This window comes from Salvia splendens, chromosome 8, assembly GCF_004379255.2.
Source record: "Salvia splendens isolate huo1 chromosome 8, SspV2, whole genome shotgun sequence".
NCBI classification, from domain to species: domain Eukaryota; kingdom Viridiplantae; phylum Streptophyta; class Magnoliopsida; order Lamiales; family Lamiaceae; genus Salvia; species Salvia splendens.
In genome coordinates, this window is record NC_056039.1 from 11,652,032 (window position 1) to 11,724,120 (window position 72,089).

Below are 72,089 nucleotides of genomic sequence, written 5' to 3' on the forward strand. Positions count from 1 at the left end.
CTGTGTTTTTCCATTTACCTTTCCCTATATAACTATATATATAAAAGCAAATCATAAAAATATATTTAAAGACAATGGGCATTGAGTTATAACTCTATAGTATTATTACTCTGTTTTTTAAAAGTGAAAGATAGATTACGAATCTTAATCTCTTTATCCCAACTCAAAAAAATGGATCATAAAAGGTGTATTATTTTTTATGGGGTACACGAGTATACATTTTAGAGCATGCATATAAAGAAATATAGTCACAATGTCATGAATATTGTGTCTGCATCCAAATATTGGGCCACGTCTTACGTGAGTGAGACCATGCTACACAAATATTAGTGGTCGTAAATTGTTAGGTCATATATTACGATATCATCATGTTATTTTATTATTTGATTATATATCAAACGTAAAAAGGTTATCATGTCCACTATAAAGGCAATAACATAAAGTAGTATATATCAAACGTATAAAAGTGATCATGTCTAGGTAAAAGGCAAATGAAAAAGGTAACACAACAATAATAGATCACACAAGAAAATCAACTGAACATAGTTGAGGGATCAGTGTTTTGCTTGACATACATTTTTGACGTGATGATTTAAAAGAAATATATTAAAAAAATACTCATTCTTTATAAATCACATCTATTTCTATTTTAATCCGTCCCTTGCTCTGTAATAAAGTGAGATTTATTCTCCACTAACAATATTTCAATTATTTTTTTATTTCTATCTCTTTTACTTTACTAATTGTGCATTAAAACTTGTGTCATTTCATAAATTTCTATTTTTAATGACAAATGTAGTAAAAAGGTAAAAATTTGTTAGGTAACAAGGAGTAGTTTTAAGCATTGGGGAATGATTTTTTAAAAATTATTTTTTTAATTATTTAAAAATAAATACGAATGAAATGCAGTCTGCTCGCACGCCTTGTTAGCGGGTTGGATGACCATATTTGATTGGAGAATGGCGAGATGTCACACCCTCCTTAGCTCCATCTCATGTTGCACATCCCCCATGTCCTACGGTCCTACCCCACAATGTGTTCCGCACTGGTCCCTATCCCCAATGACGTGACAGAGCATTTGCATTGCGGATGTTCCTAGATAGGTAGAATAAGCTTGAATCTGACTAACAAAATATTAGAAATTGGTCACTCACCCCTTAAAAGACCTTATAAGGGAGAGGGTTATCCATAATTTTATAGATGAGCTAGGATCATCACCAAGCCGCTGATGTGGAACAAGATATTAAGAATTTTAACACAAAACAATACTATGGAACCACTAGAAACGTTGTATGTCGATTTGTTAATATTGTACGTTTTCACACAATTGTAAAACATGAAATACAATAGGATATCAAGTAATGTTTAAAAAGAAATTAATGTTGGAATTCAATAAGAAAGTTACAATCAAACTTCAAAGAGATGGGAGAAAAAGAAATAAAGAAAGATTCATATATATGGCCCCTATTATAGCACTGCCATCATCTTGTCCCCACAACCAACCTCAACATCTGATGGGGTGCGTACTAAACAAGCCCAACAGCAATGACGGCCCATCAGCCCAAAGCCCAAGGAAGAGTATGAGTTCGGCATTACCAAAGAGTTCGGCCTCAGCCTACAGCTCGGTAAAAGCCAACCAATCAAGCTCTGCTCTCAGGTCGGCATCAAGCTCTACTCTCAGATCGGCAACCAAAGCAGGAGTATGAGTTCGGCATTACCAAAGAGTTCGGCCTCAGCCTACAGCTCGGTAAAAGCCATCCAATCAAGCTCTGCTCTCAGGTCGGCATCAAGCTCTACTCTCAGATCGGCAACCCAAGCAGTTCGGTCTCAGTATTCGACCGAAACAAGGAGTTAGTGGACCCATACAGGATGTCCAACACACCCACTACCACGTGGTGTCAACTCAGGCCACGATCGTAGGCCATGACCTACGCTACATCCACGATCTTAGGCCATGACCTACACGACATCCACGACTTAGGGTGGTGATGCAAGCCACGATCTTAGTTCAAGATATAAATAGAACTTAGATCAGATAGAAGAAGGTTAAGCTCTCTAGAGATAAAATCATATAGCAAGTCTGTGTTTGTAAGCTGTAATCCCAGATCAAGCAATACAATCTGCCCTCTTTTCTTCCCGTGGACGTAGATTTACCTCAGTAAATCGAACCACGTAAATTCTGTGTGTTGTAGTTTTCATTCTCTACCAGCTTTTACTAACATCAGAAATTCGCGGATCCATCACTGGCGCCGTCTGTGGGAAGCAGAGAACAAAATTTGTGATAAAGCGAATTTTTGATCCATTTTTTTCCACCCAAAAAATGCATACCAGATCGCAGAGTACCCGTATTCCTGCCCGTGAAGAACCAGGAGGAAGCCAATCCATCCCATAGGTCTGGAAAACAGCCTAGGGATAAATCCACCACCAGTTCTCATGGCGAAGGAACAGGCCGCTCCAAAAATCGTCCCACTGAGTCTTCCCAGCAGCCTGATTTGAATGAGGCTGTCAAGCTGTTCTTGGCTGAGAAGCAGGATGAGTTCTTAGCCTTCCTGCAAAAGAGCCAAGAGCCGAAGACGAAAACGGAGGATTCTCCTTCCTCATCCAGACATGAAAGTCACTACCGCAGTAGTGCCGTGTCTTCCAGGAAGAAGAATCCTCAACCCCGACATATTCCTGTTCCTCCTCGGTACCGGAATCACAGGAGAACTCAATCTCCTCCATACCGACGAGATATCGGATTCGCCGTGTACGGAGCACTGAAGACTCCGTTCTCGGACGACATCACCCGAACTCCCCTACCACAGAACTACCGAACTCCGTCGATGACTTACGACGGGCTCGTGGACCCTCACGATTTCTTGGGGCGCTATCAATATAACATGGCGAACCAGGGTCTCAACGAGGTCCACATGTGCAAGCTGTTTCCCGAGCTGCTCATCGGGAACGCGAGAAGGTGGTTCGATAGCCTCCCCCAGGGCAGCATCAGATCTTACCGAGATCTAATGGATGCCTTCCACAGGAGGTTCTTTCAGAAAGCGGAAGCCCGAATCACTTCGGCTCAGCTGCTTTCCATTCGTCAAGGTCGCGACGAAAAAAATCAGCGACTTTATGACAAGATTCCACAAGGAATGCTTGCAAGTAGACGATCTCAACGATCTGCTTGTCATCTCGGCATTCCAAAATGGAATCCTGCCCGGAGCTCTCTACAGGAAGCTCGTTGAGTGCGGTCCGCAGACAGCTCAGGAAATGTGGGACATTGCGGACCAGTACTCCCGGGCCGATGAGGCAGACCGTCGCAAACGGTCGTTAGACAGCTCATCGTCCCGAGGAGACAGGAGGAAGCCCGATCATAGCGATCAGGGACATCCTCGCCGAACTCCTTTTGGCGATCAGGGACATCCTCGCCGAACTCCTTTTGAAAGGATTCAAAGGACTCCGGTGCAAGACAGATTGGGACCCCGTCTCAATCCCGAGAAGCCGCCCGCTCAGTTCGTACCGCTGAACAAGCCGAGAGCGGAAATTTTCGAACTGCACTCTGACCTGTTCGAAAAGCCAAAGCGGATGACGAAATCAGCCGCGCGCCGACCCCAGGATAACTACTGCTCCTACCATCAAGACCACGGTCACGATACCGAGGAGTGCAGAAACTTGGCTGCAGGTATCGATGTTCTTGTGAGGGCAGGGACATTGAAAAAATACCAAAGCAAGCAGTCAAAGAAGAATAAGAAGCAGAGAGGTGCGAACTGCGCCCCTCAGGATCCGAAAAAGCAGCCGGATCCCGAAGACGATGACGAGCCGCAATATGATGGAGTAATCCTGACTATTGACGCTCTCCCTGCCGGGAAGACCAAGTCGTCCCTGAAGTCAGAGCGCAGAGGCTCCAATCGAGAGGAGCCAACGCATAAAAGGCTGAAGCAGGACGAAGTGATTACGTTCTCGGATGCTGATCCCGTCCCGGCCATCTCTCCTCACCAAGACGCCATTGTCATCCAAGCCGGAGTGGCAAACAAACTGATCCACAGGGTGTTTGTGGATACAGGAGCGTCAGTCAGCATTCTTTTTAAAGAGTGCTTCGACAAACTAGAAGTGGACCCAGCTCGGCTCAGCCCGGCTCCACTTCCCCTGAAGAGCTTCGCCCAGGAGGACACCCGCCCTGAAGGTATTATCAGCCTTCCGATCACGGTGGGGAAAGCGCCTACTAGCTCCAGTACGATGATTGAGTTTTTCGTGGTGAAAGCTCGGTCCCCGTACAACGTCATCCTGGGAAGAGACTGGCTCAACACAGTTCGGGCCATTTGCTCCACTTATCACCTCACCATCAAGATCCCTACTAAAGGAGGGATAGCGGTCATCCGAGGTGACCAAAAGAGAGCAAAGGAATGTCTGCAAATTGCGCTTAGAAGTGCCGAGCATTCAGATCGGCACCACCAAGCATAGCAATCACAGCAGCCGGAGTCAGAGGCAATGACCGAAGTCATACCGGAGCCGAATTCGATGACAGTTCAGCTGTACGAAGACGACCCATCCAGAACGGTTAAGATCGGCTTCGCGGGAACGCCTCTACTTCGGGAAAAAACCATCCAGCTCCTCAAGGAGTACAAAGACGTCTTTGCATGGTCTCCGTTGGACATGACCGGAGTGCCCCCCGAGGTAATCACTCATCGTTTAAATATTGATCCTTCGGTCCGGCCGATAAAACAGAAGCAAAGGCTCTTTGCGGCAGAACGAAGTCAAGTCATCCATGACGAAGTCCGTCAATTATTGAAGGCGGATGTGTTATTCGAAGTGAAGTATCCTTCGTGGGTGGCCAATCCTGTCATGATCAAGAAAAAGGAAGGAGGATGGCGGATGTGCATAGATTTCACCGATCTAAATAAGCACTGTCCCAAAGATTGCTATCCCCTTCCGAACATAGATAAAAAAGTAGAAGCTCTGATAGGCTTTGAAATTTTTTGTTTTCTTGATCTATACAAAGGATACCATCAGGTTTTAATGGATGAGATTGACGCTTCAAAAACGGCCTTCATTACTGATTTCGGCATTTTCGCTTATAAAAAGATGCCATTCGGTTTAAAGAATGCCGGAGCCACTTATCAAAGGATGGTAGACAAGCTTTTTCGGCACCTGATTGGAAAGGAGGTCGAAGTATATGTTGACGATATAGTCGTCAAAAGCAAAAGCACTTCGGAGTACGAGCACAACCTCAAGTCCACTCTCAACGTGCTCAAGAAAGCCAACCTCAAACTTAATCCCCAAAAGTGTACCTTTTTGGTAGATTCGGGAAAGTTTCTGGGTTGTTGGGTTTCAAAGGACGGACTCAAGGCAAACCCCTCAAAAGTTCAAGTCGTTCAGAACATGGCAATGCCGAAGTCCATACATGACGTGCAAAGGCTAACCGGATGTCTAGCCGCACTGAATCGATTCTTTTCCCAAGCAGCCGAAAAGCAACTGCCGTTCTTCAAGGTGTTGAAAAAGGCACCAAAGTTCGAGTGGGGAGCCGAGCAGAAAAGGGCCTTTGACGAGCTCAAAAGTTATCTAGCCGAGCTTCCTATTCTCTCTGCTCCAACCGAAGCCGAAGTAATATTCTTATACTTAGCGGCATCGGATCAAACCATCAGCGCGGTGCTTGTACGAGAAGAAGGCCTAAAGCAGCTTCCCATCTATTTTACAAGCCGAGCATTAAGAGGTCCAGAAACCAGGTATCAACCTCTGGAAAAGATTGCTCTAGCATTAGTAAATGCAGCAAGGAGACTGCGGCCATACTTCTATGCTCACAAGGTATGCGTCTTAACTGATCTGCCACTTCGGCAAGTGTTGACCAAACCAGAAGCATCAGGCAGAATCGCCAAGTGGGCTATAGAGTTGGGAGAGCACACAATTGAATATCTACCTCGGAAAGCCATCAAGGGACAAGCCTTGGCGGATTTTCTTGCAGAAGCGAAGTTCGATCAAGCAATTCCTGTTATTGCCGAACAGAAGAATTCTGCCAATGCCGAACTAGCACAGCCCTCGGAATCCGAAGTAGAGCCGCCGGACTGCTGGAGCGGATTCGTAGATGGAGCTTCAAACAAGATGGGAAGTGGAGCTGGTATTTTACTTGTCGCTCCCGACGGACACGAGGTAACCTACTCACTTCGTTTCCTATTCCCCACTACTAATAATGAAGCCGAGTACGAAGCCCTCCTGGCCGGACTCCAGTTAGCGCAAAGTCTGCTCGTCAAATCTCTCAAAGTCCATTGTGATTCACAAGTCATAGTAAATCACATGTTGGGTACAAGTGAAGCTCGTGACGAGAGAATGAAGAAGTATTTGGACAAAGCGCAAAGCATCAGCCGAAGTTTCTCCTATTTTCGGATAATCCGCATTCCCAGAGCGGAAAATAGCCGAGCAGATGCCTTAAGTAAGTTGGCCTCAGATCCGAGCTCAAAGGCGGAAGAATTAATGCATCGAAGCATTGATGAAGCCGAGGTACATTCAGTATCCAGCTCGCCGAACTGGATGACGCCGATCTTGCAGTATCTGGATCAAGGACAATTGCCCGAGGATAAGAGAGAAGCTCGGAAGATCACGTGCCGAGCTCTTCGGTACGAACTTCATGAAGGAGTCCTCTTTAGAAAGTCTTACCTCCAGCCGTTATTACGGTGCGTAGGACCAGAAGAGACGGACTACATCCTCAGAGAAGTTCATGAAGGATCGTGCGGTAGCCACATCGGAGCCAGAGCTTTAGCTAAAAAAGTTCTGAGATGGGGATATTATTGGCCAACCATGGTACAAGAGGCAGTGCAGCTCGTCAAGAAGTGTACGAAGTGCCAAATTCATGCAAATGTCCCAAGGATGCCGCAGACCGATCTATACACTATGCAAAGCCCTTGGCCTTTCATGCAATGGGGCATAGACATAGTGGGACCACTTCCTCAAGCTCCTCGGCAAATGAAATTCCTTATCGTTGCCGTGGACTACTTCACGAAGTGGGTGGAGGCTGAACCATTAGCTACGATAACGAGCTCAAAGGCATTGGACTTCGTCTGGAAGAACATAGTGTGCCGATTTGGCATACCCCACATCCTCATCTCGGATAATGGGACTCAGTTCACCGACAAGACGTTCAAGAATTGGTGCCAAGAGCTGAACATTCAACAGCGGTTCACTTCGGTCTCCCATCCCCAAGCAAACGGACAAACGGAAGTAACGAACCGGATTCTGGTGAAAGGGTTAAAAGCTCGGTTAGAACAAGCCAAAGGACAATGGGTAGAAAATCTCCCTCAAGTCCTATGGTCCTACCGAACTACACCCAAAACCTCCAACGGTGAAACTCCGTATAGTCTGGTGTACGGCACTGAAGCCGTAATTCCGGTGGAGATCGGCGTACCCAGTCCCCGAACTCTAAATTTCTCCTCAGAAATGAATGACGACGGACTGAGAGCAGAACTAGATCTCGCCGAAGAAAGAAGAGAATTGGCGTGCATAAAAGCAGCCAAGTATAAGGAGCAAGTAGCCCGGTATTATAACCAAAGGGTGAAAAAGCTTCAATTTCAAGTGGGAGATCTCGTCTTGAGAAACAACGAAGTAAGCCGAGCAGAAAAGCTGGGCAAACTCGAACCCACATGGGAGGGTCCATATCGGGTGTCAGAAGTCCTCGGCAAAGGGTCTTATAAATTGACTCACATGTCAGGAGAACAAGTACCCCGAACATGGCACGTCTCCAACCTCAAGAAGTTCCACTTGTAAGAGACAAAAGTCCGGTCAGTCCGTCTTGTGTCTAGTTCGGTCATAGGGGTATATGTTTTTATTTGTTTCTTACTTGTACCTTTTACTTGTCGTTTTTTAAAAAAAAGGGTTTAAAGTTTTTTTCCTTCGTCCTTTTCATTTTTTCTCTATGTGTTTTGTCTCTATGTGCTTGTCGTCTCTTACAAATGGTACCAAGGTATATCGTTCTTTAAAGACTGATCTCCTTTTTAGATCGATTATTAAAGACTATTGTGAGTCCAAGCTTCTACGGAGGATATAGGACCACAATTCAGCTTAACAAGCAGTCCGTCTGAAACCAACTGCAATAAGCCAACGATTGTGAGTCCAAGCTTCCAAGGAGGATACAAGACCGCGATTCAGCTTAACAAGCACTTCGTCTGAAACGAACTGCAATAAGGGAAAGTCCGATCCACGCGATAAACCTCGCCGAATTAGGACGACCAAGTTCGGTCAAAGAAGTTTACCTCATAAGACCGGGGACGACCATGTCTAGTCAAAGAGGTTTACTGCATAAGACCACTTCGGTTAACAGGGAAAGTCCGATCCACGCGATAAAACTCGCCGAATTAGGACAAGGGAAAGTTCGATCCCGGCGACAAAAATCGCCAAATTAGAACACAAACCAAGTCCGGTCAAAGATGTTTATTTCATCAGACCAAAGACGAGTCCGGTCAAAGATGTTTATTTCATCAGACCAAAGACGAGTCCGGTCAAAGATGTTTATTTCATCAGACCAAAGACGAGTCCGGTCAAAGATGTTTATTTCATCAGACCAAGGACCAAGTCCGGTCAAAGAAGTTTACTTCATAAGACCAAGGCCCAAGTCCGGTCAAAGAAGTTTACTTCATAAGACCGAGGACGAGTACGATGGAATTTTTTCGCTAAGCTGTAAATACAGTGTTAGAAGCGAAAACAAAATTTCATTTTTCAAATCTTGTTCGGCATACAACTTAGCTACCCTACAAAATGGCGTTACGCTATTACAAAGGACTATTCTACTGTCCAGGGTTGCTGAAGTTAAGCCACCTATCTGCAAAATCCTCTGGAAGCCGAGTTCGGTTGTTCCGAGCAGATGAAGAATAAGCAGGTCGACGAGATGCTATCCTCGACCCAACGCCTCTTCCCCGAGCCCGAGAAGTCCTAACACCTCGGCGATGAAGAGTCTCTGCAATAAGCATCTGCTGATCTTGCTCGCTCATAGTCACAACTCCTCGGCGAATTTCAGTCCGTCCCTGTCTTGACGATTCCGGTTGCTCCTGAGCCCGTTCTCGTCTTGACGTTTCCGGCTGTTCCGGAGTTCGTTGTTGGCTGGGAGTAGGATTTTGAACAAGGGAACCAGAGGTTTGATCTGGAGTGCGAGCATCTGTTGGCGCGATATGCCGAAGGAATCTTTCTATGGAGGGGCGCCGAGAAAGAACAATGTTGTACCGAGAAGCCCAACGCCGCAGTGATGTCACAACTTGTTGGCAAGCCGGGCTCTCCAGCACATTGTTCATACGGAGTACATGATATTCCTCCCACAGTTCGTCAACTCGACTCTGAACATCTGATATGGTCATTCCCCCGCGCACACGGATGTAATCCTCATACGCAGTCCTCTCAGCAATGGCCGTATTCAGCTCGGCCTCCAGATCTTTCTTATCGGACTCTAAGTCCTTGATATCGGCCTCCAGCTTCACTAAACGAGCCAGAAGCTCGTCATTCTTCGTCTGATCGGCTATAGCTCTTCTCTCAGCTTCGTCCAAAGCCGAAGAGTACAGCCGTTTCCAGTGAAGTATCTCCATCTCCTTGGGTACAAAGCAGCTATATTAGTTCGGCAGCTGTACCGAGCAGATAGTAAAATACAACAGGAATAAAGGCAAGTACGAAAAGCTATACGAAGACAAGTGTAGAGAATTTTTCATTCACAAGGAAAATTTTTTACACTAGGGCTTCAAGGCCATTTTACAAGGAAGAAACTAGACTAAGAGAAGGGAGACGAAATCATACTCCGCCAGCTTCGTCTCCGGCTCCTCGGTCTGGTACAGCTTCTTTCTCCTGGGCTACCTCAGCCTCAGCCTCGCCTCCTGCCGGCCTCGCCTCCGCCTCCTGATCGGCTTCCTTCTCCGGATGCCCGGCCTGATCGACTTCGGCCTCCCGCTCCAGCGGCTCGGCCTCACCCTCTCCGTTGTAAGTCGAAGCGGGTGAAACGGGTCCCACGGAGGCAAAGATAGCCTCCAGGTTCTCGTCCCGATCAGCTCGACAACTCCGGACTCGGTCTGCAGAAAGCAGGACCGAAGATGAAGCGAGCTCCTCAAGGAGCGGCAGATTCTGAAGCCGAGCCGCTATCTCTCGGCTGTACAGAGGCAGCACGACATCGGCCCCCTGCTCGCCCTTATCGGCAATTAGCCTTACTAGACTACCGACAAAGGCCGAGAACTGGCTGCTCAAAAAGAGTTTCTCCGTGTAAACACGGAGAGCCTCCCCTTGGGCAACCACGGCAGCAGCATCCCTCCGTTTCGTCTGCTCCCGCTGGATGACGAGCTGGTTTTTGGCAAACTGAGCTTCATCCTGGGCCGAAATCCTAGCAGCTCTGGCCTTCTCAAAGTTAGCCTCAGCCTGTTCGGCCCGATGACAAGCAGCCGCCAACTTCCTCTGCATCTCAGCATAGTCATTGGACGCTTTGGAGAGTTCGACGGCGACGAGCTTGGAGAGCATATCGTTCCTCTGAAAATGAATAAAGAAAAAAGTCAACAAAGGGACCACAAAAAATACAGGAAAAAAGCAAGGCCAGAAAATCAAGAAGAGAATTCACCTCGGCGAAGTCCGTGGGCCATAAAAACGGCTCACAGATATGTTCCGAAGGAGGCGCCAAGACCACGTCTTTCTCTGGCGCTCTCGGGGGCTTCTGGGCCTTCCCCCTCCCCTTTGCCGAAGTTGACTCCGGCTTCTTCGGATCCGAAGAGGTTTTTTGCCTTTTCGGAGTCCTCTCGGCATCAGACGCCGAGCTGGTGGTTTTCGGCCTCTCCGGCTCCTTGGACTCCGAAGATTTTCGGGTAGCCTTGTTCAGCATGTACACTGCCAAAAAGCAAGAAAGCAAGGTTAGTTTTCTTCGTTAAAGCAGTAGAACATAAAGGTAAAGAGAAATCCTCACCCTCGGCCTCTTCGTCCGAAGACGAGATGTCGAACACGACGTCGCCCTTGACGAGCTCAGACTCCGTGTATTGTTTCCTAACTATGGGAATCTTGTTGAGCTCGCCATCGAGCTCGGCCAATGGTTCTAACCGAGGATGAGGAATCACGGACTTCGGCCCTCTCCAGGGGAAGCCCGGAGCCGCTGTCCTATTATAAAAAAAGAAGCGGTTTTGCCATTTCGGCCACTTGGTTTTGCAGAATGCCCTAAAAGGCTGTAAGGGGATCAAGTAAAACCAAGATCCCTTCCTTTTAAATTGGAAAAAATTAAGGATTGCCCGCAGAGACAGATCCTTATCTAACCTACGGAGTTCGGCAGCAAAAGCCGACAAGTGCCTCCAAGAATTCGGAGTCACCTGACCTAAAGGGAGTTGAAAAAAATCAAGAAGCTCTACAAAAGGTGGGGGAAGAGGGAAACGAAGCCCGCATTCTAAGCAGGCTTCGTAAACGGTGGCATAACCCTCCGGCGGGTCGTTAGCCCTATGATCATCGTCGGGAACCACCGCCTTCCCCCCAGGAAAAGAGTATTTTTCGTAAAGGGATATCACAGTATCCTTACTCAAGATACTGTGAAAATACTCTACGGTCTTCTCCCCGGATTCTTTCCGGCTAGAAGACCCCTTACCCCCTTTTCTACCGCTACCAGACTCAGACGAAGAAGAAGCAGACATGGTTCTTACTCTTTGAAAGTTTGAAGAAATCCTGAGGAAATTTTTGAAAGCGGAAGGAAATTTTTCACGCAAAAGATAGAGAGTGCAGAAGAAGCCAATAGCAAAGGTGTTCAAATGATGAAGAAAGGCGGTATTTATCAGATTTGGAAAAGATTTCAAATCATCGCACCGTTTCATATTCCACCTTTTCAGGATTCGACGGCCGGATTTTACTGTCGCATTTAATGCCGCATTTAATGCAGTCACGCGCAGGGCACGTCCCCTGACTTCAGCCTCCCCCGTACCCTTTTCCAGAATGCCGAAGTGACTCGCTTCGCCGAAGTGATTCACTTCGCTTTTCGGGGGGGGTAGTGATGGGGTGCGTACTAAACAAGCCCAACAGCAATGACGGCCCATCAGCCCAAAGCCCAAGGAAGAGTATGAGTTCGGCATTACCAAAGAGTTCGGCCTCAGCCTACAGCTCGGTAAAAGCCAACCTATCAAGCTCTGCTCTCAGGTCGGCATCAAGCTCTACTCTCAGATCGGCAACCAAAGCAGTTCGGTCTCAGTATTCGACCGAACAAGGAGTTAGTGGACCCATACAGGATGTCCAACACACCCACTACCACGTGGTGTCAACTCAGGCCACGATCGTAGGCCATGACCTACGCTACATCCACGATCTTAGGCCATGACCTACACGACATCCACGACTTAGGGTGGTGATGCAAGCCACGATCTTAGTTCAAAATATAAATAGAACTTAGATCAGATAGAAGAAGGTTAAGCTCTCTAGAGATAAAATCATATAGCAAGTCTGTGTTGTAAGCTGTAATCCCAGATCAAGCAATACAATCTTGCCCTCCTTTCTTCCCGTGGACGTAGATTTACTTCAGTAAATCGAACCACGTAAATTCTGTGTGTTGTAGTTTTCATTCTCTACCAGCTTTTACTAACATCAGAAATTCGCGGATCCATCAACATCCACATTCCACACTAATATACAAGTAATATTGTTCTTTAGATTACCATATTGTGTGAACAAAAGAAAAAAAAATAATGTCTGATACAATTTATATGACGAATTAAGTTCCTTTGTCATCGACATTATTAGACTGCAGCTGCTAATCTTGCTCTCAAATCCTTTCTCAATATTTTCCCTGATGGAGACTTGGGAATTGCATCAACAAAAAACACACGATATATTCTCTTGTAGAAAATAACCTGTTCATGCATCAACAGACTATTTCAAAACCTTAACTTAAAAAATTATGTACTTATATTTCAATAAATTGAATATAGAAGAATAAATATATTCATTACCTGTTTCGAGACAAACTGCTTGATTTCATCCTCAGTGATAGTAGAACCATTCAATCTCACAACAAAAGCAACTGGGACTTCTCCTGCTTGCTCATCTTGCATTCTGAATAAAAACAAAGCAAAATATTATATTGTGACCAATTTTAAAATTAAATTAATTAACTAGTCATGAAACGAAATTGTGACTAACGAGACAACTGCAGCGTCGGAGATATATGGATTATTGAGAAGAAGGGCTTCGATTTCAGCTGGAGCAACTTGGAACCCTTTGTATTTTATGATTTCCTTCAACCGATCAACGATGAAGAGCTCGTTGTCCGCGTCAATGAATCCGATGTCACCCGTGTGCAGCCACCCGTCTAGGTCTATGGTGCTCTTTGTCGACTCCGCATCGTTCAGATAACCTATATCAACATCATATTTTTTTTTACTTTATTAATTAATTTTCTCTATATAAATAGATGTCCAAATTAATTTCTCTGGAAAATAAATAATTAATCCATTATTTTTGGTCACATGCTTTGTAACCCTTTAGATGTGTATTCACGATGATATGGTGATCTAGATTATTATGAAAAAGTTAGGAATATGTTTGATTTCTCAATGTCACGATCTTTTTTTTTATAATGTTAGGTAAGCAATATACCTAATTCTCTATACACTTTTTTTTGCCACTTGACATGTTGTTTGGTAGTTGCCTATACACGCATTATGTTCCTCCATTTTACACGTTTTGGTAAATGAGAAAAAAAAATGTGTTAAATTTTGGAATTAGAGTATCACTGTCCCCAATGTCACCAAACTTGCAATATTTTTGTTTTGAATTTCATACTTAGGAGAACAAAATAAATTTACACTAGACCAATTCCCAAAATAAAACATAAATATAACAAGAAAAAAGTAAGAAATTGTTTTCAAAAACCACACTTTGAAATTTCTTTTGATAGACTTAGGATGCATGGACTTGGAAAAATGTTGGTAAACGGTATAAATATATTCAATCATATCCTATCTATTTTTTACTGCAATAATCCTGTTTCATTAATTTTTAGATAAGTCACTTCTCACCATCCCCAATTTTCAAAGTTAGATTAGATTACTGTGTTATTTATATTTTTCATATGCAACTAAGAATCTAGCCTTTTATTCAAAAAAAAATGACGTGATCATAAATATTTAAAAAATAATTAGTAGTACCTTTCATAATCTGATCTCCTCTAATGCAAATTTCTCCAGATTGATTACGGCCAAGAGAAGCACCAGTTTGAGGATCAACGATTTTCATTTCAGCATTTCTCACAACAGTTCCACATGCCCCTGATTTTATCTCAAATGGCTCCTTTGCAAAAGCTAGGCACATTGATAGCACTGGCCCTGCTTCAGTCATCCCATACCCCTACATTTTCATCCCAAATTAATTATTTTAATCACTACTAATTAATATCAATAGCTTGAATAATTTATAGAAACATAGATTATATGACAATGTACCCACTATATAAAGAACTATCAAAAGTCAAAACTTGTAAGTCTTGGAAATTTCCTACCAACATGCGCCTATAAATAAATAATACTCCTTCCTACAACTATGTAGTCAAATACAGTACTATAATCATTGAGTTATTACTCGTGAGGGCTATTCTATACATATAACGCCAGGTAAGTGTGCACTGTGTTGACCATTAACTAATCATTAAAATATCCATCACAATCATAACTTATCATAGTATAAAAATATTAATCACATAGATATGTTTATACATACGGAAGTCGGAAGGTAAGATTCACGGAGAATTATATTTAAAGTGAGAATTAAAAATTGCATGTGTATATAAGCTCGATTTATGTTAATAATACTAGAAGGTAAGGTGTAATATTCCAATCAAAACTTACTTAACTCTCCATCTAAAAGATTTTTCTAATGTTCGAATTGATAAACCTTTACTCGTTTTCAAATTCCTATCCACAAAGAAAAAGCAGCTCTACTTTCCACCAAATTTTAAGATTGACCCTTTCAAATCAAATAGAGATTGACGACCTATTCAAATAAGTTTTCCAAAAACTAGATTCCACATAATTCGACACATCTAAATCCAACAAAACAATAATTTTGGAAAAAAAAATAGCAATTAAATTACCTGTCCAAGTTGTGCATTAGGAAACTTAGTCCTAACAGAATCCTCAAGCTCCTTCCCGAGCGGCGCGGCGCCGGACATGACCATCCTCACCGATGAAACGTCGTATTTGGCCACGAGCGGGCTCTTGGCTATGGCCAGGACTATCGGCGGCACGACGGGCGCTATCGTCACTTTGAACCTCTGAATGAGCTCCAGAAACGGCACGATATCGAACTTCTGCATGATCAAAATCGCAGCCCCGACCCGCAACCCGCACAGCAAAACCGAATTCAACGAGTATATATGAAATAGCGGCAGCACGCACAGCATCACATCCTCGCTATGCACATACAGATTCGGATTCTCCCCGTCCACCTGCTGCGCCACGCTCGTCACGAGCCCCTTGTGCGTCAGCATCACCCCCTTCGGCAGCCCCGTGGTCCCGGACGAGTACGGCAGCGCCACGGCGTCCTCCGGGTGGATCTTCACCGCCGGCATCTCCCGCTCGTCCGCGGACGTCAGCTGGGAGAAGCTCAGGCAGCCTTCCGGGGCTGCCTGAGCGGCCGCGTCCAGGCAGACCACCTTCACCCCGGCCGCGGCCGCGTAGTCGCGCACCTTGTCGACGTGGCAGGGCAGGGTGATCACGAGCCTGGCCTGGGAGGCGCGGGCCTGCTTGATGACCTCGGCCGGGGTGAAGAAGGGGTTCGCCATGGTGGACACGGCGCCGATGTAGGACGCGCCGAGGAAGGCGAAGACGTACTCGGGCGTGTTGGGGAGGAGGAGCATGATGGTCTCGCCCTGCTGGATGCCGAGCTGGCTGAGGCCCGAGGCGACCTTGCGCGCGGTCAGCTCCACCTCCTCGTACGTGTACACGTCGCCCGTGGCTCCGTTGATGAGGCACGGCCGGGTGCTGAATTTGGAGATGTTCTCGAAGCAGTACGAGTGCAAGGGGAGGTGCTTCGGGATGTATATGTCCGGGAGCTTCGATCGGAATATGATCTCCTCCGGTTTCGTCGGAACCTCCATTTCTCGGATTTCTTTTTTTTTTCTATATATAATTTTGGATCAACTCTAGTTGTCTCTGTAGTTACCTAAAGATTATGGGTGAAGATTTTGGAGTACAAATACGGGGTTGATGGGTAGGAGTTGGTGAAGGGGAGAGAGGAGTTGGTGGGAATTTTAGGGGTACATTAGGGAATCGATATTAGGAAATTTTGTAGTGTGGTTGGTGAAAAAGCCTGTGGGACCCATGAATGTTAGGTAAACATGGTATTTTCAACATTGACTTTTCCGTAATACTCCATTGTCCAAAAAATAAAAATTATTGCTTCTTCCCTAAAACAATAAGCTCTTTGCCCGTCTAACTCTAAATTAGGAAGTTCTAAGGGCAACAATACTAAATCAAATGCTCCACCTATTAGTTTAATATAGTCCACCTTTTACTTTTTATTTGTGAATTAAAATGTATTTTTTTATTTGTGTTAAAATTTATATATTTTTGTTTATATTTTAAAATATTAAACAACCTTACTTAAAATCTTGTGCATTCAAGAAATTGATCATCTTAAATGGAACGATTGAAGACTGTGTGGGGTACTTGGATGAAATATTACTAAATTAATAAATTATGTCAATTTATTCTCTAATCAAAGAAAAATTTGTTTACAATACCTCAAACAGAAATAGAGATTTATGTGCGTGTTGACAAGGGAATGTACAAGCGATGGAGAGTGTGGTTTAATTCAATGCAAAGCGAATAACTTTATTAGGGGTTGACATGTCGTGAATCTCTTGAAAGAGATGGGTACCTTAGGAAACACAGACACTTGTGGTGCATGGTTGTTGTCAACTCGTGCTGTAACGTATTGGATTAAGCCCCACAACGAGCGCAAGCCTCGTGTTTAGTTGTCATCATTGAATTTGGAACTCTTAACAGACTATCGACCGTAAGCTGGGGGAAGGTGAGGATGACGTCAAGTTATCATTCCCTTTATGCCCTCGACGACACATGCTACAATGGTCGGGATAAAGGGTCACGAGCCCGTGAGGGTCAGCTAAACCCTACCAACTTGTCCTTAGTTCGGATTGCATGTGAGCTAAACCCTAAACTCTAAACTCAACTTGCATGAAGCTGAAATCGCTAGTAATCATCGGTTAGCCATAAGATGGTGAATTCCTGGATTTGTACACACCGCCCATCACATTATGGGAGCTGGTCATGCTCAAAGTCATTACCTTAACCGCAAGGGGGGTGCCGAAGGCAAGACTAGTGACTGGAGTGAACTCATAACAAGGTAGTCGTACTGGAAGGTGCGGTTGGATAACCTTCTTTTCTATGTGAGCTAATGGTATTTTGGGTATTTTGGTTTGCCACTACTTCAAACCCCACATAAAAAGGAATGGAGTTACGTCTGAGTTAAACTTAGAAATGAAATTCTTCGTTCATTTCTTGGTGGTTAAGTAAGATTAACCTCGTGAGTTTATTATCATAGGCTGGAACAAGTTGATAGGTTCCTCTTTGTTATATTCGATGTCTCCCGTGTGAGGACATGGAGGCGAAAAAATGAAAGAGAATGATACGGTTTTCTCTCGCTTTTGACATAGTGGTCCTCAAATGTGAGACACACAATTGGCTATTAGCTTAGTGGTATAGTGTGCCCTTGATAATTGCATCCTATGTCTGGGCTGTGAGGGCTTACAGTCACATGGATAGTTCAATGTGCTTATTGGCATCTGACTCTGAGATTTAAATCATCTAAGACAAATTAGCATGGCATACTCCTTTTTCAAATCGGGATTTGAATCCAAATATATCATCGAGAGCATATATTTAGGTTCGACCTCAATAGTAAAATAAAACTGAGCATCTACCAACGTATATGCACAAGTCAAGAACTACGATATCATCCCCTTCATTCTGGGGTGACGAATAGATCATACTATTCGAGCTATTTTCCATGTTTTTCTTGTAAGTCTGGAAAAAGTTGCTATAAATACAATATGATTTTTCTAATCTTCTCTTCCCAAAAGCAGGCTTGGAAGATGGTGGTTATGCCCCTGATTGGGGTTGACACTTAAAAGCATACTTCTTAGTTTTTTTTGATGAATCAATGAATGATATAAAAGAGAGTAACATACAAGCATGACTAGCGCATACCCGAGGGATACAACCAACTAACCTAAGCTAGCTAGCCGGGGAGGGGGAAGTAACAAAATACACACAAACTTGGGCATACCCAAGGGCTTGTACTAAGCCAGAATACAATAGCAAAACAGGAAAACCCTGAGGTTAAGTAGAGGACCCTAGTCAGCCTAATAGCTTAGACAAACGTCCTTGCCATGGAAAGTTTACACGAAAACATAGGCATACCTATGTGGGATAGTCCGGGTCTATCCAGAAACCACAACAAAGACCATCCAACGATGGAGGGTGGGCCTTATTAAAACCTCTTGAGGTAAAACCCAAATGGGAAAAATCCCCAAGAGGAAAAAGAGTACCCTGATTAGGGCTGACAATTTTCGACACGACACGATAATCTGATACGAATCCGCACGAAATTATTGGGTTGGGGTCAAGTCTTATTGGATCCATGTCCTTATCGGGTTGACCCATTAAGAACCCGATAATTTCGGGTTGGGTTCGGGTCGGATACGAGTAACCCATTAAGAAATAATATTATTATTTTTATTATTATTTAAAAAAATATATATTACCTTAATTTTTTAATTTCTTATAAATTAGGTTTAAATAGTATAAAACGAATTTTAATTGTGTAAATTAGGTTAAAAATTAAGGTTTAATCGTGTAATATTAGGTTTTAATCATGTAATATCAGGTTCGGGTTGTTATCGTGTCGTGTCAACCCATATTATATCGTGTCGATAACGGGTTCGTGTCGGGTGCGGGTCGTGTTCGGATTTGAAGGTAGCAGGTCGGGTTCATGTTCGGAATTACAGTTTCCTTAACAGGTCGGGTTCAGGTTAGGCCTTATTGGGTTGGGTCATTATCAGGTTGACCCGATAACGACCTAATCCGCACGATTTGCCAGCCCTAACCCTGATTGGGAGAAATGGGGTTGAGTGGATCGCTTGAAAACTTTTGTTTATCAAACAAAACAGTGCCATACCAACGACCATGGGAAAGAAGGGTCACAAAAATGTGGGGGTGGGGCTGAGGTTTTGAGATGGCTCGAGGAAACTGCAACAGGGTGGTCGCCGGCTCGAGCCATGCTCGAAAGGGTCGTTCGGCATGACTTTTGTTTATCAAACAAAAACCCTCATACCGACGGACTCGGAACACAAAGAACCCACTAGCTTGGGCTGACCAAGACAAGGAAAAAAGTGGGGCGAAAAGGGACGAGACATGCTCTCAGCCCCCGAGATAGTAACTCAAAAATCCTAGAGAATGTCACATTACACGGCCAATCGGTCGAAAGAATTAGTCTTTGGGTGGTTGATTACACGTGTAAATCATATTCCAAAATGAGAAGAACACTTTCCATTAACGTGGCCACTTCAGTATTTCGTAACCCCATTTTTCTTAGTGCTAGTTAGTCATCCGTGTCATGTGTGTATTTCTATGTGCTACTTGACATATTTGGAGATAAATTGTAGAATTAATAAGTAAATTAAATAATCCCAGCAAGTTAGTCATAAATAATTTTATTTCTTCATTTATTTTGATAGGCATGATAATCATATTCTTTTGTGATACATGCTCATAATATCTATTATTACTACTATTAATTACTTACGAATTATATGTGTGGGCACTATGTAATGATATAATATGATGTCCTAGTAGACAAATTTAATTAAACCAATTTATTGTGTCAAAGTCCTTAGCTGCCCCTCGAGGAACATCTTCCATGAGCTTTTCTTGTCCCTTAGGGTAAAAGATTCCGGTGCGATCGTCTCGGACCCACCATGTAGCATTGCCGCTTCCTCCGGCACCAGTCGCTGCCCCCACTGCTCTCACATGATTGATCTCGTCCCCATTCGATTTCACAGAATCACTCACCATTTCGGGTGAACCACTTTTCCGATGATAAGCTTTCCTCAACATTGGCCTATGGGATATTTCAAACACAACAAACCATAAATATGGGATATAATTAATTATTTGAAATAGTAACTAGAAGTAAATTTGGGATCATTATTCATGGTAATAAAGTTTACTTTCATTACTCACCATGATTAGCTCGTTGGCAAAAAATTAAAAAGAAAAATTGAAAGAGTAAAGAGGGATATCCTCAAAGTTCGCCATTTGGATTAAGAAAAATAGACACATACCAAGACATGCCATTTGGATTAAGAAATTGCCATCCTTAAATTACAAGATATAGTCAAATAACAGGAGAAATGTTACTTATTTTATATTATTGAGATATTTAAAGATTTTAAATAATTAGGATTACTGATATTAAATAGAATCGTATACTCCCTCCATCTCTTGGAATCTCCCTCATTTGTCGATTAGACCCATCCTAACTTTGTAACTGCCTCACCACTAGCTTTTTATATTCTCCCCTCAATTTATAAACTTATATAGTATAGTATATACAAAATAAGTTTGACCCACACTAGTATCTAACATTTAAAATTAAAATATTTCTATAATAAATGTGAGTTTCTTTATCCACTCATCTATATATACACTTGAAAAAATCCATAATGATAATGAGTAGGGATTAATATGTCTACATTAGTGTAGCAAAGAAAGCAAGCCCTCAAGATCATAATTCAATTCAATAATAACACATTTTGATTTAATCAGGGACAGAAAAATTATCATATATACACACAAATTTTTAGTATGCATATGCAAATTTAACATGTATTGCTTAAGTTCTTTAATCTTCAAATATTAATTTACATAATTTCAACATCACTAGCTCTGTGTCCAGACTAAGTTTACGGCATGACATTTCTTAATTGATTTCTTATACGTGCACGGCTTCAACCACATGTTAATCACTGAAAACATTTATTTAAATTTAACTACAGTAAACGCGTGTACATCACATTTTTAATTTCCCTTAGATAATTGTGGGGGATATAAAGTGAAGAGGATAAAAGGCCAAAAGTGAAGAGAAAAGAACAGTAGAACTCTATTAATGTAAATAATTGTTAAATTGATTAATTAAGATTTGGCTAATTACGGAAGTTGTTGGAGTTGATCTGTTTACATATTTACAATTCAATATCTGTCATAAAATTGTTTGAATTCTGAACGTGATCTATGAGTCTACTTTCCTAAGTAATTAAGTACTTTCTAATGACTTTGAGTTTTCAACGACTTAGTTACTTAATTATATTATGATACATCTGGTTAATCTCAGATTACACAAAAGGTCGTTAATGCATAGCATACAAGTAGTCTTATGTAATTCTCCTTTATTTAGAACCGTTCCACTTTTCTTTTAATTATTTAATCTAATTTATTAAATATCGTTTTAGTTCTAAGTAAAAAGGCCAATCATTAATTAATCTTATAGCAATAGTAGGGGGGGACCCGACATTTGATTATCTAGCTAGTGTAAAACATAGTTATATATTTATTCTGAGACTTTGGCCTAGTCTTGAATGCTAGTTTCTTACTACTATATATGTGAACTACATGTTGTATATTCTAAAAAAAGATGAATAAAAACTACTTGTTGTAGAAGTCCAAGTAGAGGAGGTAACATTATATGATGCAACATTATAGCTATCAGGGTAAATATTTTGTTATAAGTAATTAATTGGATTTATATTGACTAATTCTTCTGTCTATTAATTTTATTTCAATAAAATAGAAATCAATATTGGATGTGACTTTTGCGCCGTTGGAGATAATTTTTTAGATAGGATTGGTATATCATACATTTAATGACATTAATATTACGAATAACTCATAGATCTAAATATTCTGGTGATGATTGCGGGAGTTAGTATGCATAAAACTAAAGTTAACAAAGTCAAATTTAAATGAAAACATTTTAATAAGAATCAAGAAACTTTCGTGGTTTTGAGCAGTAGACGCGTTTGTGGATGATTAATAATAATTTAATTCAAGCCAGATCAAGTTAGGCCTTCTTGTTTAATATCCACTAGTGAGGAGTATATTTTATCGAGTAATTACTCAAATATCGTAATTATAATTTTTATTCGTCAGGTGTAGCTTATTTTATTTCCACGATTTACCATCCATTTAATTAGTAACAGTAATTAAATCGCATGTAATAATTATCTTTTACTAGTATAATTTCTTCTACAAAAAAAAATTAAAAAAAATCATTATCTTATATTTTGTACCCGTACAAATGATATGGTTTTGGATACTAATTATTACTATGATATCATATTGCCGATTATTTTTATTGAAAAAAATATAGTTTTTGTAATTAATGTAAAAATGGAAACAAACATGTTAATTGGTGGTCGGTATATATTTGCTCGGTTCTCACCAGCTATATTGACTGCTAAAGTTTAATGACGCACCAAAATCTTATTATTAAAAGATTGAGAAAATATGCAGATAGTCCTGCTCCATTAATACTACTATTAATTATTTAAAATGATTATGGAACATGTATAAATTTCTTTGGGTTGGAGTATACTACATATCGCTTTAATTGTATATAACAAGATCTTGGAATGAAATACGGAGTAGAATTTTGAAATGATTTTCATGATCTCATAAAATAAAATGAAATGAATTGAAATATTGAAATGATTTTCTTGAACAGTTTATACATTTGCAAGTTATTGAGCCACGTCACCCACCCATTTAGGTCACCGAATCAGAAGTTCATCTGTCTTGGTCACAATGACAAAGAAACAAATGATAGGGGTGTTTACTATTGAGAAGTGATGAAGATTATACTAGTATACTAGGAGTATTTATTAGTTAGTAAAATAGATAGAAATTTTGGAATAATTTCGAAATTTGAGATAATTTGCCTGATTCATATCTAACTGAAAATGGGATTGGAGAAATTTAAATGATAAAAATATAAATTTTATTGAAAAAACTAACTTCACCTCAGCCTAACATAATTTAAAACTTAAAAAAAACTTTGAGCTGCTTAATAAGGAGGGCATAATGGGAAAGTAAAAAGGGTCCTAATTTAATCTAATATAGTACTAAATGGTAAAATATTTATATCATAGTTTTTGTTTCCTAGAAAACAATAGATTGGTAAATAATTTTTATAATATCTAATGTTTCTAATCATATCTATTGTTGAGTAGCGACTCTACAAAATATGTTAGCACATTCAATTTCATATGTGCAAGTGCAATATATATTGTCAATATGTCATGACAACGATCATAAAAATGGTAGTATAAATCAAAGTAGAATAGTAGTTGTAATGAACTTACTTGAAATAGGTAGAGTTGAAGGTTTGAGCCCCTGTTCTACCAGCTGCTGCAGATGCCATTTTATTCTGTAATAACGACGACTTTGTGTTGTGCTACAAAATTGTGAGCCAAATTTATAGTAGAAGAATTTAGAAGATTGGATAATTTAGTTTCCCAGTAAAAAATATAAAATAAAGTTGTAAAGGAAAGGATCAGATATGGGCGCTTGCCATTTTTGTTTGTTTCGGAATTCAGTTCCATGCAGATAGGAAAAGTTAAGTAGAAGACAAATTATAATGAACAATAGATATGGGCTTTGTTTATGGGCTGGATGTACCCTCCCCTAGTTGCAAACACTTTTTTTAAGAATAATATTACTCTTCAAATTCATAGCTTTATCTTATTTCTATTGATGAGATGAGGTTTGTTATCCACTCCATTTTTATCTCTTTGCTTCCACCATCAATAAAAACTTATTTGCAATCGTTTATTTGGACATATGGATTGATTGGTTGTACAGTTTTACTATGTATAACTCAACTCATCTAGGGATGGAATTCTATAAACAAAACTGACCAAACATGCACCTACTATAGTATTAGTAGTATAACATATTGCAATTCAATTTTGTTTACGGTTTACTTGAAACGAATATTATTTTTTTAAGCCTCTGATTCATCAATCTTTTTTCACCGAATATTTTGAGATTCACTACCTTTTAAATTGAGATTTACGTTTAAAATATTAATGTTGAAAGTAGTATCCATTATTTTATCTATAATAACATAATATTATAACAAATAAAGTTATTTAGTGATCAAATGAATAACACTACTATTAGTAATTATATTATCAAAATATAAGATGTATCTAGTTAATAATTCAAAATCTTAAAACTAAACAAATTTGATAGTTTGGTTGATTTGTTAAAGATAATGTAGCATTCAACCTAAGGGGGAAGAGTAATTTACAAATGACAATTAGATTTGCATGAATGGTTGAATAGGTGTAAAAGCTCCTCCCATGGTGATGGTGAGCCACATACAAGAAACCATATGCATCTTTTTCTTAAATCTATCAAAAACTCGCTTCCTCTGTGCTCGGTCTCCTCAAGTAATATCGCAGACTGTTTGCAAGAATCTCACTTCTATGCTAACATACCTGCTGAAGAGGCTTAATAAGGGCTTTCCCATTGTAGCTTACATGAAATTTCGTCTTCGCCCCTACAACGGAAATAAGTCACATTTTAATTCCAATGCAAGATATATGATGATGCTGTCAAGTCTAGAATCTTGATCTATTATTACGATGGGGGTAGGAACTAACTTCCACCCTGTTCCAGCAATTCCAACCATAAATAAGTATTTTCGTATGAACAAGTAAGAAACTGATTTGAACTGAGTATAACGGCACCGGGCAACATTCAATACCTCCACAGCAGTAGATGGTGATGCTTTTGGTATAAATGTAGTCATGGAAGACACATAAATAACATATACAGTCGAGCATTGTATACTCAAACTAAAATACCTAACAAATAGTTTAGCCAGCATTCTCGTTCAAACAGAACAAGCGAACGTGTATGCTGCATAACATAAAAACTGACGATTTATTTAGCCCCGCATCATGGTTCGTCCCTCTGCCTCATGTCAAGCAATCGGAACGTCATCGGCAAAGTGTTTGTGTTTTCATTGTTTTTCATGAAACAAGTGTCGTGTTTGTATGATATCGATATGCTCTAAAATCATACATTTGTTTATGAAGAAGTAGTACAAACTTGGTTGCACACAAGGGTTTGATAACATCCATTCTAAAACTGACAAAAATTTTACTTCATTGATGTCTTGCACATCTGCTCCATCCGCATACTACTTTCCACAACATTCATCCATCACACCGGAGTAATGCAACCTTGTTGTGAAGGTCTCATCTATATGAAAAATATACCATATCAGTCATAAACATTTACTTAAACAACAAAGTATTTATGTCAAGTTGTTTAACTCAACCAAAAGCTTGGTCCCCACAAACCCACTTATAGAGAACTAGGGTTCGTTCGTTCGCCGACTTGGTTTGTCGGCGAGAACTAGGGTTCGATTGGGATGTCATTTGATTTTTTTCCAAATGAACGGAGAAAGAGAGAGAAGACGACGTTTCAAAATTTAAGAAGTTAAAGACTAAATTTCTAGCTTTGTACTTTTTTCTTTTGTTAAAATTATTTTTATTTTAAAAATTTCTGTGAAAATTGTGTTATTATAATTTAGTTAAAATAAACTTAATTGGTTTTGACCATTAATTTTTTTTGTAATTAGTAAGTGTATGTACCGGCGGCCCAGTGACTATCAACTATCTAAAATGCATTAAATCCACACCATTTCCAGTTATACCGGACAATATAATTCAAAAGATAATTTTCTAAACTAAAATCGTAAAATTGTTGCGTGATTACCCAAGAAAAAAAAAAGCCTTTAGTCTTAAAATTAATTTAGGGATTTAGTAATTCTGGTGCGATCAGTTCTTCCCTGAATCCGAATGATCGCCACCGTTACACCGCCACCGGCCATGGCGGAGGCCACCACCTACGCCGTCCCTGCATTAGAAAACCTCTCACCGCAGGCCAATATGCTCTCCGACGCCCCTCCTCACTCTCCAAACCAAGAAACCCTTCTGCCGCCCTTCCTAAATTCAATTGCCGAACTGAAAGACTTCTCCGGCGCGATGTCGGGCTTCCTCCAACGCTACGACGACCTCCACAGCCACCTCCAGTCCATCAAAGCCGCCACCTTGGCGTTGCTGCCGCCACAATACCCTCCAATTTCTCACTCACCCCCGCAGACACCCGAAGCTCAAGCAATTACCACCGTGGAGAAACAACAGGACGATAAAATTCCCTCGAAATCGGAGCTCGAGGGCTTCTGCAAAGCAATGTGCAGCCGCGGCGTGCGGAAATATTTGGTCTCTCATTTGTCTAATCTCCCAATGCTGCAGAACCAAGTGCCAAAGGCGCTGATACTGGCTCCAAACCCTTGGAAGCTGGTTTTGGAATGTTTGGGTAAATTCTTTTTGCAGGGGAGCAAGGCCTTCGCTAGGGACTCCCCGATGATCCCTGCTCGTGAGGCGTCAATTTTGGTGTTGGAATGCTTCTTATTGATGAGAGGGTCGGATGTTTCCACTGAAACCAATTGTGGGATCTTGGACATTGAGAAGGCAGTGAAGGAGGAAGCGGATGTTGCAGCCTTGGCGTGGCGGAAGAGGCTAGTGATTGAAGGGGGTTTGGCCAGGGCTAACCGGATCGATGCACGCGGACTTTTGCTGTTTGTTGCTTGTTTTGGGGTACCGGCTATGTTTCAGGTTGAGGATATGCGGGATTTGGTGATTGCGGGAAACGCCAAGGAGATTGTTCTTGTGTTGCAGAAGTCTCATTTGCTTATGAGTAAACTTTCAGGTATGATTTCTCACTTTATGAATTTAGAGCATGTGTGCAGTTTGATATTTCATAAAGCACTGGATATGTAGCTCGTGACGATGTATTTGGTATTTTAGGGTGCTAGTGGCACTTTATGATCTCTATGCAAGATGAGTTAGAATTGAGTCTCATTTTTCTTTTTGCCTTGTGCTCTTCAAGAGATTTTGTTTAGTTGAGTCTTAAAAGTAATTGAGTTATCCATGTATGGGAAAGCTGCATCAATTTCTAGAGTTATGTTATTGGCTATAGGAATCTTTCTCTTGAGAGAAAAGGTTACTATAATATCCCTGGAGAACTCAATTCCTATATCAACTCCTTGCACTATTGGATTGAAGTTAAGCAAGAATGGTGAAGGGAAACTTGTGACACAACCATGCTTAGAGTTATGGTTGGAAATTCATGAATCTCGTAAATTCATCCATGTAACTTGTAACTTGACTCACAAATGCAAATTCAATGTATTTTGCCAACATTTCTCATGTAAGCTGAATTTACTCATGACTTTGAAAGCGAGAAAATTACTTGCAAAAGATGCTCCAAGTGGTTTACGAAAAATGCGGGATAATAGCTTGTAAATTATTGAACTTTGATCACATTTTGCACACTAACTCACCAACTTAATAAACTACCCCATAATTTTCACTTTTAATTTAATCTGATATTGCTAACAAGACTTCTGACCAAACTTTTCCCTCATATTCAACTCAATTTCAGCTCATTTTCAATTTCTCTGAAAACAACAACAAAAATGTTTTGGTAAGTAACTTTAGAATTGGCTGCCTCATAGTCAGACGGCCAACTTAAACTTAAATTGGGTTGGAATTCGACTTGTTAGCAAAATCATATGAAATTCAAAGTCAGTGATTGTGTCAATTTTTAGTTTGGATTTCTAAGTTTTGTAGACCCTGAACCAGAATTTGTTCAAAGTTCTGGAGCTTACTGGTATTTTGTTATGATCAGTTTTCAGCCTTTCCTGGTGAATTCGTACTGAATTAACTGACATTTTATGTGATCCTTTTTGTGAATAATCTTTTAGGTGAATGGGTAAACAGCTAACAACCATGTACATTGGACAAAGCCACTTTTGTGATGTTTATGGATTGTTGCTTGTAATTGCACTATCTGTCTTCAAATCTTTTAAAACTCTTGTCAGCCATTCTAAATTCATAGGATTGGTACGTCTAGAACACATATAGTTACTGATGATGCAAAGAAGCTCATTTTAGCTGAGAAGGCCAAGAAGACTACTCTATTAGGGATTATTAAACTTAATCTGACATGCTTTAACAGCTTAATCTATTTATCATGATTGCAAGGCCTTTCCACGACCAAAGTAGTATGCATGGAAAATTCCGTACCTCTCTCACAGCTACCTAGTGCTTAGCGGTTAGGATATTTGCATCTTATTATCATTGCAATTTTTAGTTTAAAAATAAGCTCCTTTAAAATTATTAAGTTATAATCTCACCATGGATGCTAATATCTGCAGAGATAGTAGAGGAAATGATGAAGAAAAAAATGGAAGTAGATGCTGTTGATATTGTCTATACCTTTGGCCTTGAAGAGAGGTTTAATCCACACACAATTTTAATTTCATTTCTACGAGAAGCTAAAAAAACTTGGAAAATGTCAAAAAAGGGATCACAAGGTTCACCAGCTACACTTGTAAGTGATAATCTGCTATTGTGAAATACGTCATGCCAACCGTAGACTACTTCCTCTTTTCCCAAAATCAGTGGACTTTTTTTATGATGGTGTTTTAACCCTTCTCGCAGAATGAAGCAAATAAGAAGCAATTGGATATTCTGAAATCTATAAGGAGATGTTTGGAAAGGCACAATATTGATGCTGCAAAGCTTCTTCCTGGATGGCAAATCAATGAAAAAATTGTGACTCTAGAACAAAGCATCACTGGCTTTGATAGGAAATCAGTAGTAGACAAAGCATCTCAGAAAAGAAAATCAAGTGAAACTGAGACGTCAACAAGGCCAAAATTCCAAGATGCAAAACGTGTGCGCCACGTTAACCATGGTGCGCAACAGCAGAAGGCTACTGTTCATGTTGATAGCAGAAGGAGTTTGTCGGGTAATGGACAATTTAACCGTGTCAATAGCTATGCTGCTCCAGCTATAATATACGGAGGACCTGGTGCAGGGCTACTACCAGAAGGTATGATCTCGTCTGGAGTTGGGGCTACGAGCCATGGTAGCATGCTTCCGACATATGCTCTTCAGGAGCCAGTTTTGGTTGATGCAACAGGGCAGCTTATAAACCGTGTCACTCATCCCTATTCATGGCAAAGGGAGTCGTCCATAAATGAAAGGTATACTAGTCTACCCCCGCCTATAGGGCTCACTTCCTTGTACAGAGCGTCATCATCCGTTGAGGGCTTACCGGGGAACACTCCCTCATCAGTAGGTCATGGAATTCGGGGTTCCACATCTGATCTATATCAGTACAGAGCGTCATCATCCGTTGAGGGCTTGTCGGGGAACCCTACCTCATCGGTAGGTTATGGAATTCGTGGTTCTGCATCTGATCTATATCAATTTGCTGATTCTGTAGCAGAGGGTGAATTGTACCCGAGCAACGTTCCTCGCAGTAGTACTGCTGGTTCTAGTGTTGTTCCGCCTCATCTTTCATCATATTTATACCAAGCGTAGCCTATGACAATCATTTGTTGTCTTAGATGATTTTGCCTAGAATGCATGTGTTGATATGTTGCTACTTACCCTGTTAATTTAGACTTCCATAATTTCTCAAGCTGAATACTTTCTAGGTATTATAAGTTATAACCCTGGCCTCCAGGAAGAAAAAGATGTGCATCTTTGCTTTTATAATACTTAACAGAAATAGAATGTCCACACAAGTTAAAGTTTTCCTAGAATTGAAATGTGAGAACATTGCAAACAAGGTATTGATCTGTTTTGCATTGAGTTTTTATTAATGAATTTTGAGAACTTTTATACACTTGTCAATGAATATTTCTGTTTGTTCTCTTTTGCATGAGACAGTTTGATACATTCGATGATTTACTTGCAATTTCACACAAGACGCAAAGAGGTTCCTATCATTTATAAATTACATTTTCTAACAGTTAAATCATCTACAAACTTTGACGTATGAAACTGCTTGATAAAAGTTTCGTGAATGAAATCAGGAACGCAACTTCATACCAATAAAACTCCATCTGCATAAAACGTCTGCCACTACAGATGACCAATTTTCAGCGATCACAAAACCATTGAAATTGATGGTTGGATTTCTCCTCAGAACACAGCTAGTTAAACATTTGATTTTAAAAAAAAAAAACAAAAAACAAAAAAGAGATGTCTGAACAACCTAATACATGAAAACGTTTTTCCTCAAGTTCCGGTGGCCACTGCAGAAATTCATGTTTTCTAGACAACTGAATTGCACACAGCAAACCATGTTTCTCAAATACTACGTTGTTAACAAGTAAACTCCCCTTGCCTATTCGTCATTACTCTGAAATCTTCATGGGAGAAAAGATCACAAAACATTACAAAACAATTTTGCAACACGAGGTGGGCATAGTCCAAAGGTTCGGGAGGATACACGATGAATATCATGTGGCTGCATATTCACATGGAACAAACCTATTCCTGAAACAAAAAATGCATATGTACAATCTGTAAGATTCATATGTCGAAATATCTGATTAAAATTAATGGACACAACACCAGACTACCTAAATATAGAAAGTTCATTATCTTCGTCAACATATATATGTTGTGCTTGGGGAAAAACAGGAAAAAGGAAAAGAAACACCTAAACTTCTTATGTTCTTTTAATTTTAATTTTCTGCCAGAAACTAGATGACTGCATTTTCACATACTTAAGATTAGTAATGCTCAAATTATGTATAGATGGTACTCTTTTATTCATACCTACTCGTCAATCTATTATGTCAATTGTCAACATTTTTTTATGGAGAGAATTCTACTAGGACGAAGCCTCACAAGTACAATGCATATTTTATCCTTCTAAAAAGAGAACAAACTGAAGCCTACTACACCACTTAACTCAAATATGAAAGACTCAAAATCTAACTGTGCAACAGCACGAGTGAGGCAGAACCAAAAAGAACACAAGCTATACAAATGAAAACATGCATATACCTCTTCCATTGCTGATGAATCATCTTTCTTTACTTCAGACTCACTTTCTTTAAGTTCATTATTTGTTTCTTTTTCTTCTGTGATCATATTATCCTCCTGTTCAGTAGCCTCACCGTTAGGTGCATTGTCATCACCGATGTTGAACTCAGCTGGGAGCTGCCCTGATTTGAGTGCCTGCAAGCAAGAAATTATCAAAACTCATGATAAATTTCTAAATGAGGTACGCAGGGAAAGAGAACATGAAAAGAAATCACTGCAGACTAATGGATGGGAACAAAAATGCAAATATTTTGTGTAAAGAAGTGGAGGTTTGCATTTCACAATTCAAAATTGATTACTCTATCCTACTTGAATACAGGCCTGTCAGATTACCTGTTCAAGTCTTGCCACCTCTTCAAGAGTTTGTGAATTCACAATGGCAGCCTGCAAAAGGATAAGAGAGATGAAGTAAGAACCCATAATGAGAGAAAAATGTAAACAGGTGGATGGTTGGATGGAGAAAAAAAATTTAGGAAAGAGAAATCACGATGTATTCTTCAATCAGCCAGAACCCAAATGTAAACTGGTGGATGGTTGGATGCAGCAGAAAAAATGAAGGAGAAAAGAAATCTCAATGCATTCTTCAGTCAGCCAGAACCAAAACATACGAAAAACTGCCTAATCCCGTCATTTCAGGGGAGAGAATTTGAGACACTCTCCAATTTTGCTCACATTTATAACTCCTAAGGCATGGCAAGTTCTTTACCTATTCTAAGTCTTACGCTAGATACTTTTGCAAATAAATTTTCCAAAGTTATCATCACTTCCAGTGTATGGTAATTCATGTTGACCCTTGAAGATATGCGGTGGCAGAACTCAGAAGAAGAAAAAAAGTATATTCATATACCTTAATAGCCAAAATTTGTTCTGGTGTAGGTGCAGCTGGTTTAGATGTTTGTTGCTCCCTTGCAGATTCTTGGGTACTAAGAGTCTCAGCAGGTACAACCTTCGCAGATTCCCTTTTAACCTCTTCTTCAGCTTCTTCTGACGCAAACAAAATTTTGGCTTCAGCACGTTCCTATATGATGTGTGGCAGTATTTAGCAAAGTTAGACACCAAAAATTTACTTAAATACGGTGTGAAGCAAAATTGAAATAAACAGAGAAAAGTAAACTTGAAGAAATGAGTTAATTACCAAAATGGAAAGAGTAATGATATAATCAAGCGAATCCTAGCACAAAAAAGTATGTCTACTAATGGCACTATATGCAAGAGGGGAGAAAAAGTTTACATGCACATAAAGCATTAGCCTTAAAGTCATGACCTACAATGTAAAATATACACGTGGTGGGTCTAGTGACTAACTATAACCAATTTTAACAGAGCTTAAATCAACTATAATAACACACAACGCATTGTACATTCTGTATATAAAAGGGCACATCATCATAATATGATTCACTCACAAGTATAGTCATGAAATATGTAATTATGTTGAATATTCACAATGTGATCCAAATTAACCATGAGAAGTTTCTTCTCTAGTACTAGGATCAGCTTAAATTGGATAGAAGTAATAATATCCCTATTATATCCCTGTCTGAGACCCATACACTTCCTGATGTATATTCCCTCGTTCTTGCAACTTGTAAGGAGTAGTATTCAAACAATTTACTTATAGCAGCTGATATTGGATGTGGGTAAGATGGCAAGAGAGGAATCAGGAATCTCAACGCCAAAATTATTCAGGTTATCGATATTCGATATTTTAGAGGTTTCATATTCTGTAAATGCTTGAGTACCATCTATTCTTTACAGGCTGAGCAAACGAGGCACAAGCAGTGGCAATCTCAAGGGGTAAAATACATTCATTGTTATCTTCCCATTAAACATGATGGCAGTCACACAATTTCAAAACTCCCCAAAAAATGATACTCCCTCCATCCACGAAAAATAGGGCACTTTCATTTTCTGCACTCGTTTTGAAAAAATGATAATAAATAGTTAAAGTGGAGAGAAAGTAAAGCACGAGAGAAAATAGTGTAGAGAAGTCTCTTGTCTATATTATTCTCTCTCTTACTTTTCTTTCTCTCCACTTTAACTATTTATTATCATTTTTTCAAAATGAGTGCAGAAAATGAAAGTGTCCTATTTTTCATGGAAGGAGGGAGTATAAAAATAAAGAGAATATAATACAGAGAGTGAAACATCTGATCAAATTAACCCCCAGACTCCTAATTGTCATAACTTAGACTAATAGAAATTTGAACTACAAATAAACTTAGTAACTTCTGGTTTGTTTACCTTATTTTAAAAATAAGGAACCCAGCTTACATACCACTGAATCATGTTTAACATCAGATACTGAAAATTTGTATTAACACAATGCAGAGGATGCTCAACATTTCTAGTTATGGCGAAGGTATCTCGAACACAGAGATGTTAGTTTACCTTGATGTTTGCATAGCATAGGAATGACAGTTTTAAGAGCAAAAAAATGTATTTACATCAGAAATAAACCATTTTCAAACACAAGATCCAGCTTTAAACCCAAAGGTGAAGTGCAACCAGATGAAGCCGATTATATGTAAAGAACTAAATAAATATTCCATCCAAAATTACTTACAAGATATGATTGCATGTAACTCTTGTTAAAATTTATAGCTTCATTTAGATCAATTGATAAACAAGCACGTCTGCAAGAGAAAGGCAACTCCCTACCACATTAACACAATTTTTTGTGCCATTTCATAACATCTAGAATGCAGTAGAACACTGGAACTAATATATTTCGAATACTAACCTTTTGTTTTACTTTCTTGAAGTCCAGAACACGCAAGGACTTCAGCTTGTGGATAACATACAAACGGTAATTGGGTTTTTTCGTAATATTGTTGTCGAGCAAACTAAGGAACTGCAGCTTGGGAAGTGATGCAAGAGGATCAATCTCAGCCAAGTTAGTTAACCTATTGTTGGTGAGGACCAAGGTGTGCAATTTTGGCAAAAACTCTGCACAGTATCCAAAACAATAACTAGATAGCTCAAGGTTGCGCATACAAAATCCAAAGTAGCAGAGTTCACTCTAGAATAGTGTTTATACCTCCAAGGTTAGGACTGATGCGAGTGATTCGGTTATTGTTCAATAACAAGGTCCCTAGTCGATTCATGAGAGGGAAGTTCTCAAGCTTCACAATCTCATTATCAGATAAATCAAGAGTGTCGAATTGGTCCTGTTAATTAAAATCATTCATCACTAAAAGAAAAGGAATTGAATACCTAATGAAGTAGAAAAGGGGAAAATTTAACCTCAGTAGCACCAATGTTCTCTATTACAGCAATTTTGTTCCCTGGTCGGAATCATAGAGAGAGAGAGACACAACTCATTAAAGGCACAAATACACAACCCATTACAAAAACAGGGAATCTTCTAGTATTTTAAAAACATTAGTAGGGTTTGAAAGAAGGAAACCTCGGAGATCGAGTTCTCGCTCGCGAACGGCATTGAAGAAATGGGGGCTTTTCCATATCAAATCCGCCGTTAATCTCACCATTTTCTCGCCACTCTTTGTTTCCCTGTCTCTCAAATTTGAAGAAGCGGCAGCAGCAGGAAGCAGTTGGAGAAGAGTATATTTTGCATAAGAAAATATGTACTCGGCAGCTAACCCGAATCTGAACACTTGGAGCCGGTTTTATACAACGATGGAGTTATTTGAGTGTCTCAAAATAGTACTTACTACACAATTAGTATTTCTTAAACTTTATTTTCTCCCAGATTAATTTTTTAAATACTACTATCATTTTCTTAAATTTTGTACATTAAAAAGAAAAATCTCGAGCTTACAACCGAATAAGAACTAGTATTATTATTTGAGGAGGTCCCTCCCTTTTGTTAATACATTCGTCCATAATAAAATACTCTCTTAGTCCTATGCAAGGAATAACTACTGTTACTATTATTATTTGAGGATGTCCCCCTCTTTTGTTAGTACATTCCTCCATAATAAAATATTTTTTTTGTCCCATAAAAATACGAGCATATTAAAGTAAAATTAGCGGATTATAACACCACACCCTCAGTATCTAGTGTGTCAATGATGATATAAGTTGTAAATAACTTGACGTATATGGGTAATAAATTGGAATAACTTCTCATAAATAAAAATACCTACTACATCCGTCCTACAAAAATATGCACTCTTTCATTTTTAGTCCGTCCCACAAGAATATTCACTTTTTAATTTTGAAAAGTGTTTTATCTCTAATGAGGTGGGACCTATTTTCCACTAACAAATCTTTAATTACTTTTTCTCTCCACTTCTCTCTTATTTAACCAATTTTGCATTAAAATTCGTGCCGAACCAAAAGTGCATATTCTTTGAGGATGGATGGAGTATATTTTTATGGGATGAACGAAAATAGAAAGTACACATATTTTCTATGGAACAGAGGAGTAGTAATTTCATTATTTTGATATCTTCATTATTAAATACTCTTATTTCATTTTTATTGTAGAAGTTTTTTATATGTATTCGCATTCTTATTCTTCAGAAATATTTTTGTGAAACAAATTAAAAAATATGTGTATATATATTTGACAACAAGGTGGCACGTCACCGGTGTTACATGGACTAGGGAATGAAGGCTTCCATTCACGCCCATCATTATATATGAACCGATTATTTACATGCTCTGTACAAATGTATACGCAAATATACACCTTGATCTCCTTATAATTTGGAGCTTGTGTCGGATAATTCGATCCTACGGTTTGATTTGTTGGAGACGACTGGATTCCCGGTACTTTCCACATCGATCACAGCAATGTCACCAGCCTTGTATTCACCAGAAAGTAGAGACTCACTTACCAGATCTTCAATTATAAGTGTAACTGCTCTTCTCAGAGGGCGAGCTCCATAACTCCGGTCATAGCCTTGTTCGCATATCAAGTCCATGATTGCTTCTGATACCTCCAGACCAATTCCCAAAGACGCAAGACGTTCTTTCACTTCATGTAGCATTATATCCAGTATTGCAAGCATCTGTAACAAGAGGAAATGGAAGAGGTTTCGATATATATCCCAAGTTGCTAATATGTGAATTCAAATGTATAGATGAAAAGGAGCTGAACCTCAGGTTTCTCAAGAGGACGGAACACCACTACTTCGTCTATTCTGTTGAGCAATTCTGGGCGGAAATAACCCTTTAGCTCTTCCATCACCAAAGCTTTCAGTCCAACATATGATGCTGACTCATCTTCATTAGTGAAAAAACCAAAGGAGTTGTGTCTGCCTTTAGCAATGGCAGCTGATCCGACGTTGGAAGTCATTACAACCAGTGCGTTCTTAAATGATACTCTTCGACCCTATTGAGTGAATTTCAAAAAGATTAGTAGCACATAAAATAATAATGTCATTCATTTTCACAGGTTTGAAATTTTATGCATTACTGCAATGAAACCTGAGAATCTGTTAGGTGACCATCTTCAAACAATTGCAGCAGGATGTTGAATATATCTGGGTGGGCTTTCTCAATCTCATCTAAAAGCACAACGGTAAATGGCCGTTTTCTTATAGCTTCTGTAAGAGTGCCTCCTTCTCCGTAACCAACGTAACCTGGAGGAGATCCAATTAGCATGCTTACAGTATGCCGCTCCATATATTCACTCATATCCAATCTTAGCATGGCAGACTCCTACAAGATAAAGTAGAAACAGTATTTCTCTTGAGCCATAGAAGCAAGAGTAATGAAGAAAGCAATAGCTCAATGCATTACAATTGCTGAAAATTTTCATATCCGGGCATTATTCAAGGTTAAACAAAAAAAAAGTCATGTTCTCCCATGTATAGCTTCAAAATAAACATAAAAATGCCTATATTTTGGAATAATGATTTCATATCATTCATAAAATGCATCCCTGATAGACAGGAATTCCCATCTACTGCAAAATGGCTCAGACCTGCATCTTTCCTATTGGGTTGCGCTACTTAAATAATAGTAGCATAAAAAGGTAGAAGGCACAGATCTATAAGCCACTGCCTTATATATAATGGTCGTATTTAAGGTAAAGCCAGAAAATGGGCATGGACTTGGTTTGACCATGTGAATATCAATATAAGATCACAACAAAAGGTGTAGCGAGGAATGATTTCTTACAGAACCAAAATAACTTGCTGCCAAAGCTTTGGTGAGTTCAGTTTTCCCAACACCAGTAGGGCCACAGAAGAGCATTGCGGCAATTGGTCTGTCTGGGTCATTCAAGCCAACACGAGATCTTTTCACAGCCCTACAAATAGCAGCAACAGCCTCATCTTGACCAATAACTCTTTTCTTCAGCTGTTCATCAAGGCCCACAAGCAGAGTTCTTTCATCGGCTGTTAGTTTGTTAACTGGGATTCCTGACCAGAATGAGGCAACAGTAGCAATATCCTCAGGCCCAACCACTGTAATTCTGCAAGAGATGAAAAGGCTTAGTTTGTAGCAATCCAGGGGTCAATCAACGATGTCATAAGGCAGAACACATACTCATCATCTGAGGACACTAACGACGGATCAGAAATAAGTATCTCATTCTCCTCCAAGCTAGATTTCTCATCATTTTCTGCCAGTCTTGTTGCCAGTGACTGGTCAAATACAAAACAACGGAATATTAGAAAGAATCGGCGTAAAACATACAAATAGAACTTGTAACAATGCATATTTAACTTACTGCTTCATGCAAGGCCTGAACTGTTCTAATTTCTTGCCAATAATCATTGGGCGACTTTGATAGTACTGAAGTTTGCTTCTTCTTTTTGCGCTTAGATGATTCCATTCGAGCTCTACTTCCAGCCTCATCGATAAGATCAATAGCTTTGTCGGGAAGATGTCTATCTGGGATATATCTAGCAGACAGATGTACAGCAGCATTAATGGCCTCCAAAGTGTATACACATTTGTGGTGAGACTCGTACTTTTCACGCAAACCCATCAGTATCTGAACAGCATCAGCCTAGAATATGTTCGAAAATGCATCAAGAGGTGGTGATGGTAGGAAAAATGACAATTATAAGTAATATGTGTGTTTCCTGTTTGTCAATAAAGATTTCTCGCACCTGACTCGGCTCATTAATGAAAACAGGTTGAAATCTCCGTGCCAGTGCTTTATCCTTCTCAAAATGGAAGCGAAATTCATCCATAGTTGTTGATGCAATACACTGCCACAAAAACAGAAGGCAGGCAAACACAATTTAAAGATCCACCTAATCCTGCCCAAAACCAGCATATTAATTCTTTAATAGGACAATACAGGAAACAAAATTTTTGTTTCTTAATTTTCTTCAATTTTTTTACTTGTATTTATAGACTTTGAAGAAATAGAAGGAACGATGTTTACATCTACATCAATGTTGAAAAGGCCAGGTACTTACACCAGAGCTTGTTGTGCAGAATGCAAGTAACTGTAGGTGTACATCTTAAAGAAAATAAGCATTGTAATGATGCTTCAACTAGAAATATATTAAGTATACAGAACATATAAAAGTATACAATACAGAAGCATGCACTACAGACTTGTCACCTGGAATTCACTCCGTCCGAGTGATGGTTTCAATAAATTGGCTATATCAAGACCAGAACCCTTATTTCCTCGTCCAACTGTGCCAGAACCAATAAGCGTGTGGACCTCATCAATGAATAAAATTATATTCCCTGAAAAGAGGCAATTCGTTGAGACATGATCAAAGTTTTAAAAACCACAAACGGTCCAAACAAGCACTCACTTGACTTTTGAATCTCTTTTAGTAACATGGTCACACGCCCCTCTAACTCCCCCCTCTCCTTTGCACCTGCTATTAGGAGACCTATATCCAAAGACAATATACGCTTTTCCTGGACCAGAAAAAAAAAAAGCAATATAAGCGACAAACCTCAGCAGGCAAACAGTTATAATAGTTAAAGAATAGCTAAGCTTATATATTAAAATCATATAATCAAATAATGTGTCATAGTGTGCAGTGTTGTTAGGGTCGCGGGGTGCACCGGGTCGATGGGGTGAAAATTCGGGTCGCGGGTCGACGAGTCGACGGGGTCGAGAGACCCACAAAGCTAGGTTAATTTTTTTGCCTTTTAATATTAAATAAAATAAATATGTTGCTCTAATGTTTATAATATATCAAATAATATAAATGTAGACGCAATTCATGTGAATAGAGATAAAATGGAAAATAGAAATGATCAAAATATCAAAACAATTCATAAGTCATAACACAATAAATAATTGAAACCATTGTCTGAAAATATCAAAACAAAGGAATATATGAAGGGTGGCAGAAACAGATCTTTGAATTGTTTATTTGTTTAGAAGTGAAGAGGCCGAATTCTAAAGTGTAGAAAGTAGGTTTGAAAAGTTTGATGTGGTGCATGCATATATATAGAGAATTGTGATTGAGAGAGTCAGAAAACATGTGAGAGATTTGAGAAAATCAGAGATAGCATGTGTTTAGGGCGACCCAGGCGACTCACTCGACCCAGGCGACCCACTCGACCCAGCCGACCCAGCGGCGACCCTGTATCTCGATCGACCCACCCATGTTGGGGCGGTGATAGTCTCGACCCAGGCGACCCGAGCGACCCGAACGACATTTTGACAACACTGATAGTGTGTCCGGATAACAAATGATAGTAGAACATTAAAATGCTAGTGAGGGAATTTATTTAGATGGTTTAATTTACTGATTAAAGAAGTTGGTCAAAACAGGATCTTATTCTAAAAAAAACATCCTTTCTTTTTTACAACTATAATTTATTTTTGGAGTTTCGAAGCTTTAAGAAGATAGTTTACTAAAAACTTGTGAAGATCTTATCAAACATCTTATAAGAAATCGTAATAAGTTTATAAGCTCAACAAAACACCATCTAAGTATAAAGCCATGCATTTTGACTTTCTCAAAATAACCCAGAGTAATATAAACTTTGACAAATATCTTTTCCTCTGTAGAGAGTGAACCCACCATTAGAAACAAGGGAACGGTCCCGTCAGCAATATGTAGAGCCAGTCCTTCTGCAATAGCAGTCTTTCCAACCCCAGCTTCACCAAGAAGAATTGGATTACTCTTGGTTCTTCGGCAAAGAATTTGAATAACCCTCTGTAATTCAGTATCTCGACCAATTACAGGATCAATAGATCCCTGGCTAGCACGGGAAGTGAGATCCACACAGAATAGGTCAAGAGCTTTTTTCTCTGTAAAAAGAGCAATGAATCTCGATTTAATTACTGTGTTTAAGATTAACTTATCCAGCAACACCATAGAGCAACAGGTAATATTGATCCTGACCTGTTTCCTTTGCAGGAGAGTTTGCCTGATTGATTTTCTCAGGAAAGATGTTTCCCTGTAGCCTTTTGAATGCAGTGGAAGCTGGTTCTCTTCCCTCTTTGGCGAGCTCTCCTTGAAGTCTGGAGACTGCCACTGTTGCCAAATGGTTCATATTCACACCTAATCTGAAACCATTTCAGTCTAGTTCAAGAGATTACACGTGAAAACCACTAAGCAACTATGTTATCTTCAACTCAATTAGCATAAAACGATGCAGAAAAGGAATCCCAGTGAGTTAGGAAACAACATTGTTATTGTGATTTCCAAATTCTTCCCAGTTACATGTTGTGGCTACATGAAATAAATACACTAAGAGTAACATTTTTTCAGGTTTGTGTTATGATCTAATAGAAATTGACTAAAAAACCTAGATAGTTAATATTTTAATAAAGTATAGAATTATTGTCCTGTGCACATCTATGTACCTCTAAGGTAATTACATACTACTATATTCTAAATAGATTGATTGGAAAATGGGAAAGAATAACCTATAGACTCTTATACTAAGGTCGCGTGGAAGGACAAACCATTCACATCAAGGACAATGAGGTTGGAACATATATGCTGTGCATGCAAATAGAGAGAGAGCCGATGCCACTCACACATCCAAATGCAGACATCCACTGATCTGAGAAACTAATTGCAATGAAACAATATCTAGAAATGCACAAGGAGGCACAATGAATGGCTGCTGAAAAAGCACAAACTTTTAAAAAACAAGAGAAATTTGTCCCCTTAGAAGCATGAGTAAACTTAGCTCATGACAATCTATCAGCTCAATTAGCTATTTACGCCACTAAAACTAGATCAAAATCCCTACATAAACTCTCAATCGCTTAACATACAAACTAAAGTGCTACAAATTGCAAGTAATGAGAAAATTGTATAATGCTAAAAGTGTTTAACAAACACTACCTCTTAAGCACACGGCTAGCATTGCCATCATCAACGGTGAACAATCCAACTGCGATATGCTCAGGTGCTATGTAATAATACCCCATAGTCTTGGAGTACTCAACTGCAGCCTCAAACACGCGCTTGGTGCTAGCAGAAAACGCCACATCCGTAGCCGACGTCTCCGACTGCGGCAAAGCCTCCCCATCCCCGCCGTTCTGATTATCTTCCTCCCACAAACTCTGCACAGCAGCTCGCGCAGCATCAATGGTGATGCCAGATCCCAGGAATCCACCGGAGTCGCGATCCTCTGCAACGAGGCCTAGCAAGAGGTGCTGCGTGTACACCATGTCCTTGCCCATAGCCTTGGCTTCCCTCTGCGAGAACATCACCGCTTTGATCGATCTCTCTGTGAACCTCTCGAATATTCCTGACACCACGAAAAACGGCCGCCTCCGCCTCGGCTTCTTCAGAGCACCTGTGTGATTCCGATTCAATCCACAATTTTGAGCCAGCGAAACTCCGAAATAGGAGGAAGAATAGCTGGTGCTGGTGCTGGTGCTGGTGCTGCAAGCAGTAGAAGTGGCGGTAGCGGGGGGAGGGCAATTTGGGGAAAAGGCTACTAATTTATGGCAGCGGTGGTGAGCGGCGGAGGCAGGAACGCCGCGGATCGGGCCGGAATTCAGCACGCAATTGACAGAGAGCGGCGGTGAACATGACACCTCCATTCAATTGTAAATTAATTTACAAAATAATTATAAAAAAATTAGATTACAGCGGTTGAATGCGTGAGCTGAGCACGCTGAAGAAGAAGCAGAGAAGAAATGAATAGAAAATGAAATATGGGGTTTTTTCTTTTATCGTTCTTGAATAGAGATATCATTCCATATTTGTAATGGACTTTTTTTTGTTCCGAGTTTGGGAGACCCTCATGCGTCTCCTTTTAATGAGACGCATGACAATTATGTGTCTTTCATAAAGACGCATGAGGGTCATGCGCCTCTCTTTTTTTTCATTTTTTTCAACGAAGCATGAGGGTCATGCGTCTTAGGGAGAGACGCATCTCCCTCATGCGTCTTTTTTTTAAAATTTTAATAGCCGACGCATAAGCGTCATGCGTCTTAGGAAGAGACGCATGAGGCTTATGCGTCTCTAACTTGCTTAAATCAGCCAAAATAGGCAGAATATGCGAGAGAAAGAGAGCAAGACAAAACGTGGCGATTTCCTTGGCGATTCCCTTCACATTTCGGTAAGTTTCCTTCAATCTTTCAACACTGCTCCCTTATTTGTTGTTTATTTGCATATTATTAGGGTTTTTGATAAATTTATTTAAACTTACTAAATTAGGGTTTATTGAAAAAAATTGTCTTTAATTGTTGTTGGTTTGTATATATATATTTTTGCAGAAATCATGCAAGTATTCGTGAGTTTATATTGGGGTGGTAGAATATATCAACTTCCTCAAGTGGGCTTTTGTTATGATCCTCCACGTGCGAGAGCTTCTATCGTATTGAATTCATGTGTTTCATTATCTGAATTAGTTGCAATGATATGTGATAAGATAAGAATAGATTCAAACCAACACTTCATCGAAATATCTTAGAGGCATTGTTTCTTGGGTACCGGTACGAGTTATGTATGTACTGGGGTTGACAGTGATGAAAGTGTGTTTTTTATGTTCAGTGCGGCTCTAAATTCTACTCGGCATATTGAATTATTTGTTGAGTATTGGTCTGTTGGAAATGCCTTCATCACACCAATTGTTGATCATGGTGTTGGATCATCTACGAGGTTTGAACCTATGAGCATTGATTGCGGTATGAATGAGCAAACAGATGTTGCAGATTCTGCTGATGTTGGATTGAATACTCAAGAGAATGTACAAGAGCATGCTGATGTTCATGTTGTACGAGAAGACCTTGATGATCCAGAATTGTCGTCATCATCGTCTGATGATATTTTAAGTGATGATTCCGGTGCTGACTCTAGTGATGAGGAGGTAGTGTATAAACTCTTCGTGCAAGGTGAACAACCACTTCCAGAATACGTTTACACTGGGTTGAAATATTTTCGCAGACTGCCGAGTGGTCCTTCTTTGGCACCTGAAGTTGGTAATGAACGCAGTACCATGTACTGGGATGAAGAACACCCATATCGGATTAATGCGGGAACAAATTTTGATAGCAAGCTACATGTGAAAACTGCTATTACTATGTGGAGTCTGAGGCAACACCGGCAATTTAGGGTGGTTGAGAGCAAATTAAGAAGGTGGCATGCCGTGTGCAAATATCCAGCAGGGAGGACAGAAGATGGGACAGCTATTATCAGCGAGACCGACGATGAAAAAGCGAATGAATGTTGGTGGGAAGTTTCTGTTACACACATGGCCCATGATGATATGTGGGAGATTAGGAAGTGGTGGGGACGCCATAGTTGTTTAGGCCATCGTAATGATAGAGGACATGCTAACTTTTCATCACCAATGATTGCTTTGTGTATTCGCCATCAGTTGCTAAAAAATGTCGAGTTCAGTGCCGCAGCCGTAAGAAATTTTGTTCATGACAAATTTCATGTGGTAATCAGTTATAAGAAGGCATGGTATGCACGGAGAAGGGCTTTAGAGATTGTATTTGGTGGATTGGATGAGTCATTTAGGCGTCCATCTTTGCTACTTGTACTTTGAATGAAATTATCCCTCAAGGTGCATCTTTTGTGATAGTTTAAATTTCTTATTTTGATGCCTCTGTAGCTTGAAATTATATGGACCGAAGTAGTATTGAATTATCATTTGTATTCGTTCATATTATCATCTGCCTTGAAAAAAGTTCTCTACTTGAATATGGGCGACAAAAGTTCTCTAAATTAAAAGCTACTTATACGACGACGGAGTGTATTTAGACGGTTCAATCCCCTTATTCTTCCTCGTTGACAGTCTCTTGTACACTTTACTCATGAGCTTCCCAACACTGCCGCGTGATGAACCCTCCGCAGCTGGTCGAGGTTGGACATGGATGCTCTGATCAACGTCTTCTTCCTCATTTTCCTCCTCTATGTTGTCATTTTCTTCTTCTCCTTCATCATCATCCTCTTCTTCAGCTTGTACAGGAGGCACGATCTGATAATTCTGGAAGAATGAATCGATCGACGCTTGGGCCCCACTCCACCCACTCCATTGCGGCACGTCTTGGCTTTGTGAATATGGGCGATGATTCCAATCGGGCTCAGGCTGGCTTGGAGAATACAGGGGACGGTCCCACTGCGACTAAGACTCATGCGCCGGGTATGAATACCACTGTGGAGGGTCATGCTCTTGATTCTGCGGCTCTGGTGCTACATAATCGGGATGCGGCTGCGACATCCTAAACTGCTTTGTGTAGCCGTGTCCCCCAGTCCGAACACCAGGCACTCCACGACGTCGTGGAACTACTTCTGGTTGGTAAGGCATGACCACATCCTGATGCTGAGAAGCGGGGTACTCCATTACATCAGCGTTGTTCGTAGATTCGAGGACATTCCTAACAATTTCTCAAATCTGGCGTACTCGTGGGTCCATTTCGTCTTCCGTAGTTAAATGGAAAACCTGCTGAAAACCCTCAACCTAGACAAAAAAATGATACAAATATCAATACGAAACAAACTATATCACATGAAAGCATATAGTTCAATATAACAAACTTACAAATAGTCTCATCGAAGCAGCCGACTCATTCATCCCAACAGTGGCCCGTGCCCCAGGCTGAGTCATGTACGTCACGGTAATCCTGTTATACCACGCCATATACCCCGGGTTCATGGGAATATTCATGGACATCGGTGCGGCGTATTCAGCAGCTTGGAACCTTTCGTACCTCATGTCCCACTCCCCAATGTAGAACTGATGCGTGTTTGCCCAGTTGTTGCCCTTCTTACCACGCCCATCATTTTTGCCCAAATGATCGGCGTTCCTTAGCATCCTGTCTACATACTGAGGTATATCCTGATACCGATTGAACTGTCCGCGCACTCGTCCAGGCTCATGGGCCTCGACATAGGCCCAACATAGCAAGTAGGTTTCGCACAAAGAGCATCTATTCACATCATTGCAGTAGTCAGACAGTATGCAATTTGCGTATGGCATCCAGATAAACTACAAAACAGCAATGCAAATGCCAAATTATTTCCATAATAAGTTCATAAATGAAGTTCAAAGGGCAATAATATTCACCTGGCTAGGTCTAATCAGAGATATTTGGTAACGGTAATGCTCAACCGAGTGTCTAGGAGCATTTCCTATCCGCGTTGTTCCTTTCCACCTATACATAAAGTTGATGTAAGAAAATAACCCAATATGCATTAATAAATAAATATGTAGATATATACCTGGCGCCACATGGTGCATATGGCTCGTGCACTACTGGTCCTATGAACGCAGGCCTCAATGTGGGCATTCTTTCCTACGCCCATAGTTGCAGAAGGATCATAGGCCCGCCCAACTCTTTTCTCTTATCCATGGAAGCCTCGAACAGATAATGATAAAGGTAGGCCAATGCCGCACTTCCCCAACTAATATTCTTCACCTCTTCCGGATCCCCAAGCCCATTCAACCACATAAATGGCACCTTACACCCCGTGGTGTCCGGTAGAATGAGACCTCCTAATAAAATTAGGGCATGGATACGTGCCCTTTGGATGTATACGTAAGTAGGTAGGTCATCACCCAGAGGCATCCTTGTCTGGTTGATCAACGCGGTCATCAGCAAACCGCCTTGCTTTGTCTCTGTGGAAGTATCTGGTATCCATCCCAACAGATCGCGACACTTGCTGGTCCAATCTGGAAAGTTGTCAAGATAGTCACGCCCTGTGAAAACGTGACCCTCCGCCCTCAAGCCCCAAATGGCTTGCACATCTTCCAAGGTGGTCATCGCCTCACCGATCGGTAGATGGAAAGTGTGCGTCTCCGGCCTCCAACGCTCAATCAACGCCGTGATCAGCTCATTGTCGACCTTCATGGGCCTCCCACAATCGATCATGCCTTTGAAGCCAAAGACGTCAAGCCAATATCTAACATTCTCATGAATTTCGACGTCCCAAGTCTTACTTTTTGTCCTTCGGACTTTAAATACTTGTGTTGTGCCCTCTTTCATGAGTTTATTTGAAATGTGATTTTTCTGCATATTTAGCACGGACGGGTCTTCGGGTCCATATAATAATTGTCCGCTAGAACTTGAAGTCTCCATCTAATCTAAGTACATATTCACAAAACAACAATTACAAACTCACAATGGCAATACAAATAACATATACATTCAAATTCATCGTCAAAATAACAAAACATCATAAACCAAATGATTCACTCCAATTCAACACAATTCATGATTTATAATGTCTAATTTATATATAACTACTAAATTAGAAGGTTAAATTAAAAGATACATTTCAACCCATACTCTATTCTCCAATTACAATCAAAATCACAATACCAAGTATCTAAAACATATCATAAACTATACAATAGCATGAATTTAACCAATAATATCCATTACCATTAACAAAACAACAAAACATCGGCTAAAAATTAAGCAATTTGTTGTAAACCCTAATTTACAAAAATGGGAGAAATCTAAACAAAATATGCACATTAACAATAAATAAGGGAGGAATGTTGAAAGATTGAAGGAAACTTACCGGAATACAAGGGAAATCGTCGGATTCGCCGGAATTGCCAATGAAAAATCGCCTAAATCGCCAAGGGAAACTCTCTTTCTGTCGCTGCGAATGAGGCTACTACCTCTGACTCGTCTGATTTAATTCGAATTAGAGACGCATAAGCCTCATGCGTCTCTCCCTAAGACGCATGACGCTTATGCGTCGTCTATTAAAATTTTAAAAAAAAAGACGCATGAGGGAGATGCGTCTCTCCCTAAGACGCATGACCCACATGCGTCGTTAAAAAACAAAAAAAAAGAGAGACGCATGACCCTCATGCGTCTTTATAAAAGACGCATAATCGTCACGTGTCTCATTAAAAGGAGACGCATGAGGGTCATGCGTCTCTCCCAAACCCGGAACCAAAAAAAGTCCATTACAAACGAGGAATGATAACTCTAGTCTAGAACAAAAATAGAAAAAACCCTGAAATATGAGGTTTATATAGTAGGTGTTGCGTCTGAGAGAGGAACGCATAAAGGGAAAATGGAATATTGAGAAGACCACGTGTTAAGGGTAATCCCCTCAACGAGTCTTGATCGACGACGCGAAGTCGACGATGAGAAGAAGAACGGCGGACGTCTCAAGCTTGCCTTGAGATCAGCTCTGATTGTAGGGTTTGCGGTAAAGTAAAGAACAAGGAAAAATCAAGAAAACGATAAATTGAGGAAAATAATATGTTATTTCATTGATTGCCTAAAGAGAATAACAATTGTCCTATTTATAATACTAATACTAACTTAATAAGCAAGAAATAGATATCCTAACGGTACGGTAAATCAAAATAAATAATTAATAAAGATATGGGGATCTCATGTGGATATGCACGTATCAACTCCCCCGCGGTTAAAATCCACCTTGTCCTCAAGGTGGGAACCACGACACAACGAAGAGAGTCCGAAACAACAACTTTGGCGAGATAACTCCCCCCGGATCAAATGCCCATCGAATAATTGAACGACTTCCTTCAATATTCCCATAAACATTCACCGAGTTAGGCTCGACGCCTGCCGTGGATGACATATCGATGAATGGCACAAAATGCTTCTGCCCTTCGAGGAATGGCACAAAAACCGAAGCTGGAAACCGTGATAAAGTTGCAGTCGTTACCTTGAGATGCATTGCAATAGGAGCATACTGCTTCTTTGGTGCTTCGTCAATTATGGTGGGGTTTTCAATCACCGGCTCTGCTTCATCCCGAGCCTCAACGACATTCTTCGACACATGAACATCTTCTTCTTGAATTGCTGGCAAGTCCCCATTCTCTGGGAGGTTGTACAGTTCTCCAGAAACAACGTCTTTTGCAGATGACGTGCTTCGCTCCGAAACAATATTCTCCTGAACTCGGATGAGAACTGGCTCTTTAGGAACATGTACTACAACATTATGGACCACCGCTGGGCTAACACCAATATTATTCACATAATAGGGATCAACGGTGTAAGGCGGGGCAGCAGCGGGCAGCATCGCCGGCGGTGGATCAGTGTAGGGATCGGTGTAGTACTGCGGCTGACTATAGGGTGCAGTGTAGGACGGTGTAGCAGAGCTGATCTCCGAGAACGGAGGGATGTGAGGCACGTTGACATCCATCGGTCGGTGGTTCGCGCGAGTATAGGGAGGGTCATGCTCCGGCCGACTCGGCAGTCCCGACGACGATGGACGCCGATCGTATTCATCCATGCGCGCCGGCTGCCGCTGCCCCGGGGGATCCCACGACGACCCGCCGCTGTAAACGTGGGGCTCGCTGAAACGATTCCCCCAATTATCCCATGCCGAGTGTGGACGCGACGCTGGGGGCAGATCCCACGTCGATTGAAGCTCCTGTTGGATCAGGCGCTCGGCTGGTCCGGTGCGACGCGACCCCGACGCACCGCTGTAGGGAGGATCGGGCTCCGGCCGCGGAGGGGGGTCCCACGCTGACCTAACCCCCTGGCTGGTCTGATCGCCGAAGCGAGAGCCCCAAACATCCCACGCTGGAGTTGGCCCCGACGCCGGTGGCAGATCCCACGTCGACTGGAGTTCTTGTTGGGCCATGCGCTGGGTTGGGCCTGCGCGTCGCGAACCCGATGCACCGCTAGGGTGTGGGTGGAACCCTTCGGTGAAGTCCATGAAGGGTGCGGTCGCTGGTAGATGCAGCGTATAAGGCAAGGCAGCCTCCAACGATCTGGGAAGAGGGCGGCTGTAGGGTGGGTCTGGTTCCGGCCGCGAAGTGTGTCGCGCTGACGGCGGGCGACGATCGTAATCGTCCATCCGTGCATCCATCCTAGCCATGCCGGCGACCAGCCGCTCGAACATGACACGGATCGGATCAATGGGCGGCGAGTCCGACGCCGCCTGCGTCAACACCAGATCTGAAATTGAGGGCAGCGAACACATAGGGTCCGTGCGCCCTACTCCTTCTTGAAAATCGGACATGAGTTCATCAATAGAAGCACCAATTGTTAAGGGTAATCCCCTCAACGAGTCTTGATCGACGACGCGAAGTCGACGATGAGAAGAAGAACGGCGGACGTCTCAAGCTTGCCTTGAGATTAGCTCCGATTGTAGGGTTTGCGGTAAAGTAAAGAACAAGGAAAAATCAAGAAAACGATAAATTGAGGAAAATAATATGTTATTTCATTGATTGCCTAAAGAGAATAGCAATTGTCCTATTTATAATACTAATACTAACTTAATAAGCAAGAAATAGATATCTTAACGATACGGTAAATCAAAATAACTAATTAATAAAGATATGGGGATTTCACGTGGATATGCACGTATCACCACGCCTCCAAAAGGCAAAACCCATTTTAATTCTTTTTGGATTCTATAAAAATTCAACTTCAAAAGAATACTAATTTGTCGTTTATTTCGTGGTTGAATTTTGGTCGGTTTTGATTTTATATATGGTGGTTTCTACTTGCAAGAATTACTTCATTTTTTTTAATGAACAAAAGTAAGTTATCGTTTATTTCATGATTTATACCTTTCGCTTACCAATTTTCGATATGCTTTGAATTATCCTTCTACAAAGTGGATTTTCTATTGGTTGTTTCTACTTGCGAAGAATTACCTCATTTTTTATTGTTAATGAACAAAATAACTTGAAATATTTTGTCAGTTTTGGAATCAAACGTGAGCATCTTTTTCTATTTATCACTCACTAATTTGGACACTGGCTACGGAAGGGATCATTTCTTATATTGAATACTACATTTCTCTGTAGCTTTTTTTATATACTCGAAACATGTTTCTGAGTCTAAGTGGAAAACTATTGTGGTCAGTGGCGGAGGGAGGTGGGGTCAGAGAACCGCCTGAAAATGTCTCCCAACAGCCATTGCGTCCAGACGTCTGCCCCAAGATTTCTCAAAGCAGCACAACTTTTCCTGACAAGGCGACGACTCCATTGATATCTAGTTGGGCTTATGTTTAGGAATTGAGCCTTTAGAGTATTTAAATGACAACTACTAATGATGTCTTTATAAATTGGAGTTTCAAATCTACCTTTTGTTTAAACAAAATTTTATAGCTAGAGACTCTAAACTTAAGTACTATTTGGAGGCGCAGAAGACAGAGGCTTTGCACAAAAATTTGGTATAATCATAGATCATCGTTTAATTATGTTTAATCATTTTCTTTTTTGACTTAGTATTTTGCAGTACCTAATACTCCTAAGTTTTTGCCCTAATTTTAATAGATATAATAGTTATCTTTTTTTATTATTATTGTTTTTAGTTATTTTTTAAAATCAATTGATAAATAATTTTTCAGAAGAACTGGGTAATGTTGACTAAGAACCAAAACAATAGGAAGATTGTGGAATGGATAATACAATTCCAACTTGAAATTGATGAAAATGAAATTAATGTCGATACTAGAGTGCTATCTGAGCATATGATAGAGGTATTTAAATTGTAATATATTTAGAAATATATTTAATTATTACTCCCTCCGCCTCTCATTATGAGTCTTATTCCTTGGTGACTCGGGTTTTAAGAAATGTTAGGAAAAGTGAGTAGAAAAAAAGTTAGTGGAATATGGGTCTAACTTGTATATATTAATTTTAAATGAAATGTGAGTAGAATAAATTAGCGGAATGTGAGACTCTATTACCATTTATGCTAAAAGTGAACTGAGACTCCTATTCGCGAACGGAGAGAGTACTATGTATTATATTTTAATTGTCGGTCCGACCCCACAATTTTTAATTCCTGAATCCGCCATTGATCTTGGTATATACGAAAATTCATGTTTTAGGATACTTGCATTTGTTAAAACTCTATTTTCATGCATTATTGAAAGAAATTTATTTATGACATAGTTTGTCATGCATTATTTCTTAATTAAATTCAGAGAAAATAATAAATAATAGAATAAATAAATAATTCTTTTGCATTGCAGTGATTATCTACCTTGTAGAAGTAAGTAGTTCATATTAGATGTAGACAACATATGAGGAACAATTTTTAGCGCGGATATGATGTCCCTTCCTATCTTCGACGACATATGACATTGGAGTGGGGTATTTTATTAAATGGAATACAATGAGATGAGTACTTTTTGCTGGTTAAACCACGAGGTTTCATTGACTATGTATTTCTTAATCTACACAAGTAAATATTGAATTTACAATATTGAATCAACATGAGAGAAGTTATTTTATAGAATCGTATCTCGGCTTATGCCAGGAGTGTTAGAAATAATGGGAAGAAATTCCCAAGCCGTGTACAGGCGGTACTCTAACTATTACAATCGAAAGGAAACTTGCAGCAAATAGAGGAATGAAAATTACAACGAAAATAAAGCAAACCAAAATTATAAGTCGAGTCGAGGAAAGCCCTCTTTCCGCAAGACAAATTACGCCCCGGCTAGTGCTCACGGAATGACGTATTGCCCCCAAAGATAAAACGACTTCCTCCTAGCGTGTAGAAGCACCTCAAACCCGCTAGGCACCGGCGAACTTGATGGAGTTCCGAGAATCGAGCTAGACAATGCTCCTAAGATGCACACTATGATGTAGAGACCTTAGAGAGAAAAGATGATGATGTTTGTTGTTGGTGTCCGTCTCTCTACAACTCCGTGCCTTTTATAGGCATCAAATGTGGACATGGAAGGTCATGAAATTAACCACCATAAACCACAAAATTAACACAAGAACATGAAACACCAAAGGACATGAAAGTGAAAGGTTTGAAACCTTTCAAATGTCACACGTTTCCAACAATCCCCCACATTGGTTAGAGCGCTGCCAGCTCAAACCAATACAAGACATGTATGCATGCATGCAGACTCTTTGCTCAATTCTCGAGAAATAATATTGCATTTGGAATAGTAGCTTGGGGCTTTGAACTTTCCATAGTCAACACTATCGGGCATACCGGCGGCCTGGTGGACGTGATGCCTTGAACCATTCCTCCTTGGTGTATACCGAGACAATAATATTGACACAATATTATTTACAAACTCATCAGTTCTCACGTTTGTGTCCTTTACTGGCCATGGAACACCACTTTGGATTCATAAGTGATTCACATGTTGAAGCGGCCCACACTTCTTCACTTACATAGGTGATTCTTTTCTAGGTATCCAACAATACCCACCTCCTCGAGGTTTTTAAGAATCATTAAAAGTCAAAACTTAGCCTCTTACCACATGCAGGTTACAACACTCAATGCTTTCTAAAGAATGGGCGAAGATAAAAAATCTTCCGAGTGTTACAACTAGATTCATATAGCTTCGTTTTCCCATTGAACCAAGCCCATGGGATCTCCAATCGTATGGTTGGGTTACCACTATAATCATCTTTTAAGATGTGGTTTTCAGTCCCATTCCTTTTAGCAATTTATGCAATTGATCACGGTTTAAACCTTTCGTTAACGGATCCGCTAAGTTATCAACTGACCTTACATAGTCAACTGTGATAACACCACTTGTGATCAATTGTCTTACGGTATTATGTCGCCGACGAATATGTCGAGACTTACCGTTGTATAAGCCACTATGTGCTCTCCCTATAGCTGCTTGGCTATCACAGTATATCACTACTGTCGGCACTGGCTTCTTCCAACATGGAATACATTCTAGGAAATTTCTGAGCCACTCGGCTTCTTCCCCTGCTTTATCCAATGCGATAAACTCAGATTCCATGGTGGAACGAGCAATACACGTCTGTTTCGTTGATTTCCACGAAACGGCACCACCCCCCACAGTGAACACATAACCACTCGTCGAGAACGAGTCTTTTGAATCAGAGATCCAATTTGCATCACAGTACCCTTCAAGTACTTGGGGATATCTTGTGTACTGCAGCTCAAAGTTAAGAGTATACTTCAAGTATCTCAAAACCCTACGCAGAGCTTTCCAATGTTCCTTGCTTGGGTTGCTCGTAAATCGGCTCAGCTTATTCACCGTACACGCAAGATCTGGTCGGGTGCAGTTTGTGATAAACATCAAACTCCCTATGATCCTTGCATATTCTTCTTGAGCTACAGGCTCACCCGTGTGTTTACTCAAATGCACGTTGGGTTCCAATGGAGTCTTAGCTGGCTCACAATCGAACGAGTGAAATTTCTTTAGCACTTTCTCAATATAATGAGATTGTGTCAGAGCAATTCCCTCATTATTCCTTTTAATTTTGATTCCGAGAATCACATCAGCTAAACCCATATCTTTCATGTCGAAATTTCTCTTCAACATATTTTTGGTTTCATTGATAATGGCACTATTGCTGCCCATAATCAACATATCATCTACATAAAGACACACAATAACAAAACCGTTATCTGTGTTCTTAATGTAAACACACTTATCACACTCATTGATAGTGAACCCGTTTGACAACATCACATTGTCAAACTTCAAGTGCCATTGTAACGGCGCTTGCTTCAACCCATATAATGATTTTACCAGTTTGCATACTTTACGCTCTTGCCCAGGCACAACAAACCCTTCGGGTTGTTCCATATATATTTCTTCTTCCAGATCACCATTCAGAAACGCAGTTTTCACATCCATTTGGTGAATCTCAAGATTGTGCAAAGCAGCAATCGCAAGAAGCACCCGAATGGAAGTGATTCTTGTAACAGGTGAATAGGTATCAAAAAAGACATGCCCTTCTTTCTGCTTAAAGCCTTGGACAACTAGGCGAGCTTTGTACTTATCTATAGTACCATCGGGCTTATATTTCCTTTTTAGAATCCACTTGCACCCTAAAGCCTTACAGCCTTCAGGCAAGTCTACTAACACCCAGGTGTTATTTCTCATGATGGATTCAATCTCACTGTTGATAGCTTCTTGCCACCACGCTGCGTCTGGGCCAGACAAAGCTTCCGCCACTGAGTTTGGTTCGTCATCCAACATAAAAGTTATGAAGTCGGGACCAAATGTCTTAGCAACTTTAACTCTTTTACCACGTCTTGGTTCAACATCCTCAGGACTTGACCTCGTCCTTTTTGGAGGATTAGAACTAGTGGATTCATCCATCATTCTTTCACTAGAACGATCCTCTTGCCTCTTACAAGGGTAAACATTCTCAAAGAATATAGCATTCCTTGACTCAATCGTTGTTCCTTCAGCCACGCCAGGCACAGCTGACCTATGGACTAGGAAACGATAGGCACTACTATTAAGTGCATGGCCAATAAAGATGCAATCGACTGTTTTAGGGCCTATTGCAACTTGTTTTGGAGGTGGCACTTCTACCTTCGCTAAACACCCCCACACTTTGAGGTATGAATACGAATGTTTCTTCCCTTTCCATAACTCATAAGGAGTCACATCCCTATTTTTTAGTGGAATTTTGTTCAGGATATGATTCGCTGTTAACACAGCCTCCCCCCACATGTTCTGGGATAAACCAGAATTAATCAACATAGCATTCATCATCTCTTTAAGTGTTCGATTTTTTCGTTCAGCAACACCATTTGATTGAGGAGAATATGGAGCTGTGGTTTGGTGAATTATACCACTTGCATGACATAATTCTGCAAACGGAGCTACATACTCACCACCTCTATCACTTCGAAGACACTTAATTCGACAATTAAGTTGATTTTCGGCTTCATTTTTGAAGTCTTTAAACGCTTCAATTGCCTCATCTTTACTTCTTAATAAGTAAAGGTAACAATACCTTGTGCAATCATCTATAAATGTGATGAAGTAATTTTTACCACCTCTAGTTTGCACAAATTTTAAATCACATACGTCTGTATGGATTAACTCTAGAGGTTTTGTGCTCCGTTCTACCGAGCGAAACGGTAGCTTGGTCATTTTTGCTTCAACACAGACTTCACATTTTTCTTGTGAGTTAAACTTATCTACTTTTAGTAAATTAAGATTTACTAATCTTTTTATAGCATTTAGATTTACATGTCCCAATCTATTATGCCATAAATCAGAGTTTTCAAGCAAATAAGAGGATGTGTCATCTTCCTTATTGCTTATTCCTTTTCCACGGTGAATGATTGTAACATTCAGCTCAAAAAGCCCATTCACTAGGTGACCTTCACCTATGAACTTTTCATACTTGGTCAGTATAACCTTTTCACACTCAAATTCTAGTGAAAATCCATGATTTACTAGAAGTGAGCCTGACACCAAATTATTTCGGATGTCTGGGACATGCAGCACATCCTTAAGGGTAAGAACCTTTCCTGATCCTAATTTTAGGAACACATTACCCACACCAACCACCTTAGAAGAGGCTTGGTTTCCCATGTGTACTTTTCTACCTTCAACAGATTTGTAGGTAGAAAAAACGCTTCTTTCGGAGCACACATGACATGTGGCACCTGTATCAACAAACCATTCATTTGGATTGTTACCATGGTTCACATCGGAGACCATTGCGATCACCTCGTGATCTTTGTTGTTTATAACAACACGTTCAAATAATTTGCACAATATTGTCTCCAACAATAAGTACACAATTATATTAAACCATATGTGCATTGGTATATTCAACAACCCATGCATCCCAATTATTACTACCAAGTCAAAATTGGTCTTGCTTGTCAACTGACAAACGATAAACACAATTCTCAAGAGAATAGATCTCAAGGAATTAACCATTTCGTAGCTCATGAACATTGGTACTGTTCGTTTCTTCATTCCAGCTTTGGTGCTCATGTTTCCTCCAACTTCAATTGGTATAATCCTGTCTTAGAAGAGTACACTAATTTGTCTTGCGATTGTTAGAAATAATGGGAAGAAATTCCCAAGCCGTGTACAGGCGGTACTCTAACTATTACAATCGAAAGGAAACTTGCAGCAAATAGAGGAATGAAAATTACAACGAAAATAAAGCAAACCAAAATTATAAGTCGAGTCGAGGAAAGCCCTCTTTCCGCAAGACAAATTACGCCCCGGCTAGTGCTCACGGAATGACGTATTGCCCCCAAAGATAAAACGACTTCCTCCTAGCGTGTAGAAGCACCTCAAACCCGCTAGGCACCGGCGAACTTGATGGAGTTCCGAGAATCGAGCTAGACAATGCTCCTAAGATGCACACTATGATGTAGAGACCTTAGAGAGAAAAGATGATGATGTTTGTTGTTGGTGTCCGTCTCTCTACAAGCCAGGAGTTGATATTATCCCCAAGAGATGTTTTGATAAAGTTTTATTGTACATAAGCCTAGTTAGTTGGAGTTTGTTTCAGTATAGTAATATGGACTACACATATTGAGCATCGTCTGCTCAAACATAAATGCAGATCACACATATTGGGTGTTGTCTATCCAAATATAGTAACACAAATTGCACACATTGAGCCCTCGCCTACCCAATAATAAAAGTGATCTATAACTACTATTGCATAATATCGAAGAGTATGCTCATCACATAAAAAAACAAATAATGCTCAACGAATACAATCGAATTTTATTCTCTTGGAATTAATAAATTATATTCATTCCATATTAATATGATAAAAACATTTGTTTTATTATTAAAAAATAATAACACTAAATAAACTTTAATAATCTAATTAGTAAATTAATATTGTAATTTGGACTTATATTACTAATTCAAAACTAATTATCAATTTGTTTATACTCCTATAATAGAGTCTACGACTGACTCCAAAACAATAAAACCAATCTAACAATTGGCGGCCCAATTATTTAAAATATACTATTATCGAGTGAATTTTGGCCCACTTGATAGGTAACAGCCCCATGCATTTAAATTGATAATCGGCCCAATTTAATAAATTAAGGGCTTTCAGCCCACTAAATCGCCGTCTGGTTTCTCTGCAATATCTTCTCCGTCATGGACTTACCATATGATTTTTTTATGTATTTGGGTATTTCTATATAAATTATAGATTAATTAGATCCACTATCCTATAACTTTTTTTTGTCACACTATGTCCATAAATAATTTCACTATCTTAGTAACCTTTGTTATAAATACTATTCATGCACTCTTTCTTTTTTAGTTTGTCCCACAAGAATATGCACTTTCTAATTTTAGAAAATCTTTTCTCTCTAATGAAATGAGACTCATTTTCCACTTACAATACTTTATTACCTTTTCTCTCTACCTCTCTCATACTTTACCAATTTTACATTAAAACTTGTGCCGAACCTAAAGTGATAGTATATTCTTCAGGGACAGAGGAGTAGTGATTTATTATCACATGATACGTCATGATCAACCAAAATATAAATGGATAAAATTTATATTTTTATAATAAATATTGTTAAAATATAGAAATTATCACATAAGGACATGAAGCCTAGAAAATTATGGATCCAACACTTGCATGATCCCACTTTTGTGAAATACACGTTGAGGGTTGACTTAACGACCCACCAAAATTGGTTTTTGCTAGTCTTCCATAAAAAATCAAAGTCAAAGATCATTTAATATAACCCTCATGCAATATATTTCGTCGACAATTGTATACATTTCTAATCTTACTTTGATAAATTGTGGAAAAAACAAAGCGACGTCAATTTCCAACGTGTCTTTGATCCGACCCCTTCCTATACTTTTCTTGCTTTCCATTCAAGAGATTCGGCACAAAAGTTCATACATCATTAATTATATCGGCCATCCACAGTTTTAATTCCGTCATTAATTTCTATTCCTGTTTATATTTATTGATGGAATCAATTAAATGATTGATCGATTTGAAAGTTAGAATTAGGCATTTCCATTTAAGATATAATATTGAATAATTAAGGGGATGGTTCGAAGAAAGTGACAATACAGAAAAGTCAGCATCATAGTTTAAGCTTAACATAATTAATCATATACTATGTTTTAACTAGTTGATAATGATATAATTATGATTTTTGGTCCATGCACAATGTGTAACGGCTGCAACTTAGGTGTTGACTATGATATACTTATCATACATATGGTTGTGCACATTTATCATTTGCATTTTTTGTTTTGTTTAGTTACGGAACTCGAAGCTCGGTGGAAAGTGGAAACTGACCAACTATCATCTTTCTGTCTTTCTTATCAAATTGTATCAACCTAAATTGATTTTTTATTGACTTGAATAGGTCATACATTCTTTGTAAAATTAGGCCTTAATTTTCTTTTTAGTTCTTCGGAGCTTAGAGCATCTCCATCCGTGCTCTTGCCAACGAACATGGTTGTGGGCCCGGACCCACTTTTACTCCATGTCCTTGGGTAAGAGCACAACACCCACATCCGTGCTCTTCCGCAAGGACAAGCTCAAGGGTCCCACCATTCTATTATTCAATTTAAATAAAAACATTTCCATAAAATTAAAATGCATTAAAATATCCGGAATACTATTACAAATTACAAAAAAATTAAAAATTACATAATTAAATTCATAAAATTAAACAAAACCCGCTACTCGTGGCCGAATTTCGCCCAAATGTATTTGATTAGGTCTTCTTGTAGCTCAATGTGGGCTCGGGTATCGCGCACTGTGTTCCTTGTTTCGATCCTCTCGCCCACCGTCGTATGCACACCTCGGCTTGGGGCAGACCTCGCGGTTGAACTTCCGGCTTCATCCTCGTCTTAAAAGCTAGCAGTCATCGGTCCTTCGTCAGCTATAATCATGTTGTGCAAGATAATACACGTGTACATGATATCAACGATATTTTTCACGTACCACAGTCGAGACGGGGCCTTCACAATGTTGAATCAGGCTTGAAGGACCCCAAAAGCTCTTTCGACGTCTTTCCGAGTGGACTCTTGACGCTGCGCAAAAAGAACCCGTCTCGGGTCTTGTGGGTTGCTGAGCGTCTTCATGAAAGTCGACCACCTTGGGTAGATACCATCGGCGAGATAGTAACCCATGTAGTATGCATTTCCGTTGACGGTGAAGTCGATCGTCGGTGCTACACCATTCAAAACATCATTGAAGAGTGGTGAAGAATAGAGCACGATTAAGTCGTTGTTGGATCCGACAATACCACAATATGCATGCCAAATCCATAGGCGGTAGTCGGCGACCGCTTCAAGGATAAGTGTTGGGCCACCGCCTTTGTGGCCGCTTAAGTGTTACCCCCTCCAAGCAGTCGGACAATTCTTACACCTCCAATGCATGCAATCAATGCTGCCAAGCATACCGGGAAAACCATGGACTGTTTCGTGAACACGAAGTAACCGTTGGCAATCATCGGTGGTGGGTCCCGAAGAAATTCCTCACCGAAAGCTGAACGAACGTCGTCGAAAAAATTTTTAAGGCAAAGGATTCTAGTTGACTCACCGACATGCAAATACTCGTCGAAGAGGTCAGCAGTTTACCCAGTAGCAAGTTGTCGGATGGCACACGTACACTTCTGCAATGCCGAGAGACTTTGCCGACCGGTTGCGTATGTACTTGTTTGAAAGTATTCAACACATGTGGACAATGTGTTGACAATACGCATAAACAAGCATTTTGACATGCGAAAATGGCGCCGAAAGTAATCTTCCGAAAACCGCGGCTGGTCGGAAAAATAGTCGGCAACGAGCCTTTCGTTGACTCCCTCCCGGTCACGAGGGATGTAGCGGCGAGTTGATCTAGTTGGTCGAGGAGGAGGGGCTGGGGTATTTGCAGCGACATAGGCTTCATAGGAGGCATGATATTGTTCATAGTATTCTTGTTCTTCGCGCTCCACTTCCACAATGAGATTGGTGAAATCCATTTGAGAGGGTTTGAGTGAGAGAGGAAGATGTAGATAAGATGTATGAAAAAATATGAATGAGAGATGAATGGGAGATGATTTGATGTGAAAAATGGATGATGAATGTGAGTATTTATAGATGATTTTGGGAATAAAAAAATTAAAAAATTCTAGAAAAACGGTAAAAAAACAGCCATATTTTTTGGAATATGAATTTTTTTTTTAATTTTTGGTATTATTTTCAATTTTTAAAAAAAAATAAAAAAATGAATTTCCAACGGAAATGCCGTTGGCCAATCAAAACGCGACACGTCAGCTGCTCGCTGGCACAGACGTGCTCGATGCATCGAGCAACGCCGCGCCAGTGGCAAGAGCGCAGCGGCTAGCAGGCGGTGCCGCACCACTGGCACGGACGAACGGACGGACGCCACTTTACCAGTGCGGATGCTCTTAATCACATAGCTCATATTTTAGGTTACAACAAATGGTCGCCATCAATAATATCACGAATTTTGGTCGAATTCTGGATTATGTCATATATTTAAAATTAGGTTGTACAAAATTATTAACTTTGATCGAATTTGAAATTTCTCATGATTGATAGTTCCGACTTCCGATGAAATCGATTCCTACGTGGCTTAAGCGATTCTAATGTGTTTTAATATCTGCTTATATGGATGTCACATTCCATGATATGCAACAGATATTAATAAAAGAGAAATAAAATTTAAAAGCAAAAAATAAAACAAAAATTACATGTATTGTCTTCTCTTCATCTCACGTGCGATTGTCTATATCTCTATCTTTGTCTCCATCTCATGTTTCATGTCCTTCTTGTCACAACGCTGGAAGAGTCAGGCCATCCGCAATGCTGTCTATCCGTCCCTTAAATTACTATTTATTCAATTTCATTTTTATTTTTATTTCCAACAAATTCAATTAATAAAAACATATTTTATTAAATAAAATAAAATTACAACATTACATTCTTAAAACAATAAAACAAAACATAATTAAAAATCCTAAAAAAATTAAAAATACATAATTTAATTTCCTCCGCCAAATTTTGCCCAAATGTGCTCCATTAGATCATCTTGGAGTTGGGCGTGGGCTGTAGAGTCACATGTCCTTGTCTGAATAGACAACTGTTCTTGTATAGATGGATGCACTCCACTTCGAGGCGGACTACTTGCGGTTGAGCTTCCGGGGGCTTCAGGGTCGAACCAATTTCCCACCTCGGGTCCTTCGTCTTGGACAATCATGTTGTGCAAGATTATGTTGTGAAATGAGATATACAAATATTGCCGGGCGAAATTACAATGGAAAATAAAACAAGGAAATTACACGGAAAATAACTGAACAAAATTACACGGGAAACTTGTGGAAAGTGGTAAGCCGAGTCGAGGAGTCCTCTTTCCGCAAGATGAGATACGCCCCGGTAGTGCTCTCGATTTGGCGTGTCGTCCCCAAAGATAAAAATGCTTCGTCTCTGAAGTAGCAGCACCGCTAGCAACAGAGCTCCGGCGAACGGGAGTAAGGCGGGGGCAGAGCTTCGACGGGGAAGATTATGCAGAGAGGGAGAGAGCGTGAATGCAAGATGTTTGTGTATGTTCTGTCCTTGAATGCAATGGATGCATGCCTATTTATAGGCCAAGTCCACCTGCAGGGATTGATGGAGTCAACAGCCATTATGTGTGCCATGATGGTTTGACTGTAACCGCCGGGAGTTATTGACTGGTGCACTAGCCAGTGGGAGCTGAAGAGACACGATGCACCTGGACATGCTACACGACGGGATACACCATGGACCGTCGGGGTCCATCGGGGACCTTTTGTCTCCCGTTATGCGTCGGGGTCCAGCGGGGACCTTTTTACTCCCGTTGTGAGTCGGGGTCCAGCGGGGACCTTTTGTCTCCCGTTGTGCGTCAGGGTCCAGCGGGAACCTTTTGTCTCTCGTTGTGCGTCAGGGTCCAGCGGGAACCTTTTGTCTCTCGTCATGCGTCGGGGTCCAGCGGGACCATGACGTGGACTAGGACCCGTCGGGGATAGCGTGGAGTTTGGGGTGGTCTAAAAGAACAAGCGAGACTCGAACCACACTCAACGACCAGCTCCAAAGAACAGCCCAAAGACCAATTACCAAGGCACAAGGCACTAGGCACCCGACACACGGGTCACGGGACACGGGTCACAGTGCGCCGGTCGCGGGCAGGCGGCGGCGGCGCGCCCGTGTGGGCTCTATCACCCGTCTTATTCCACGATAATTATTACACATGATAATTCATCTGATTAAATACTTCATCAAAGAAGTTTATCATCCCCGATGTGGGATAATTAACACCTAGTTAATTAATCCCTTAGTCTTTTCACATAGCTCATTTCTAGCTTTATTGTGACCAACTTTAATATATTATTTCTCACTCACCGGGAATCGGATTTGAGAAAATGAATATACTACGGTCATCTACTCGGAATGTAGATCGATGTTATTGCATTTAATTTTACAAAATTAAATGTCTTATAACATTTATTATTAGTCAAAAATCATTTGACCAAGCACGATTCCAACAATACCCCACATGAGTGGAAATTGCCAAATGCATATGTATGCAGACACAAGCTCAACTCTCAAGAGGTATGTAAGCATAAGGATAGGTAGTTTTTGGCTTTAAACCATCCATAGTCAACACCATCGGATACACAGGCGAACTAGTAGCGCGATGTTTTGAACTATTCCTCCACGGCGTGCACAGAGACAATGATGTTAACACTTAAACACCTCAACCTCATCCGTTCTCACGTTTTGTGTCCATTTCAGGCCTTGGACACCACTTTGGATTCATAAGTGTATTGTTTGAAGCGGCCCCACTTCACACTTACATAAGTGATTCCTCGTTAAGTATCTTGCCATGCTCGGTCTCCTTGAGAACTTCATCTCAACGAGATCCTTTAGGGATCATTAAAAGTCATAAACTTAACCTCACTACTAGGCAAGTTTTACAACACTCTATTCCTATCTAGGGAATAGATATAGATGAGTGCTTCACACGAACTCTCATAGCTTAGTTTTCCCATTGAACCAAGTTCTTGGGATCTCCAGTCATCATGGTTGGGTTACCACTATGACAATTCTTTACTGTGTGGATTTCAAACTCATTCCCTCTAGCAATTTATTCATTTATCACGATTTAACCCTTTGGTTAGCGGATCCGCTAGAATATCCAATGACTTCACGTAATCAATTGTAATCACCCATGTTGTGATCAAATGTCTCACGGTATTATATCGTCGACGAATGTGTCGAGACTTACCATTGTACAAGCCATTGTTTGCCCTCCCAATAGCGGCTTGGCTATCACAGTGAATTAACACTGGAGGCACGGGCTTTGACCAATATGGAATATCTTCAAGGAAGTTTTTAAGCCATTCGTCTTCTTCTGCGGCTTTATCTAAAGCTATGAATTCAGATTCCATAGTGGATCGGGCTATACATGTCTGTTTCGTAGATTTTCACGAGACAACACCACCCCCAATAGTAAAGACATATCCACTTGTTGAAAGTGAGTCTTTGTTATCGGATATCCAATTTGCATCGCAGTACCCTTCAAGTACCGGGGGGTATCTCGAAAAGTGTAGCCCATGATTTTGAGTATACTTGAGATATCTCAAAACTCTTACAAGAGCTTTCCAATGCTCTTTGCTTGGATTGCTCGTATAACGGCTCAACTTGTTCACAGCGCAAGCACTATCAGGCCGAGTGCAATTAGTAAGATACATAATGCATCCAATGACCCGTGCATAATCTTCTTGTGCAACGGGCTCACCCCGGTTCTTGCTCAAGTGAACATTGAGCTTTATAGGCGTCTTAGCCGGGATGCCATCATAGGCATTGAACCTCTTTAATACTTTCTCAACATAATGAGATTGTGTTAATGTGATTCCTTCGGATGTTCTTAGAATTTTCATTCCAAGAATTACATCGGCTAGACCCACATCCTTCACGTCGAAGTTTCTCTTTAACATGGCTTTCGTGTCGTTAATCACTTGGGTGTTACTACCCATGATTAATATATCATCAACGTAGAGACACACTATAACGTATACATTATCAGTGTTCTTAATGTAGACACATTTGTCACATTCGTTGATTTTAAATCCATTTGATAACATCACGTTATCAAATTTCAAGTGCCACTGCAACGACGCTTGTTTCGATCCATAGAGGGATTTAACTAGCTTGCATACCTTTTTCTCTTGTCCAGGTACTACAAAACCTTCAGGTTGTTCCATATAGATTTCATCTTCAGGGTCACCATTTAGAAACGCAGTCTTAACATCCATTTGATGAATCTCAAGATTGTGTACAGTAGCAATCGCGAGAAGCACTCGAATTGATGTAATCCTCGTTACAGGTGTGTACGTATCGAAGAAATCGTACCATTCCTTTTGTTTAAAGCCTTTGACTACCAGTCTAGCTTTATACTTGTCTACTGTTCCATCGGCCTTAAACTTTCTTTTAAGGACCCATTTGCATCTTAAAGGTTTAGCACCTTCAGGTAGATCAACCAATACCCACGTGTGGTTTAGCAAAATTGAATCAATTTCGCTTTGAACAGCTTCTTTCCAATGCAACCCGTCTGGGCCAGCAAAGACTATTTTTATTGATGTTGGTTCTTCATCCAACATAAATGCAATATAGGCAGGACCAAATGTCTTTGGTATTTGAAAGAGCAGGTTTGTGCAGGTGTCGTTTCAAGCAAAGGGTGTATCCTACTGATTAGTATGGAAGTCCCTGCTAATCCTGAACCTGGTATCAATAATCCTCAACCCACTTCTACTGGCTAGTATAGTGGACGTAAGGGTCGAATTCCACAGAGATGAATGCGTCTTGGGAATTGTGGTGATATTCTGGAAATGTTTGGTTAGCTACCACGCTTTGGGTTGAGACTTATCGAGGCTGGAATTTAAGGTGGTACTCTACTGACTAGGAGGTGGGAAAGGTGTTGGACAGGCGGCTGTGTACGTGGAAAGTGAGGAACATGGTTTTCAGGAAGTATATGAAAAGTACTAGTTTACTATAAAATGTTAAACAGAATATCAGAGGAACAGAGGTAGTTAGGTGACTAGGCCTACATGTCTGAAAAGTAACAGCTGAAAAGTAAGGAAAAGTAAATGACAAAAGCAAAAAGTTGTTAAAAAGTAAGAGTGGTCTCAAACTTGGATGGAGATGTTGTCTTGTTCAACATAAATCAAATCAGATCGGCAAAACCAGATTCATCACCATAAAAACACAGATTAACAACTTCAAGAACACATATCTACGATTAAAACTTCAAATCAAAAGATCGAACACTGAAACTGCAACTACGCTTACTGGTCAACATGTAGGGTGGCAGAAATCACGTAAACTGGGTTTTCACACTTAACTAATTCAGATCTAAAATCTAACAGCTATCTAGACTTGCAAACTCAGAGATATTAACTACAGAAGTTAAAACATGTGAATCCACACTGAAAATTACCGTAACAGCTAGATCTAAGCTATCAAGGCAGAAAGAAGCGAAAGCAAACATGAACCGATGCTGGAAAACAACTTCATATTCAATAAAACATTTGGATCACAACTAAGACTTCAAAGTAAGCAAAATACTAGAAATGCGAAAGATCCAACGTAGAGAAAACAAACAAGATTAACTAGAAAGAAAATAAAGATTATTTTTGCCAATCCGGGCGATGGAACTGCTAACTACGATCGTGCTGACTGAAAAGAGAATGGAACTCCGGCAAACTGATGATCTTCAAGTGACCATGACTGTGGCGAGGAACGAGAATTACAAAGGATAATGCTGAAGGAGGGATCTACTGAAGAGAAATTGCTAACTAAGCGTAGGAGTTAACTAACTAATTGATGATGATCTCTCTCTCCAAGTGGCTTCCTTTTATAGGGAGGCCTCCCTTGATTTTTAGGGTAGACTTCAAACATGAAATGACTCTTTTGCCCCCTTGCTTGCGGCTGATCTTCCCAGCTATCCTTCTTCTCCATCTCGAGCCTTTTTGGCATGCATACTGGTCAGGATAACATCATCCTGACGCCCTTTTCGCCTGAAGTATCCGAAGCTTTGCCTACTGGCTAGAACATTTCCCTGCACACTTTAGCAACTGTTTTGCAGAATATATACCAATTATGCACATTATACTGACCAGTAACCAAGGCCTAGAATACGACTTATCAAACTGCTCACACTTACCACATGCTTGTCCTCAAGCGTGAAGAGCAAAAAAAAAGAAGTAAGTCGACTTCTAGCCTGGTTACTCCCCTGACCGACTCTATCCTACCCTAGACTCTAACTATGACGCAAAGAAAAACACATAACAAAGACAAACACATAAAAGAAAACTAAAACACTTAGACACATTAACACAGTAATTGGGCTATATTTTCAACCATCCCTCCCCTCGGGATCAGGTTCAATCCGGCCTTAGACAGCCTTGAACTTCCGCCGCCCCCCTTTTCTCTCCCAGTCAGTATATCCGCTCGTCAAGATCGCCCAAACTTTCGGCCAAACACTAGGTTCACTCAGTCACTCATACCTCTCCGGGAATATTAGGACTGTTCTCTCATAGTGATCAACCAAAATTGCTTCGGACTTAGATTTCACGTGCAGCTACCGAAGGACTTAAAGGCTTGCAACGGGGCTATTGGTTTGTAGTGTTTTGGGTGGATGTTCCTAAGGCTCTAAGGTTCAAAAACTTCTATTTTATTTTATGTGGGGGAACTGTGTGCATTTAGGCTCTTGGTTGTTGCTTCTCTTGGCTGGCGCTTCTGGCTTTGATCTCCAACTGGTCAGTAGCTTCTTGTGGCTTCGCCACCCTTATTCCTTCTCTCTCTTTTTTTGTGGTCAAGTTTTTCTGACCATTTTTCTTTATATTCTTCTTTTTCTTTTTCCCTTGTGGCTTTGCCACCCTTATTCCTTCTTTTTTTGGACCTGGGATGACTCCCTGGTCGATTTTCTTCCTTGAGCCTTCAATCACTCTTGCCCAGTTGGATTTTGCTTTCACACCTTTCTGGCCAGTGAGCTTTACTCGTCTTATGCCTTGCACGCCCACAGTTCCAGGGGCTAGGGGTTATATCTGCGTATATGGCTGGCTAGAAAGTGGGGTTCTAAGGGTTGGAAAAATAATATATATATATATATATATATATATATATATATATATATATATATATATATTTTGGGGGGGGGGGTTTCCTACTGCCTTCAGTGTTGCTACACGCAGTCACTTCACCCTAGGCACCTTGTGGCAGCCACTCTTTTCTTTTCTGAATTAGTGGAAAGTGGTTCCACTTTAGGCTTTTGACTCACATTTAAAGAGGGCTTTTGTGTTTTGGCTCTAAGTGTGTGCTTTTCTCTCATACTCGCATCATCCATACTAACTAGGAGATACTAAGGGGGGTGGTTTCCATTTTCCAGCATGTCTTATCTCCCTCAATTCCCCTCACCGTCAGCTCAAGACAATTGAGTTTTAAGCCCAATCAAATAAAAACTAGACCTAGACACTACGCAAACACTTAAACACAGATAACACATATGTACAAATGTCATACTGGCCAGTGCATTCCCCCCTCCCACTTCACAATGTCTGCCCTCAGATGAGGCTGTGAAGTGGAAAAAGGTAATGGCCAGTATGGTTGACGCACAGAAATACCAAAACTCAACAAAACATACTTATACTAAAAGCTTCTCACACTTAGACTATATAATAGGCTAAGTGAGAGAGTTTAAAAAACTAAACAGAAACCAACAAAACGAAACATGTATATACAACAAACTCCTCACACTTAGACTATATAATAGGCTAAGTGTGAGTTGACATGCATACAAGAAAGAAAAACAAAAAAACACAAACACATGCGCCAAAAATAGCAAACCCTTTACTTCTCACACTTAGACTATTGAGTAGGCTAAGTGTTATGAAAGGGGTTTGCGCACGTACTACACAGATTATACTACCTAAAAAAACACAATTAAAATACGAAAAACTAAAAACTGAAAATAAAAAGAAAACTAACTGGTCAGGTGGGGTGGTGGTCACTTGTTTCTCCTGCTCCTTCTCGGGGCAGGTTGTGGTGCAGGTGGTTCTTCCGGTTGCTCCTCCTCATTCTCGGACTGCTTGTTCCCAGATTCTGCCGACTCTTCGGCTTCTTCTTCCTCTTGTTCCGCCTCTTCTTTCTGCTCTGCTTCTTTCGTCTCGGTTAATACCTCCTCTGATACTCATGGTTCATTAGTTCGGCCTCCATGGCCACTCGGTCCAGATTCACGGACCAACTTCCCGGTTCCCAACTCTTTCAAGATTCCTTCCATCACAGTTGCCAAACGGCTTAACTCCGCTCTTGCTTTTCGATTCTCTTCCGCCAACTCTTCCACTGCCTTCTCTAGCCTTTCATGTCTCTGTTCCTGATCTTGTGTTCCCGGATGTGCTGCAGATCTCCCAGTCGGTATAGCTTCTTCTCCCATTGCGTAGAAACGTGGTACGCCCTGCCTCATGTAAACGGTGTTCATTCGGACGAACAAAGGTGTATCAAAGAGACCAGAAGGATCCACCATGATCTGGTCGGATAAGTCTTCGGCCTCCGTGATGATGATGTTGTTTCTGACGAACACTCCCAGGATATGGCAGAGAGTGAGGTTTCTCGCTGGGTGGGTGGCAATTAGATGGCATTGGTAGGCGGTCCAAAAACCCAGATGTAACTTCGTTCCGTGCTTGGCGCACCAGAGAAGGTATAACTCCGTCATCGATGTCCTAACAGCGGAGTTCGACTGTCCCAACAAATTGAAGTCCAAGTGAAGCTGGACTAGGCGTAGGATTGGGTTATTGAAATGGATTGAGCGAGAGAGAGTGGATGCAAATTCTCCAGAGGCTGGGTGAGTTAACTCCTTCCATGCCGCCTGGGGCTCAAATTCCACATGTCTGCGGGGAATTCCCCGCTCCCTACTTCTCCACTCAGGCCTATGGCCTCCTCCAAACTGCACATTCCCAGACGTACGGTCCACTCAATCAGATTCATCCGTATCTCTCCGCCAAATAGCCTAAAACTGATACATTCCTCATCTAGATCAGTGGTGACCTTAAACCTAAAGGTCGTGAAAAACTCCTTCGCTAATCTAACCGGGACACTCGGATCTCCATTCTCCAACAACCATTCAAATCCTAACGCGTGCAAATAAGAGAGAAACTGCTCGCTGGCACCCAACTCATCTAAAGAAGGAATATGAAGTACCTTTCCACTCTTCACTTGCTTACTCCCTTCATCCTTGCTATCGAAAACTTTTTGTAGCTCCTTCAAGTCGAAAAGCTTCATCTCCTCCACCAGATCATCAGTAAGGTCCACTGTCCAGCGCCGGTACCTCAGTCTCTCTACCGGGGGATGTACTAGCTCCCGATGATCGTGCGAAAGCTGTTGCTCACTGTACTCCTCATTCTCTAGGGAATATCGCTGTCCGATTCTGACTCTTCATTGACATCGTATTCGCTATCACTCTGTTCCTTCCGGTATTCCTGGGCTCGCTGAACTGACTCAGTAATGACTATACCAGTGTTCACTGTACGTGGCTTCTTGTTGCTGGGCTTCTTCTTCATAGGGGCCTTCCCCTTCCATTTTCTCTCTTCACGGTATCTAGCTCCTTCTCCATCATCCTCTTCTTTCTCTTCTTCGGGTTCCTTCTCAGCTTGTGTTGAAAATTTGTCTTGGGCAGTAGGACTGGTCTCCTTGTGGCCTACTGACCTGGATGCGAGGTCCAGACCCTCAGCCATCCCGTCAGCCTCTTCACCTTGGCCACTCAGTGTTGGAGAGACCGCTTCGTTTTCCCTTGCAGTATCCTCTAAGTCAGTAGTAGGCAAAAACTCCTCCCCAGGTTTTGTGGGAGTAGCCCTTTCCTCATCACTCAAGATTTCCACCGGATCTGCCTCCGTGTTCGGCTTCGCCTTACTAGCTCCCCACTTCCCTAAGCATCTTTGCGACACCCTCTTCGGCTTCAGCTGTTCTGCCCTAGGGTCGCCCTTCAACACCAACTTCCTCTTGACTGCCTTCGGTTTAGTCACCGGAGGTGCTACTGGTTTTGGTACCTCCGCTCTTGCCTCTGTTTCTTCTGCTTCCACATGCACATCACTCTTCCCCGCCTCTGTCTGGGGGGTTCACTGACTCTGGCTCTTTCTCTCCTTCCCTAGCATGGCTTTCCACCACCTCGTCTACTGGCCGTTCGGCTCGGCCCTCCGAGCGGTTTCTTTCTTCGGCTTCTTCATTCTCTCCTACTGCCCGTGATGCGAGGTCTAGCCCCTCAGCCACCACGGCAGTGTCATCTTCCATTCGATTGACATCATCTAAAATAGCCTGAAATTCCTCATCAGTCATTAGGCCTTGCTTCTTGGCTGATTCGTTCAAATCTATCTCCTCCCTCGCCACTCTTCGGGGAACGACTCCCGCCGTCAGCGTTTTCTCTGACTCAATTGTTCCCTGTAGGCTCCCCTGTTCCTGACCTTTCCTCTCTTCACATTCTTCCGAGTCGGAATCGTAATGAGCTGAAATGGGGTCAATCTCCATTGAATCACTGTGTTGTGGAGTTTCTGAGGGTTCCGAGGACTTAGGTGGTGGGGCAGTCGATGGAGCTTCTCTTTCTGGTGGAATTCCGGAGGAAGTCGCAATGGGGGTGGGGAGTGTTGCTGTAGATGGCACAATCGGTTCCGAAGGATTTTCTCCGATTACTCTCTCTTGTCCCCCGGTTTGACCCAAACCGGCCAGCGCCGCCGACCAATCCCTATTGGGGTCCTGCTGTCGAAGAAACGCCGCCATTGCTTCCAAGGAGACCATTGTTGGCGCTTGAGGAGCCGGCTCCGATGGTTGCGGTTGCGGTTGTGGCTCGGCGGCCGTTCTTCCCGCGGTGGTGGTGATTCTGGTTTTTCTTCCCTGCGGGTTGAAGTGGGTTTGATTTTTGTTGCGAATGCCTTCCTTCCCATGGCTTAGATCTGTGAAATTCTGGGTATAAGGTGGGGGTTGGTGTTTGTGGAGTGACGGTGGAAATTTTGCAGAGAGAAAAATTTGCAGAGTGAAATTGTGAAGTGAAAAATTGGGGAGACGGCTGGTTATGGGTTGGAATAGGGCAGTTGTGGGTTTGCAACCGGTTATAGGCGGTTCCAAATAGCGTCATTTCGAGGGAGACGCGGTTGAGAATACTGGCTCCCGATTGGTTAGCGTGCCTACTCTCTCGTGCTTGGCTTCCATAGAAATTCGTCGGTGAAGGCTGCCCGAACACCTTTGTAGAATTGGTGTTGGAATCTTAAATTTAAGATGTCCGGTCAACGAAGTTTGACCAATAATAAATATGACGAGACATTTAATTTTTGGAAATTAAATGATATAGCGTCGATCTACGTTCCACGTAGATGACCGTAGTATATTCACTTTTTCAAATCCGACTCCCGGTGAGTGAGAAATATTGGATAAAAGTTGGTCACATTGTAGCTTTTGATAAAGCTATGAGTTGAAAGTGTAAGGAGTAATTAACTAGTGTTAATTATCCCACATAGGAGATGTGACACATATTTAAATGTGTATTTATTAAGTGACTTATTACACTTAGTAATTATCGTGGACTAAGATGGGTGAAAGATCCCACATGCGCGCACACGCGCGCCGAGCCGAGCCATGCCCGTGCCCTTGGACTTGGACTTGGACTTGGTCTTTGGGTGGTCTTTGGGCTTGGTTCTTGGGCTTGTCCTTGGATCCAGACTTAATGTTTTGGACCACCTCAGTTTTGGACAGCAGCCTGATCAACTCGACATGCTGCGCCTTGATCAGCAGCCTGATCAACTCGGCCTGCTGCGCCTTGAGCGATGGCTTGACCAGTGTCTTGATCAAGTCACGAAGTCCCCATGTGACGGTTGAACTAGGGCGTGTACATCGAATAGATTCAACGTCGGCCACTCCAGCTTTCAAACTCGTAACGGCCGGCGGTTACTGGCCTGCCATGATGAGCCATGATGACAGCCATCAAAGCTGAGTTGACCCCCGCAGTGGACCAAGCCTATAAATAGGCTAGTCATTCCTTGCATTAGTATATAGAACAACATACGAACATACTCACA

At 40.8% G+C, this 72,089-nt stretch overlaps 4 protein-coding genes across 5 annotated transcripts; 1 reads left to right on the plus strand and 3 right to left on the minus strand.

Annotated features, from left to right (window-relative positions):
• Positions 1-12,572: 12,572 nt before the first annotated feature.
• LOC121742999 (4-coumarate--CoA ligase 2-like) lies at positions 12,573-16,171 on the minus strand. Its single transcript, XM_042136166.1, has 5 exons — positions 15,032-16,171; positions 14,091-14,289; positions 13,084-13,297; positions 12,894-12,996; positions 12,573-12,794 (listed from the first exon to the last, which is right to left on the minus strand). Exons 1-5 carry the CDS (start codon positions 16,034-16,036, stop codon positions 12,681-12,683), a joined length of 1,635 nt encoding a protein of 544 aa, XP_041992100.1. The 5' UTR covers positions 16,037-16,171; the 3' UTR covers positions 12,573-12,680.
• A 9,647-nt stretch (positions 16,172-25,818) lies between these two features.
• LOC121743521 (protein FRIGIDA-like) lies at positions 25,819-29,585 on the plus strand. Of its 2 annotated transcripts, XM_042136835.1 has the most exons (4): positions 25,819-26,801; positions 28,312-28,487; positions 28,598-28,907; positions 28,977-29,585. In XM_042136835.1, exons 1-4 carry the CDS (start codon positions 25,889-25,891, stop codon positions 29,483-29,485), a joined length of 1,908 nt encoding a protein of 635 aa, XP_041992769.1. In that variant the 5' UTR covers positions 25,819-25,888; the 3' UTR covers positions 29,486-29,585. The 2 variants fall into 2 exon arrangements, with proteins under 2 accessions (XP_041992769.1, XP_041992767.1); XM_042136833.1 differs by having other exon boundaries at positions 28,598-29,585.
• Positions 29,586-29,995: 410 nt separating this feature from the next.
• LOC121745580 (U2 small nuclear ribonucleoprotein A'-like) lies at positions 29,996-34,616 on the minus strand. The gene is made up of 8 exons (XM_042139535.1): positions 34,413-34,616; positions 34,250-34,290; positions 34,044-34,173; positions 33,747-33,952; positions 31,851-32,021; positions 31,337-31,387; positions 30,965-31,138; positions 29,996-30,448 (listed from the first exon to the last, which is right to left on the minus strand). Exons 1-8 carry the CDS (start codon positions 34,492-34,494, stop codon positions 30,443-30,445), a joined length of 861 nt encoding a protein of 286 aa, XP_041995469.1. The 5' UTR covers positions 34,495-34,616; the 3' UTR covers positions 29,996-30,442.
• Positions 34,617-35,511: 895 nt separating this feature from the next.
• On the minus strand, positions 35,512-42,041 carry LOC121745343 (chaperone protein ClpD, chloroplastic-like). The gene is made up of 12 exons (XM_042139207.1): positions 41,209-42,041; positions 40,255-40,418; positions 39,931-40,160; positions 38,701-38,809; positions 38,499-38,629; positions 38,035-38,136; positions 37,650-37,931; positions 37,466-37,563; positions 37,097-37,391; positions 36,401-36,634; positions 36,072-36,305; positions 35,512-35,982 (listed from the first exon to the last, which is right to left on the minus strand). Exons 1-12 carry the CDS (start codon positions 41,913-41,915, stop codon positions 35,671-35,673), a joined length of 2,898 nt encoding a protein of 965 aa, XP_041995141.1. The 5' UTR covers positions 41,916-42,041; the 3' UTR covers positions 35,512-35,670.
• Positions 42,042-72,089: the final 30,048 nt, after the last annotated feature.

Bases quoted from the DNA above. Each gene is read 5' to 3' on its own strand.
- LOC121742999 (XM_042136166.1), bottom strand. From the start codon at position 16,036: ATGGAGGTTCCGACGAAACCGGAGGAGATCATATTCCGATCGAAGCTC. The intron at 12,997-13,083 runs GTTAGTCACAAT...GTTTTTATTCAG, and splicing joins TCCGACGCTGCAGTTGTCTC to AATGCAAGATGAGCAAGCAG. The intron at 12,795-12,893 runs GTAATGAATATA...ATGCATGAACAG, and splicing joins AGCAGTTTGTCTCGAAACAG to GTTATTTTCTACAAGAGAAT.
- LOC121743521 (XM_042136833.1), top strand. From the start codon at position 25,889: ATGATCGCCACCGTTACACCGCCACCGGCCATGGCGGAGGCCACCACC. The intron at 26,802-28,311 runs GTATGATTTCTC...TAATATCTGCAG, and splicing joins GCTTATGAGTAAACTTTCAG to AGATAGTAGAGGAAATGATG. The intron at 28,488-28,597 runs GTAAGTGATAAT...CCCTTCTCGCAG, and splicing joins AAGGTTCACCAGCTACACTT to AATGAAGCAAATAAGAAGCA.
- LOC121745580 (XM_042139535.1), bottom strand. From the start codon at position 34,494: ATGGTGAGATTAACGGCGGATTTGATATGGAAAAGCCCCCATTTCTTC. The intron at 33,953-34,043 runs GTATAAACACTA...GATACTGTGCAG, and splicing joins CATCAGTCCTAACCTTGGAG to AGTTTTTGCCAAAATTGCAC. The intron at 31,388-31,850 runs GTATATGAATAT...ATCCTTTTGCAG, and splicing joins AACAAATTTTGGCTATTAAG to GCTGCCATTGTGAATTCACA.
- LOC121745343 (XM_042139207.1), bottom strand. From the start codon at position 41,915: ATGGAGGTGTCATGTTCACCGCCGCTCTCTGTCAATTGCGTGCTGAAT. The intron at 38,630-38,700 runs GTGAGTGCTTGT...GCCTCTTTTCAG, and splicing joins AAAAGAGATTCAAAAGTCAA to GGAATATAATTTTATTCATT. The intron at 37,392-37,465 runs GTATGTGTTCTG...CATCTCTTGCAG, and splicing joins TTAGTGTCCTCAGATGATGA to AATTACAGTGGTTGGGCCTG.